General features: G+C 44.1%; 1 protein-coding gene across 2 annotated transcripts; it reads right to left on the bottom strand.

The window, feature by feature from the left end:
- Positions 1–48,721: 48,721 nt before the first annotated feature.
- On the bottom strand, positions 48,722–59,968 carry ACKR3 (atypical chemokine receptor 3). 2 transcript variants are annotated; one of them, XM_090045001.1, is made up of 2 exons: positions 59,833–59,968; positions 48,722–50,725 (listed from the first exon to the last, which is right to left on the bottom strand). In XM_090045001.1, exon 2 carries the CDS (start codon positions 50,683–50,685, stop codon positions 49,591–49,593), a length of 1,095 nt encoding a protein of 364 aa, XP_089901127.1. In that variant the 5' UTR covers positions 50,686–50,725; positions 59,833–59,968; the 3' UTR covers positions 48,722–49,590. The 2 variants fall into 2 exon arrangements, with proteins under 2 accessions (XP_089901127.1, XP_089901128.1); XM_090045002.1 differs by lacking the exon at positions 59,833–59,968 and adding an exon at positions 57,973–58,074.
- Between the last annotated feature and the right edge of the window lie 12,121 nt (positions 59,969–72,089).

Raw genomic sequence — 72,089 nt, 5'->3', positions numbered from 1 at the left:
GTTGTATAAGTGGTGAAATATATGATGTGTTTTAATTCAAAAGCATGCCCCTGCCATTTTCTCAGTGCTGACATGCATTTCACCGTTCATACACATGCATACGCTGCAGTGCAAGCATGTGTGCAAATGCCCAGAGGGCACAGACAGAAGTGACAATTTTCACCTGATCTGGCCCGAGAAAGCACTCTATAACGATAACCAAACAGTAGTGCTGGCTGCAGACCAATTTAAAAGGGCCTAATCCCATGAAAATCTGAATGTTTATTGCATCTGGGTTCAGATGAACATGCTCCAAAACAGACTGCATTCTGTAACTTGTGTTTGCGGAGCTCCCAGCCTGTCACTGTTTTCAGAATGGGAGGGAGGAGGAAATGGGAAGGGAGGAAGTTTGGTCTAGGGTTTTTTCAGCTTGTGCTGAAGAGTGGGGTGCGGAGCTCCCCCCCGCCCACCTTGGGGGGCGGGGGTTCCAATCCACGCATCCCACCTCCAGTGCTGGCTGGGGAACCCCAAGAACAAGCTCCCTCCGCTCCCTTTCCTCCCCTCCCATTCTGAAAACAGCACATGAGTTGGAGGGAGGAGTGGCATTGCTACTATGAGTTGCCACGGGGAGCTGCTCTTCTGTCTGCACCCATGATGTTTACACTGGTATAAATTTACTTCTATTTTTTCCTGGCATAATTCAACACTAGAATCAAACAAGTTACACCAGTGTAGGGCTATACATCATGTGTCCATCCTGTATTTACAATAAGGGTTTTTATACACATGTGCTGGGAGTGTGTATGGGGGGGGGGCACTTTAATTAGAGCAGCTCCAACTGCCTCTCTAATTCGAGTGCCCAGAATGTCACATGTGTCAGCATCCCTGCTCTGAAAAATGGTGGTGGGGACACTGTAACTAAAGCTCATCAAATGTTTAGTTAAAGTGCCACCACCATCATTTTTCAGCATGGGAACACTGATACACGTGAAGCTGAAGTCTGCTTGGGCACAGTAATTACCATGCTCCAGCAGACTTAATTAACTGAGCCTGCTCCGATGCACTGTACAGCGTGTTGGAGCAGCTTCACTGCATGTGTATAAGCACTATGACTGACTATATCAGTGCAAACATTTCAAATGTTCAAGCTCTAAGAAAACAGTTCAGAGATGCTGCAAATCATAAATTAGAAACAGTGTGTTAAGGAAGCTTAAGTAGTGTCTGAAGGAAGAATTTCTTGGGTCTGAGGGTGGTTAAGCACCAGAACAGATGACCTAGAGCAAGGGTTCTCAAACTGTGGTACATGTACCCCGGGGGGTATGGAAGACATCTCGGGGGGAAGGGGGGGAGGGAGGTACATGGGAGAAATTGTGTAAAGGTAGATTTAATTTTCATTACAATAATTGGCACTTGAGGGGTTAAATTTGCTGGTAGGGGTACATGGCCAGCTGGTTAATCTGATGGGGGTATGCAATAAGAAAAAGTTTGGAAATCTCTGACCTAGAGAGTTAAAGGAATGTCTGCCCTCTACAGCTCATTTTGGCCAAATATTTGTCTCATATGATCCTTGCGCAAGTGGAATTAGCCTCTCACTTTTAGGAACACTAAACTTACTCAAGAGGAATGTCCTCAAGCAGAACTACTCTACATTTTAATTAACCTGAGTATTGGCTGTTGATCTGAGGGCACTGCATCATTTATGCTGAGAAAAGGTACAGCATAGGGCAGGCGGCAATACCAGCTGCCCTGTAAGTCCCTGCCAACATGCCTCACTTCTGGGCAGGCTACTGCAAGGCAGCTGATGTTCTATTCTCACTGAAGCTTTTGTTTTTCTACTGAGAGGTGCCAACAGCAGTGCCAGGAGGCAGAAACTATGAGAAAGGTTATGTGGTACACTTAAAAGATATGCAAGGCCAAATTCAGTCCACTTGACTGCAGTACATGGTGACATTAATTTACCGGGTGCTACTTCACTAGAGTAAGAAAAGCTGGATATCACCTTTAGGTACTATGGCAGCAGGGACTACACTTCTCTGTAAAAGAGGACATATTTAATAGAGATTTTCATGTGAAGTTGCACTCACCCACAAAAGTCTATGGACAAACCCCAGTGAATTCCCTGCTCCTTCCTATGTCCTAAGGAACTTCAGGAATACAGAACAGTGCAGGGAAGGAGACTGCAAACCTCCTCCCCTACACCAAAGGAGAACATCCTGTGTAAAGGATCCTTCCCACACAAACTGGAAGGCACAATTTGGCATGGTTCAGAGCCCAGTCCTGCAAACCTAACTCACAAAATTTCCCAAAGCCTTCAGGTCTTAAAGGAACTTTAAGAAGTATGGGTTTGCACACTAAGACCTTTAAATGAAGAAAAAAAGAGATACAAGAGAGACCAGCTACTTAGATTTCATACAATATGAAATTCCCCACTCCCCTCTAGGCTCTTTTGGTGCCCCTCGCTCCAGCCATCCCTGTCCCATCCCAGTTGGAGTGAGTGTGGCGGCTTCATCAGCAGCTCTAACTCCTGTGGGTTGTGGCAAAGCAAAATTAACCACTGCAGGGTCTGGATGGTGGGAGAGGGGAGGCCTGTGCACCCTGGGCAGCATCTCCCATCCAGCTGAGGTGGGAAGCTCCCTGCTGCCCCCTCTCTCTAGCCCCCATGCCCTGCTGCAGCCCCAGCACCCCACCCCACCACACAAACACAACACCCCCACCCACCCGCCGTGTTACCTGTATCCAGGTGCTCAGCTGGGACAGCTCCCATACTTATGCTTTTTATCTTCTGCTGTCTCTTTGCTTGTATTTTGACTAGGTAAACTCATGGAATCAAACGTATAGCCAAGCAATATTTTTAAGTTCAAAACATTTTTTTCTGCAGAAATTAACACAGTTTGGGCTTGACTGCAACATTTTGCAAATATATACTGCTCCAGCAAATTGTCTTGGTCAAAAAGAAGAGTTCTGAGAATTTCAAATTTTTCAATGTTTCTTTTTTTCCTTCCAGTTTGAAACAACATTTTGCTTGCTAACTAAAACTTGTTAGAACATCTCTAAAACAAAAAGCGTCAAGTCAAGAAAAGGTCTTGTTTAATCAGAAACAAGTCTGGGCCAACCTAAAATCTTTTTGCTTTGGCTAGCAAACCATGCACTAGATATTCACACAGTTCTAATCAAAATTAGTCGTACAGCAGCAAGGGAATTAGTCATTAGCAATGAAAATTAACATCATTTATACCACAAAGCTGCACTATTCTCATGACTAAATCTCTACCAAATATGTTAAAGGCCATATTGCCATGACCTCCAGCTCAGCAGACTTTGGCTCCTTAGAATTAATAAGATTTGTCAGACACTATCTGCTATTGTTGGACATTCATCACAGCCCTCAGGGAGTCCTTCATTTCCTTTAAATCTGGCAAAACAAGTCCTACTACCCATAATTTATATGGTGATACATCAAGTTCTTCTTTCAGAAGATTCCAGTTCACAGGGGCTTATAATCAATTCTGCATGAAGATTTGTGAAAATCCATTCTTTGAAAGAACTATTCACTGCAGGACTTCAAACTGATTCCAAGTTGTAAAAATATTAACTTTTGGAAATAACACAATGTTAACAGCTCTTCTAGTATCAGCTCCTAGAAATGACGTTAAAATAAGAATCCTGTCATTCAAGTTTCTAGTCCTTACGTTTTGAGGAAATATGCATTAAAAATGTTATTTCTGATCCCCTCTCCCTTCCTGCTAAACTCAAAAACTCACTTTCAACAAGAATAAGGAAGTATACATTTTAAATCTCATGGTTTTTGTTGTTGTTGTTTTTTAAAAATGCTTAGGGTTGTAATATAGATCATTTTAATTAAAGAGATATGCCTCAATTTTTGGTCCCAAAACCTTAGTCTTATGTCTCTAGATAAGAAAGGTTACATATTCACTATGCTAAATTAATAAAGATCACTAGACAGGACTCAACTTGAATTTGAGTTAGCCTATTCCTTACCAAGATTAATCACAGATCCCCATTTAAAAAATTACCAGTCAAGTAGCACTTGTCACCTGTCATAGGAGCCCCAGGTCCTTATGATACTAGAAAGAGTATTGCAATGAGATGCAAGATGATTTTGACACTTAGAGTGAAGGCACATAAACCAAGCTCTGGAAAAAATTACCAGCGTATATGAAGAGACACCAAAGATCTTCATATTGATGATGCATGACTAGGGGAATAGCAATAGGAAAAAGAGTGACAATAATAAGATAGATAAATCATAATATACTTGCCATAATTTAAGAGGGTAGTGGTATAAGATTATAGGAAATTAATTAGCCTGCCACATTTACAGAGCTGTATCTGACTACATTTGAGGGTGGGATACTGTAGGAGTATTATACAAAGGTTTATATTTAGAAGGTCTATTTACGATCCCCTTGCACTCTTGAACACTGATGGAAGCTGACATTTTTTCAAGAGAAACAAAAGTAAGCAAGAGGGTAGTTCAAGATTGGTAGAGAGCCAAAAAACCTTTAATGCTAGGTATCTTGCTGTTTTCAAGTCTGAGCCAGCTAACAGCAACTGAAAGAGGGTACTGCTTCATTGCCCTTCTTGATATAAGAAAGCTACCATTGGACAGGATAAATTTGAAGCCATTCATATCCAAAAATTGTATTATGACTTCCAACCCAGTGTTTGGAATTAAATAAGGTATGCTGGATTTAAATGATTTTAAACACATACTTATAGGTTGCCTGAAAAATCTTATGCACTCACTTAAAAATTTGTGGGGCTGAGACTTCTCTTCACATTCCATATTTTGTCCTTCTCATTAGGCTGAAATGGTGAAACATGCCCTCCACCAGGCAAAATACCTACTGAAGTCAAAGAGTGCTTGCCCAGAAAATAGCTACAGTAATTACCATAAGGTGTGCTGGTGAACACCATGAAAGGACTGTATGTTTCTAACACTAAACTGACTCTTTAGTAAGAGAGCTACTTACAGAGACGCCACAACTGTAACTAGCCTTTTGTCGAGGTACACACTGACTGACTTTCTGATGGTTTTGCTACTCTTTTCCTTCCTGCAACCTTGCTCCTCCTCTGAAGCTCCATGCAGGTCACTACATACAGGATCAATGCTTAGATTAGAAGGGTGTAATGTTACCTGAAGAGGGTTTAGAGGTGGACCCAAACCACACAGTGCAGATCCCAACTTCCTCCAAATTCAAAGGTGTTCAGAAATCAGCCTTGAACTCATCTCTGATTTTAAATGGTATCAGAACAAAATAATCAAATCAATGATAGGAGTGGTGTATTTCCTGGAGTACCCAAGGGCTTTATTAGCCATTTGTATAATATGAGAAACTCAACACCACCTAGTATACAATAAAGGAAACAAAACTGCAAAAGCCTACAAAGTACTGATGCCAATGGCACTTCCTCAAGCCAGACTCCCCCAGGCCCTATTTTTAAAAGCCCATAGTAAATGCATTATTTTGTCACTGTTAAAACCCTCCAAAACCTTTTAAAAATCTAGATATGTAAAAGAAGAAGTACACAAGTGTCTATCAAAGACAACAAAGCAAGAAAAAGAGAGGAAACAGCAAGTTGTAGACCACCATTGGTGGGCACTTGAATAGGGCACTGTGCTTGACACAACTGTGACTTTGAACAAAACCCAAGTCAAACTGCTATTTGTCAAGTATAAAAATGCACAAAAGTTGTGAGAACATGGCCCTTCTGTAAAAATGTGTCAGGGACTTTTTGTACAACTAAGTCGAGCCCCCTGATGGATTGTTATCCCGTGAGCTCAGTATTGTACGCGGTAATAAAGAGACATCTGGTCACTTCTCTCTCTGAAAGCACATTCTGGCTCAGCTAGAATCACACAATCAATTCCATGTATTGTGCACAGACCAGACTGCGTTATTGCCACAGGATTTCCACTATTGATTTTTTTCCCTGTACCAATCTGTTATTTGGTAGTTGTAACCAGGCTTGTTAAATAAAATACATCCAGCTTTGGTCTGCCTTCAAAGTATTTTTATCCACACATTTGCAGAAGGATTAATATTGTAATATGCGTAGCACACACTGAGTTGTCTGTAATCCCACTGAACTATTTCTTCAGGGTTTTCAAGCCAATAATTTCTCTTAAAAAAAGACATTTTATTTTATCTATTATGGTACAAATACATGACATTGGGTTTGGAGAAGAGGTAATTCACTATAAGAAGCTTCCCCAGATGAAGTGTATAGCATCTAAAAAGGGACTCAGATAAACAATATGAAAGCAACAGAAGATACTACAACAACTGAAGCACAGGAAAGCAAGTCACTATGTGGGTTCATGAACAGATAACCCTCCCTTTCTTTATGGATAAAGCAGTGGGCCGGGACATTTGCATTGTGGTAGCATGGTGTCAGGGTATGGGAAAGTTCTAATCTCTTTAATATACTTGCATGGCTCCCACAGCTACACCTAAGACTTCACAGAGGCCTCTGTGCCTCAGTTTGCTATCAATGGAATAGGAATAATAGCATTTCCCTATCTCAAAGTAGGGCTGTGACAGTAAATAAAGACTGTGATGTCTCACGTGTAGCTGTAGGAGCCATGCAAATATATTAAAGCAGCTAAATAGAGACTTAAACTCAGATGTCCCAGTTCATAGGTTATTTCCCAAATGCTGACTCACCTTTCCACTTCGAAACCCCATGAATTATACATATCGAAGGCATGTTCAAGAACATGGCAGACTTATCAAAAGGTTTGTGAGATCATTTTAATGTATAAAAGCACCTTGCTTTTATAACAAAATAAGTGAACAAATTGGAACGAGTCCAGAATTGAGCAACTAAAGTGACAAGAGTTAAATGTGTGTGTGTGTGTTTACGTGTGCATGTGTGCATGCGCAGTTAAGATCGAGAAAAGTTAAAGACTAACTGAGAAAATAACAGTCTTTTAATACATAAATGGATGTTATAAGGAGGACAGTGGTAAATTGTCCTCTATGGCCACTGTCACCTTTTCAGTAAAAAGCTTTCTAACTATAACATGCAGAGATACTTTGAAACAGGCTACCAAGATTGGTTGTTGGATCTCCTGCATTAGATATTTATTTAAAAAAAGATATGTGCCTGGTGTAGTCTCAGTTTACATAATTCTGAATCAGTGCAGGGGATTAGATGAGGATCTAATTCAAGGCTTCCTGCAGCTCTACATTTTCTGACAACACAGCTTTGAATAGTAAGAGTTTAGATGTTCAGAGAGTGCACAGGTTTAGTCCTTCATATGAAAAGCATCAGGAGCAGCCCATGTTCCATACCACAGGTTTTTGTTATAAACTGGTTGGAGCGGTGCACAATTCACCTAACTCCGAACAGGAAGGTTAGATCTGGTTAAAAGTGGCCACTCAATCTAACTTAGTTCACCCAGGTGGAGACCATACACCAGTTAGGTGGACCTAAGTGCAAACTATACAGAAGCTCAGGACAGTTATATTGGTCTAAAAGTGGCTGACTTGATTTAAATTAATCCTTCCTCTGAGGTATACTCAACTTAGATCAAGGTGGCCATTTTTAGACTGATCTAACTATCCTGAACTTCTGTACGGTTCCCAACACAGCCCCAGCAGAAAGCCTAGCTGCTGACTCCAGCCCCCAGCCCTGGAGCTGTCTTTTTCCTACCTGCTCCCTAGTACCAAATTATGTTTAACGCCCCTCTCCCCAGCATTTTCCCCAGCCCACCAACACCCCCAACCCCCAATCTCACAAGCCTCTCCCAGTGCTTAGAAATAAGCAACTATATCGGTGGGCGGAGGGACAAGCAGGATGAGGGGAGATGGTTCACAGTGGGGATTGTTCATCTGGGGGTCAGGGGGCTAAAAATATCCTCTGGTCCCAGATGATGGAGAAGAGAGCCCTCCATCCTCCCAAGCCCCGCCCCCCAAACCCTCCCAAATCCCCACCCCAGATCTCCCTTCTTGACTCCAACTGCCCTTCTAGGTTGCCCCATGGACTACACCTTCCCCTGATCCTCCCTGCAGATGTTGCCTACCCCCTGATCCTTCCTGTATACCTTCCTTCCTGCCCCCTAATTCCCTGTGGACCTCCCCCAACTCCCACAGAACCTGCTTCTGCCCCATCCCCTTAATTCCCCCCACTAGCCTCCCCATCTTGACTTACCTTAGGGAAGGTGGCCATGTTTAACTCAATCTAACCTCCTCAGAAGTCTGTATGCCGCCATAGTGTCTATTTGTAAACTAAGTAACTCCTGTGGATGAGTCAAAGAGCTGTATTGTTGGGCTTGGGTCTCTAGAAAGAAGCATAACCAGGCTTTCTCAACTAGGGATGGAGTCACTTTAACAAAAGGCCATAGTATACCATGACATTTTTCATCTCTCCCAACTATATAGTTGGTCCAATAAAAGATAATCACTAAAAAAACTTGCTTCTGCCCACTAAAGAATCATTCTAGTGGCAAGGATGGGGAGAAATGGAAGAAGAAAAGCTGCATTAGTATTTGGGCAGCTGCTAATAAAATAACAATCATCTATTTTTCTCCACTTTAGTATGCTACAGAACCTAGTGCAGCCAACACTGGGAACATGTTATAAACATGGGCCTGTGGACTCACTTTAGTCAGTGCTTACCAAAACACCAAACTCGGTGCCTGCAGTCCAGTGTGCACCACGTTATCATGCCTCCTCTTGGTGGGGTGCAGAATGTGGAATGAAGAGCTATCAGGTGAGTGGGGAATTAAGGAGAAACAAGGAAACACAGGGGAACAACACGTCTCAAATTTTCTACCATGGTTCAGGCTGTAGTGAAGGCCATTATCAACTACAGCTTACAAGTTAACAAGATCTCAGCATGTGTCTGACAATACCAAGTATATGTGCAAGACTTTCTCTGATGTGCTCTGAGGACTCATGCCCAACCCAGTTCGTGTCACCTGCAGTGAGCACATTCTGTTTTTAGTAAGTGACATCTGGTGTATGTAGTTACCTAATGTAGATAGCCCTATTTCCTCCTTCAAAAAAGCCTTCAAACACTGTCCAGGCCGTAAGCTCCAGTACAAGGAATCCCTTGCCAGTCAAAGTAGGGACCGATTTTTGACTGTCACTGCCACGAGGGCCCATGTTCACCAGGTGAAATTCATCAGCCAACCTGATCTGTTACCATGTTACCATGTCAGGAATATGCAGTACTACTACTGAGGAACTGGAAATCACACTTAGCATGCTAAATTATGCGATCTCCAGGAAGAGGGAGCTGTTGAAGATCAAGTGAAGTTTGTGGCAGAAAATGCTACCCCATTCATGGAGCTTCTAATGTGGTTTGAAGGCCAGCAGGCTGTGATCTACATGCATGCAACAAACCGATAGATTTGACAAACTGGGTTGAAGACATGGCATCATGAGAACTGTCAAGCTCTCCTTGTGAAAACCAGTAAAGGCTGGTTCCAGGCAATGGCTGTGAAGTTGAACCAGTACTACAAGTACAACCCACCACTACCACCTCAGTTCAAACAACTCACCGCCTCCTTTCTTAGTGCTGTTCACATTTTTACCCCAATCAGGTACCTTTGCTTAGGTTTGACCCTCAGCTACTGATATCAATCCCTGGATGACAGAAAGAGCATGACAAGGAACATGCTGCTTACACAAACTTTGTCAGCATGCCAAATGCCTGTAACTGTGTTTTGGGAATCTGTTTCTGATTGGTTTCCACATCTGCACACCCTGGCAAAACACTACCTCACTATTCCAACCAACTCAGTGGATGTTGAACATGCAATCTAAATATACGGACAAGTGTTCACCCCACAGAGACAGAAGTTGCCAGCAGCAACTGCCGGTGGATAATGCATGCTAGCATTTAACAGCTAACATGAATTGCCTGTCTCAAAGTTAGCACTGAGTATTGCTAAACTCCTTTTTACAATGTTAATAATAAAGTATAGTGATGGCATTAGTTATAACTCATGGTGTGTACAGCTTCAATTTCATAAGACATTTCAATTTAGAATTTAATTGAATGCTTAGATTACTTAACGCATCAATTAATGGCTTCTTCCAGCTTATCAGGGTAGTTATGCTGTGGTTTTGGTCCCTTGGCCAATCAGTGGCAACAGGAGGGACCACCATGAAAAGACTGTGAAAGACTGGTGCTGTGATCCAGCCACGAATTTTGGATTCTTAAGCTATGATGTAGGTAGACCACTAAACATGACAGAAAGGCTCTCTTACAATATCTGAAACAAAATGGTAGAAACTGCTGGCACGTAACATTACAAAAATTGGTAAAGTTACCAATATGGACTAGGGGGCACACTACAGTTTAGCCACAATTGCCTTCAACATTCCCCAGTTAAGTTTTTGCTCAGGCAGTGCAAGGACTGCTTGGAGGCTACTGGCTTTGGATTCCTCTATCTTCTATTTAATACATTTCTACCCTTCCCCTTTCCTTAGTTTTCCTTCCCATTTCAAAAAGCCCCAAATTCATTGTTAAACTGAATCATGTGCCAATTTATAAGAGATACAGCTCTGGAAGCTGTCACAGTGGATGTTGGTGGCAGTGATCCCACATCCTTTTAATCATATTTAGTAGGAAATTGGCCTCCGTGTCACTAACAAAAATTAAAGCTTTACTTGACAGTGCCTATAACTAAGAGAGTAATAAAAAGGAATCTAAATGAGATGCCGGCTCACTGTCATTAAAGTGAATGGTAACAGAGGCCAAAGATTTGCCTCAGGCATAGGTCCTGCTTCCAATCCTAGAAGTTTCCTCCCAAGGCGCACAGCTACAAGTGTGCAATAAACACAGTGGCAGCTGAGTGACTGCCCTGCAGTATAGCAATACCATAGGCACCTTCACTTCAAAGCTGTTATAACTGTCAGAGTACAAACTTAGCCATTACAGAGGAGCTTTAAGACAGACAGAAAAAGGCAACTCATCTGCAGGTGGTATCTACCATTTGTCTCAGCTCTAAAGCAGACATGAATGTAGAAATGGTCCACACTACAACATTTGGATTTGGGTTTAGCACCATAAAACTATCATCACAAGTTTTTGTTTCTGCCTAACCTAAGCAATCAGAGTCCACCCTGTTCCCAGCATAGCCTTTATAAAGTACAACTACTATGAGAAAGGCTTTGTAGAATTTACAACTAATTGTTTTCACCGGGACCAGCAGAGCTCAAAAATCTGTACCCATCAAATCTGCGATAGCCACCAATCCCATGCACCAACTTGAAACTTCTCAGTACTAGCCCTGTTGTGCCTTGCTCCAGCAGTGAATAAAGGGTTTTTTTAAAGAAATGCAAACAAAGCACCTCCAGAGGGAGGAAAAAGAAAAAATAATAAAAACATGCAGAGACAGGACAGTTATTACCTGACACTCCAATACACACAAACCAGCTCCTACAAAGCACTTGCATTCCTAAAATTCCTTAATGCACACTTAGAGTCTTTCAAGTGTGAGGTTCCACCTTTATTTCCCCTTCCAGAGCCCACCTCTTTCTTTAACACACCTTTCCTCATACTAACAGAGTCTGTTTTATATAGGACCACAGGCTCCTTTTCTTCCCAGCATGTTTTGCTAAAAGAGCGTAGTGATTAGCTGCTACTTTGTTGTTATGCCATATCAGCACTCCAAATTCACTATTTAGAGAAGCAGTCTTCTAAGAATCAGCATCTTTACCCTGGAACCCAACAATCCCAGTATGGCGACACAGGGAGTCCTTGTCTGCAGACTTCATCTTTTGATGGCTGTAACTAACAAATATGGCTCTTATTTTCCATTAAATGTATGCCTACCTTCACCTCTATCACTGTTACTGTGAGGTCATTTGGTAGTAGTACTAATGATGGCGCAGTAACAGCAGCACTGCAGGGGCATGTGTAGACCCACCCAGTAAGGGTTTTTGGATAGATGTCTATACATGCAGAGATTAGGGGGAAGATTTGCTCCCAGGCTCCTGCAGCCCTGCAACGGGTCTCTGCCACCACCAGAAAGAGCTCTAGGCTCCTCCTGGGTGTTAGTGCAGGGGCTGGCAGGGAGCACTGGACCGGGAGACAACCGCCTCCTGGCCCTGAGGGGTCGCCTGCTGCTGGTGTGGGGAAAATGTCCCCCAGCCCCAGCAGCAGGGAACTCCTGGCCCTGGCTCCCCAGTCAGGGACAGAGGGCTTGGAAAGAGCTGTAGGGGAGGGGCAGGACCCAGCCCCCTGCCCCAATCCATTGGTGGGGTAGCTAGTAAGGGACTTGAACTTACCCCACCCATTCAGCTCTTTCCAAGCCCTGTGCCTCAATCACAAAATCCTGTCCTCTCCCCCCAGCCCCCCAGCTCCGTGCTCACAGAGCTGTGGTGGGGGAAGGGAGGAGGGAGAGGGGAAAAGAGAGGTGGAGTGGGGGGAGATGACTGGCTCCCCTACCCCTACCATCAGAGAACTCGCAGCACCAGCTCCATGGTCATAGGGTTGGGAAATTCTTATCTCCCAACAGCAATTCCATGAACACTGGGCTGATGCTGGGAGATGCTTATCTCCCAGCCTGAGCTCCAGGGTCACAGGGCTCGGGCTGAGAGACCCTTACCTCCCAGCAGTTGCTCCATGACTGTGGGGCTGCTGCTGGGAGATAGGGGTCTCCCAGCCTGAGCCCCCAACTGCAGAGATCAGGCTAGGAGATAAGAGCCTCCCAACTCCTGCTCCCCAATTGTGATCTGGGAGCAGGGGGTTTGGAGCTCCCTGCTGCTGGGGCAGGGGGCACATAGTCCCCACACCAGCTTCTCTGGCAGAGACTACCCTGGCAGCAGCCAGCTCTAAGGGGCAGAGAGCTATCTCCCGCTCCTGGTTGATGACTGAGCAAATTTTGCTCCTGGTCAGGCATCTACACAAGCGCTATGGTGCCATTACTACTCTTGAATAAATTTGCTACTTGCATTTGTATTCAGTGTTAGGTAAATTTGCTGTGAAGTAAGCATGTGCATATGTAGACACACATGCTTACTTCGCAGTAAACTATGCTAATGCAAAGTTAAGCGTCTTGTGTAGACTCGTCCACTGACTCCCTATCAGACAGTCTCTCTATTGTCCTGGGAAAATGAGGTTAAACTGATCTTGGCAAGCTCTCTTCTGAAGGCAACTGCTTTACCTAGATCCATTGCTACAATACTTGACTGCCTGGGTATAAAAGTGATACATCCATCTCGTGTTGAACATTATGTGGAGGGCAGTCCACACAGCTCTGCCTGTAGAAACAGCAGGGACCATTTGGCCTAGGTTCAGATAATATATTCACTAGGCCTGTGCAAGTAGGCAGCTATTTGATCTGGCTTCAGATCCAGCCACTTCAGATGCCAGGGATCTGATACGGTGCTCCGGATTGGTTTCCCGCTTTGATCTGGCTGAAGCAGCTCTGAAGCTTCAGAGTTGCCTCCAAGATCCGACCGTAGGGTATAATGTGGAATCAATGAAATATCTATAACTTTGTTGTTTTCTGTCTGATTTTGATGAGACTTGCAGGAATGGCAGCTGAGAGCATGAAGCCTGCCAAGTTTCAAGAAGATCCATGCAGGGGTTTGGGGGGAACTGCATCCCAAATTCTTGAGAACTATACTCATGTCAAGTGTATGTGTTACACCAAGGGGGGGCGGGTGAAAACTGCAGGGATAGTAGCCCCTGCTAAGGCCACAAAGCCTGCCAGGTTTCAAGGTGATAGATGCAGGGGTTTGGGGGGAACTGCACCTCAAGCTGCAGACAAGCAAAACTCATGACATGGGTGATACTGTGTGTGTTAAGGCACAGCAGGGTAAAAGCTGCAGGGTTGGTAGCCTCTGCTGCAGCCACAAAGCCTGCTAGCTGTCAAGGAGATAGGTACAGAGGCTTCTGAGTTCTGGGGCCCTGTACCTCTAGCTGCTGACAGGCAAAATTCGTGACATGGGTGTTTCTGCAACTGTGTCTGTCTTGTGGCGGAAACTACTGCAGGCCTGACTGCTAAGCTACTGTGTTACCAGTTACCAATCAATCATGATTCACTCAGGGACCAACTCAATACACAGTAGCTAGCTACTAGTAGCTACTAGATAATTAGTTAATTAGCAACGATTAACACTTACAAAACCACAGACTAAGGAGAGGCAATAATCAATACAGACAATTAACTGCGCCAAGAAAGAGACAGTCAGTCTCACAAGCACCCATGTCATGAGTTTAGCCTTTCAGCAGCTAGAGGTGCAGGGCCCCAGAAGCCCTGCACCAATCTCCTTGACAGCTGGCAGGCTTCATGGCTTCAACAGGGGCTACCATCCCTACAGCTGTCACCCCGCTGCACCTTAACACACACAGTGTCACCCTCGTCATGACTTTTGCTTGTCTGCAGCTTGTGGTGCAGTTCTTCCCAAACCCCTGTACCTATCACCTTGAAACCTGGCAGGTTTTGTGGACTCAGCAGGGGCTACCACCCCTGCAGTTTTCACCCCCCTGTGGTGTAACACACACATGTGATATGAGCTTTGCTTTCAAGAATTTGGGGTGCAGTTCCCCCCAAACTCCTGCACTTATCTTTTTAAATCTTGGTAGGCTTCATGCTCTCAGCACAGGCTACCATCCCTGCAAGTTTCATCCAAATCAGACAAAAAACAATAAAGTTATAGACATTTCATTGATTCCCCATTATACCCTATGACCAGATCTCCAAAGTGGCTCTGAAGCTTTTCCAAAGCAGTTTGGAGGCTCTGATCCACTTTGGAAAGCCTAACAAAGCCAGCGCTTTGATCCGAACATGCTGCTTTGGACGCCGAAGAGTCTGAAGCTTCTCTGGATCCAAAGCACGGTCCGAAGCCTCACACAGCCTTAATATTCACCAAACGCAAAGTGCATGCCATTATGGTATATACACTCACATTTTCCTTTGAGCATTAAGAGCTACAAATCATATAGTTAAAGCAGCCCTTTTACCATTAACCTGAATGATCCAGATCTGGTTGCTATTGAATAAACAGCTGTCAAAAAGAGATCATGGGCTTAGCATCATTCATGCAAATGCTGAAAAATGCCTCTAAACTGGTTTCATATGCTACCCACTGAAAAAACTACAGACAGTACAGCCATTCATCTCAGTCTGCCACAAAGCGGGTTCTGGGTGTGCTGTAAATTTTACACTTTGTTTACTTTTCAGAGTTAGATAATTAAATGTGATGGTATTTCAGCAGGTCTGGTGAGTAAACAGCAAGGAAAGACATGCCTTGGACTGTCAACACACAGAGTACCTATTCATGGGAATAACTTGGTGCAATATTTTCAATTTCATTTCTCTTTAATCACACTCAGGCACTAGGCTATGCTTGGGGAGTGATGACATTACGGTGCTGTCTTTCAAGTGAATAGGAAAAAAAATTGCAGGACGGAAAAGAAAGAGAAGTTCATGAATAACAACTTGTTAAGTTTACTGAGCTGGAACTTGTTTTGTGGACTTCCTGAAATGAGTCCTGCAGACTTTCTGAGGCCTATGAGTCACTGCTGGGCTCCATGCTGAAAGGTGCTGAGTTCCAGCAGCTCCCAAGGATAGCTGACAATTTATGGGTGCTTTGCTCCATGAGCAAACACCCCCCACCAGCTGTCTGCCTATCACCAACTGGCAAACTGGGCTGGCATGATATGCTGTTGCAGCATGTAGCTCTATCTGCTGTTCTCCTATGACACCAAAGTGGGTATCAAACTCTAGCAATGCTCGTTATCTATGAAAAACCATGCAAGACCTTCAGGTAAACATGCCTACTGTGGAGTTATCAGAGTCCTGCTCCTCCACACCCACTGACAGGGCTATACTAGATGGACAGTAATTAGGATCAGGCAAACCCTGCAGGATGGCCAGATTACAACCCTCACTGTAGCTGCACGTGTCTGTCTCTCCCCCTCATACTACACGGTGTTATAAGTTCTTACAATCCAGGAGCAGCATGAACTGCTTGTGCCCCCAGCAGCTGGGGGGGCACGGCTGCAGGAGCGCAGCAGTGGTGGCGGTGAGCAGGAAGCTCCTGCAGATGCCACAAGCACCGCCAGTGGTGGGGGGTGGCAAGTGCCGACCAGAGGTTGGTGACCACCTGCAGGCACCGCTGGCAGTGTCAGCAGCAGCCAGCATGGACTGCTGCCTGCAGACGCCACCGGCAGTGTTGGCAGTGGGGTGGCAAGCAGCGACTGCCCGCAGGTGCCGGTGTTGGTGGCGCCTTTTTGCAGGGGGTGCACCAACAGAGCTGTGGACACTCTATCCAGAGCACCCATTAGGCAGCCACCACACAAGAAGAAATAGTTTCAAAGACAGATGTTAAAATATATATTAACCGTGCTCTGACCGCAATGCCAGCATCTTCCACTCCAGCAAATCAAAAAGAACGATGCTTGTCAGAAGCTGGTTCATTTCTCTCAGAATGGATGAGGCCACAGGAAGCAGCTTCTAAAAGACCTAAAACTGTATGGGCAAGACTGAAATGATTTATGCAGTGCAGATGGTCTGCTTCTTGAAGGAAGGTGCATTGCAATCACTCAGGTGCTTCAAGAAAGAGAAGCTCTCAAAGATCCATGGGACACACCAATATATAAACAAATACAGAGCAAGACCATAGCAATCTATGTGGTGGCCCAGGTTGAGTAAGCAAATTCAAAATATTACAGAAATCTATGAGAAATATAACAAAGAAAAAAAAAAGACAGTGCTCCAAACCTTTACATTTTACAAAGATACAAGACAGATCTTGACAGCAGGTAACAACTGATTTTTTTTTTCTGGAAAGGACGTGGTTTTGTAGTCTATTAGTTTTCCAGATATATTGACCTTAGTCTACTTACACAGAACTCATTGGCACAGGTGATCCAAAAACTGCCATTCATATCTGCAAGACAAAGAGTTCCTGAAGTCCTGAACCAGAGCTGGTTCACACAGTAAGTCTTTTTCTAACAAGTACTGAAGAATTTCTCCTTGACTTCTGTTCCTGAATGCGTTTTTTAAAATTAAACCCAAAATGAAACCCAATGAACTAAACATTTTTGTAATTTTCTCTAGCCCATCTCACTTCTCTAGCTCATCAGACAAAGGTCCTCCACGTACCTCCAACTTATTCTTACAGTTGCAGAGAACTTTGATTTTAAAAATTGTACTAGAAGTTTTCACTATCTCCAGAGCAACAGAGAAGCTGAGGCAGTAGCACAGACTCTGAAACAGCTTCTGCATAAATCAAGAGATCCCTGTCTAGCACTCCTGACATCCATCTACGTCATTTGCATAGGGACATTTTCCAGATCAGTTGCTTATGAGAAGATGATTTAGGATGCTATTCCTATGGCACCAATACAGCTTAAACCTAGATGGCACAATCTGAAAGAATTTAAGAAATTAAATGCTGAAATTAAATGCTGAACTACAACTTCAGCAGCAAAAAAAGATATTCAATGCTCTATGTACAGCAAAGCCACTATCAAAGGGGCTGCCATGGGACAAGAGTTTGACTCAAAAGTTCCCAAACATTTAGAACTGTTCAAAACATGGCAAACATGCTGAGATCCTACTTAGTGGAGGCTCCAAAAGGCCTTCTCTGGCAGAATAAGGTTCCTCCTCAATATTTTCCACCTAGACAAATAGAGGATCAGACCTCTGCATGGACAGGATAGGAAAATGAAAATGAGTCGCCTTCTCAAGGAAGGCTGCTGGAAAGCTCAGTTAGAGAGGCAAGCTCTAGAACACAAGAAGACAACAGATCACCTCAGACTTTATAGTTACATATGCATATATTGCTAGGTTGGTATAGCAATGGTAAATAGTTTTAGGAATTACAATTTATTGTTACTCCTATATAATGAGCTGTAATCTAATCTAATCTAATCTTGCTATTTGTAAAGAAAGGGAAATGTGGCATGATTATCAGAGTCCTGGTCCTCCACACCCCCTAGAGACGACTCAAAGGCTGTGCTTGGGGGATAATGATAGAGGTTGGACAGCGCCTTGCAGGGGAGCCAAATTACAACCACACTATAGCTGTGTGTGTCTCAACTCTACACTTGCACCCATCTTGAGAGCTTTTCAGTAACTGTTACTCCTGTTTCTCCCCCATGCAGCTGACCAAGGAATTTGGGTTTGTGGTGAAGGCACAAGGCTGGAACCTTGCAGATGGAAATTCAATCCCGTGCTCCATCATTATTTCCCTGTGCAATCACACTTGGGTGGAACTTAACTGGAGAAACAGTGTCCATAACAAACTGCATATTTTGCTTTCTCTCTACCCAACGTTTGTCAACTAAAACTGGATGCTTTTTAGGGCAGGAACAGTTTCTTACTTTGTAGTTGCAGAGCACCAGAACAGTGGGGGTCTGATTGGAGAAGTAATGACTTTTAATTCCCAGCAGACACCATTTTTCATCCCCTTCCTTTGCCATATTACATGCTTGAAGTCCCTTCACTGTTCTTCATTTGATTCCTTTTCTTCCCAGGTAAAGTATCTCTGTCCTTGCACAGTTATAAATATTATCCTGAAAAAAACCCCAGAAACCGAAGTAACATTATTATTCAAAAGTAATATTATTATTTACTTTTTCTGTACCCTAGAAACCAGCTGGCAGGTCAGAGGGGTCTGAAGAACTAAGGAACCCTAACTGACATGACACCAAAAAAAGATTCAAGTCTATTTTTGCAGGAGAGCAATTTAAAAATCTCCTGTGTCCATTCTAAGTCACAAGAAATTTGAGTTTTGGATTTCAGTGTCACACTTTATTTAACTACAAAATAGAAGCTAATGGGATGAAATGGCTTATTAATTGCTCTATTGGGTTGGCAATGCTGAATGTTTCTAAAAAAACAATGTTTAGAACCTGGTAAATCTGATTTTATCCTTCTGTCTCTTGGCAGGACTGGCACTTTTGTCTATCTGGGTAAGTATATTTCTGGCCCCCATTCCAGTAGCATCTGAGCACTTCAATAATAGATTTATTTTCATGATATCACAATAGGCACTGCAGTGCTAATATCCCCATGGTTTGAATGAGAGAATTAAGGTACAGAGAGACTATGCAACTTGACCAACAACCTGGAGAAGCAGGATATTGAACCCAGCCTTTTCCTATGGCATTAGGTTATTCTCCAAACTACTGGATCATCCTTTCCCTTGCAGAATTCACCTCTCTCTAGCACTTCTTGCACCACAGCAACATACTGGATAGAAAGAACCAAAACCTGCACGAAAAAGCAAGATGTTCCTGGGGTGGGGGAGACAGGGGCTAGAGGGGAAGAGAGAGATGGGCTAGAGAAAATTACAAAAATGTTTAGTTCATTGAGTTTCATTTTTAAAAACAAATCCAGGAATAAAAGTTAAACAGAAATTTTTCAGTACTTGTTAGAAAAAGACTTGCCATCTAAGCCAGCTCTGGTAATAACTATCTTATTGACCTATGCACACATACTATTCAGCTAATCACATTGTTTTTATAACTGCTTTTATCTAGACTGTGTGGTGAATTGCTTCAGATGAATGTCATATTCACTTCTGTGCTACAGAGTGGATATCTGATGATTTTACTGGATGAAGCACGTGAAATTGTATACCTGTTTGCATTACAGACCCAATCTATGGCAGATCTCCTCTGGGAGCCCTGTGAAAATGAGCTTTTGCACTGCAGAAGGCTATCCCCATGAACTCTATTTAAAATAAATAACTCAGAGGAAGTAGCATATTGATAGTCTAATTCACCCCAGTGTCCAAAAATATGTTTTTGCTCCATGACTTGATTAACCCAGGTATCAAAATATCAGTGACACATCAAGTTAGTGATAACCCAATGAACTGCTAGAGGAGGAGTGAAAAACTTTCCCCCTCTTCCGTTTGCAAACCAGAAAAAAATAATCAGATAATAGGGAAAGTTAACGATCACACAGGAATGCACGGAGCATCTTAAATGTTGCTATTCAAATCTATCATCTGGAATTCATTAAATATTAATATTATTAAGCTGTGGGGAGTTAACAAAAGACATATTCATAGGAGGCATGAGGGTATTAAAATGCTTGCTACCTTGATCTACAAAGAGGACAAATGTCATTTGTATACGTAAAATTACTGCATTTGCAGACCAGCGTTTCTGGTGAAGAGATGTCATTCCCATGAGCACCATCACCTAGAAATACTGTTCTACAAATGCAGTTGCATACCTACGGGTTGCTCCCTAAAGGGAGGGTATTTTTGCCTCTGCTCCACAAACTGTTTAGCAGTAGGACAAATGCAAAACATCTGCATTTTACTACAAATTGCAGAGAACCAAAAACTCATCCATAGAGCAGAGAGAAATCAACCTCAAGGTGCTTGCTTTCCTAGTTGCGGGGTTCTCCTGTCTTCACTTTATTAATAAAGTAATCAAGTCTGCTGAAAACCATGAGGGTTTCCCCAAACCCCCTGGTTGGGAATACTTCATAGTAGTTTGAGGATTTGTTTGGAGTTTTATGTCAGTAAAACTGCTGATACAAAACTCCCAGCTGCTAATGCCCACAAAGGACTTCAAGCTACATTTTGTTTAAAGTTATATTCAAAATTTTAAACCTCAATAGAAAGCGAGTGTTGCTAAGATATTTCTAAGCTCCCTTTTAGATATGGTCTGCAGTCTGGTGGAAAATATGGAATCCTATTTGCATATTCAATATAATTGTTACCAATACAATTATGTATATTTGGGAATGCAACAAGTTTCTTCCACTCCTAGCTGCTACAGCTCTGAAAGACAGCAGGTATGTTATATATCTAGCTTTTCAAAACTATTTGCCGAGATCTACTTTCCCTACTTGTCCCATGGGATTAATTAAATACAGGAGCTATCTAGCAAGAATCCAAGTGTCTTTCAAGAACCACTCAGTGAAACTGTTGCTAACTCTCTACCACAATCATCTCTGGTAAACTCCCAGGATAGGATTTCAGTCATAAATGCTGTAGGAGTGGACCACACATATTAAGGCTGAGGGAAGAAACACATGTAGGGATCATGGAAGTCTTGGGGCAAGTAAATTACTGTTAATTGTGAAACCTTTGATTGTAAGAGAGACCAGATGGCCAATCATATGTTTTGTATTATAAAATTAAACAGGATTAATAAAAACAGGGTTTCCTCAGCATGCCTCTTGATCTAGTTCAGGAATATATTCTTAACACCTTACTTGGCTACAGGTTTAGTCAGATATTCTTTCCTTCTTTTCTAGCTCTTCTTGGGCCAAATTCTGTGTTGATCTACACTCTATGATTAGAGGCATGGGAAGATTTCCAAAGGTGGCGTTTAAAAGACAGTTTACTTTGGAGAGGCGATCAATAAAGAGTTACATCAAAGAGTTATGAATTACATGCAAATGAAGAGTGCACCTTTTCACTGTCTTACAACCCAAGATGAAGGGGATGGAAATTGTAAAACAACACATTTGAAACCAGTGAATTAGACTCATTTTCTAAACAATGTGCAACTACCCTGTGGGACACCTTACTACACAATCCTATTGAAGCCAAGAGTTTGGCACATTTTTAAAAGAAGGATTTCAGGCTACAGTTGACTGCCTGCTGATGATGGGATTACTATAGTTGGGTATTTAAACAGATGTCAGACTTTGAACATCTCAGGCAATGCTTAGAGTGAGACATATGCTTAAAAACTTTGCTGAATGAAACCAAGATTTCTAAGCAGTTCTCTTAATGACAGATGCACCACATAGATATGTAAATCTGGTTAAAATATAGCTGAGAATTGTACTGTCACTAAGAGGGGGATGTCATTTAACAAGTACACTTGCAGGGCATGGCATTCACTTTTTCCTTTAAACAACATTCAGTTTTCAAGAGTTCTCTGGTACTGAAACTCAGTCACCTCCTTCCTTTCAATTTCCATGTTGGACAAAGAATGTTTTGGCAGTTTCAGTTTTGTCTCTTAGGATTACTAATCATAAACACAGAACAGGCCAGGTCTGTCCCTGCAAGGTGCTAATTACTCCTATTTCCTGTTGGCTTATGACAATTCAGGGGCTAGTAGAAGTGAAACAAGGGCTTGCTGGAAAACACACATAGACAGAATTGGCTCAGGATGGGAGTTCTGCAAATCAGTTCAGAAAAGGGCAGGTCCAGTAATCACAGGGTTTGTATAATCAACTGCTAAGCCTACTACTTCGATCAGCTGTCGTTTATGCTTTACCAGGAGGTTAGAGGGCAGCCAAAAAACAACCACCTAGAGTCCACTCTGCTTCTATATGCACACATACCCATCACAACCTATAATCTCACAGCTGAAATTGGAATGTCATGTGTCTATTTACAAGCTTTTATCATAGATAATTCCAGAATTCATTTGCTTAAAGCAAACAGATTATACATAGGTATTGAGGCATACATCACCTATTGTGCTGTTCCCTTTGTATGAATGTCCATACTATAGTGTTTCCAAATACGTTCTGAATGTATTGGTTATATTCAACTTCTCATTCCCTGTTAGCTGATGCAAAAGAGTGAGAGTCCCAAGCAGCTATATACAGTCAACTAGATCTTCAACTCATGGAAACTAGAATAGCAATCTGAACTTAGCCTTGAATGCCTCTGTCTTTCTCTTACTGAAGTAGCATCCTCTTACACAGGTGGCTTTCTGACCCACACCCAAAACCAGGGGTTCTTGTTTGTGTCCTTTATTCTAGGCTATAGGGGCAGACAGAAGAAGAAAAGGTAGGAATAGGAGGAAAGGAGGAGTCATTGTCCCTGCCCTGGCAGGAGGCAGCCCCCCAGAGACCTATAAGAGATGGGGGCAGAAACATCCATACCAGTCACTGGCAACACATAGGGAGGTGCACGTGCACCCCCTGAGAGTGCTGGTGCACCTCCTGATCACCCACACCTGCTGCTTAGGCAATGGGCGGGGGGGGGGGCAGGTGGGAGCGCCGGTGCCGCCCCTGCAAGCACCAGCTGATGGCCACAGCCACTCCTAGAAGCCACTGCAGCAATCAGCTGCAATGATTGGCTACAGGAGAACTCCCTTGTGGGGGGGAGCACTCCCCGCAGCAAGATTGGCTTCAGGGGACCTCCCCACTGGCAGCGAGATTGGTAGCAGGGGGGGCACATGCCCCCCGAGTAAGGCGGCACCAGTTGCTCATGATACCAGTGATTCTCCCCTAGGATGCTGCAGTTAAGAGGATCACTGTAGGATCACTCCAGTCATTCCTTCTCCCCTCATAGTAGTAAGGATTAACTCCCTCTCCCCCTGCTCCTTGGGGCAGGGTTGAGGCTTTCCCACCCTTTTGCAAACAGCTCTTGCAGGCTGGAACTCAGCCACTCCTGCAGGATGCTGCACATAGAGGCTGCCTGGGCTGATGGCAGCAGCTCTCGTACTCCCCTCCCTACTGCCAATACACCTGCCTACAAACACCACACTCAGCCTCCCCCCACAAGACTTAACACCCCCACTAACCCCACATCCAGTCATATACTGTTATATTTATTTTAATTTATATTTTTTTTAAGAAAGCAATTAATTTTGCATACTGTTGCTGAGTTTGTTGAGGGCTAGGGGGATACAGTGGGGGGGGAAAGGGGGCACCAGCAGGGCTAGGAAGGCTGTAGGAGCAAGGAGTGAAGGGCACCATCAGGGCTGGAGGGGCCCTTTAATTTTAATCAAGGATTTTAGGGGGTTTATCACAGAATTTGCAATTTTTTATCAGAGAAAACCAGGATCCCTGGATATCATCCACAGGAAGGGGTCAGTTGATCATTTTGAGTCGGGGGAGAGGTTACAATAAAGGCTTAATAAGGATAAAGAGTCTTCCTGCTTCTTCCTAAGATACAGAATAACACCCCCCACACACACGCTCAGTGCAGTACAGGCTATTTTCTGCCAGCTGCCCCTCTTCCTTCCCAACCTGCTTTCAAGCAGATAAGCACTATACTAAATCAATTAGGCTTTGAAAAGGGATGCCACCCAATTTGCAAAAGTTATGGAGGGGTGCCTTAAGTCTAAAAAGGTTGACAACCACTGGTCTATACTCATCAGAGCAGAGTCCTCTTTCAAAACTAGACTAGAACCCAAGGTTCCTCTGTCCCAACATTCCTCTGTAAATAGCACCGATGCCCACCAGTAAAGTGGGACGTTTCTCAACCTAGTGGCTGGCCCACCTAAAGGATAACAACCTACTATTATTACCAGTTGTTGTTAACTCAAGTGGTTGAAATTGTTCTGTGGTTTTGAAAATTATATTCCTGCTTTTGACCCCCCAAATGACTAAAAGATGGCTCCACATAAAATCATTTCTTATTAGGTTTGCATTTTTAAAAAATTAGGAAGTTACATCCAAAAAAATCAGTAACATCTGGATCAAGATGTAACCATGTTAAAAGATCATTAGGCTTACAAAAAAAAATATCAAGCATCAAAAGTTTTGGAATGCAAGGCCATCTTAATTCATCCCTGTTGTATATATGCATTATATGTTCAGTTATATAAATACATACTATTTCTCCTCCTGAGAACTCTACATCTTATCATAGTAATCTGATCTTTCTTTTACGTTGGCTTTACACTACTCTGACTCCATTCACTCCAATGGAATTACTTTAGATTTGCACAGCCATGGGAAAGGAAGTAGACCAAGGGTGTTTAATATTGGTCATTACGCTGACCATCCCCACTGTGCAGAACCTACCTTACAAAATAATATAACTTGATTATCTCCATTCATACAGTCTAGTGGTTGGCACATGGGAGTGGGATGAGGAGGGGGCTGGGAGTCACGGCTCCTAGATTTCATGGAGAGATCTGGGATTGATCTGCTGCACAACCAAGCCATCATAGCTGTTTATTCATGTGTAAAACTGTCATAAAATCATAACCCCATCCCTCTCTCTGGAACATGAAAGAAGTTGATTTTTACATGTTTGTAAACCTCTTTGAGCTCAGCTAAGGATAGGCAGCATGAATTGAAATAAAAATTCCCCAACCCCCAAACTGGAGCATGCCCGGTATAGACTATATCTTTAGGGAATTTAGCAGCAAAACTCTAACAAACTGTTAACTGTACACTTCAGTTTATTTAATGGGTTATAACTGCACCAGATTCAGGTGGATTTTCATGATTAAAAAACAAGTCTCTGACAAAGGCCAAGCTCCTGACAAATTTCTGGTTCCTGTTCCAAAACAAGAAGGTACTAAAAGAAAGAGTCATCAGGATTTTGTCACATACAAAAAAATTATTGTTCTTGGCTTTGTTCTCAAAAATGGCTGCACCATTTTGGCTGAAACTTTCTAAAAATAAGATGGAGTCTGAGGCAGAAATCTAGCATGGAAAATTTCAGCCTAAGCAATTAAACTTTGAGAAAGATACAAGCAAGTGAAAACAGCATTTTATGGAGGGAAGCTCTGCGCATACTTAATAAAAAGCAGAACTCTCAATCCACTTATAATAATACATCGAAAAGACTAGCTTCTGAACTAGGCAATCAGATGCTGTGAACTGGACTTTGTGCGAAGTACTTTTAGTACTTACAGAGTAAAGAGAAACAGACATTAGGTCACAATTCAGAAACATTTATATTAGTGTAATGTATATTATACTGTAATTATATTTGTCTGGGTGTAATTGGCATCATATCAGTGTAAAAAAAGGCATGGGCAGAAGAGCACACCCATGAATTGGGGAAGTTTCACATAATCCAGTGCGAAACTATCCCTTAAAGAATCAGGAGCAAAAATTGACATGTATTAGTGGGTGTGTCTACACATACACTTGATATGAGAGCAGTTTACTCATGAGTAAACTACTTGTGAGAGAAGGATCTCCCTGCCTGGGTCCCCTCGTGGCGTTTGGACTGGGAGCTAAGGATCTCCCAGCAGCGGCCCCAGGATCGCAAAGCGGGGCCTGGAAACTCCCTGCTGCCAGGACAGGAGGACATTGTCCCCCCCACCACAGCAGCAGGCACTCCCACAGGCAGGGAGCACTCTCCTGCCTCCTGCTGTCCAGCTGACCGGGAGCACTTTTGCTCCCGGTCAGGGGTCTACACATGCACTACTGTGCAGTTAGTAATCTTCAGCAAATTTCTACTTGCATTTGCTATTTACTCATGATTAGAGCCAATCACTATGCAGTAAGCATCTACATGTGTAGACACAGTTGCTTACTGTGCAGTAATTCTCTCTACAGCACAGCAAAGTGTCTCATGTACACACGCCCAGTTATACCTAGTTCATCTGTCTCCATCCACCATAGGGTAAGCTAGGGTTGCTAAAAGTCACTAGGCTATTATCTGCTCCTGTACCACCTATTGCTCCAGCCCCATACTTATCTCCTACTGTTTGCCACTGTTCTGGAATAGCTGCACTTCTCTCCAGCCCAGTTTCTGTTGTAATCCACACTGGTGCGCACACTGATGGGCATGTATTCCTCTATCCATGGCCTCAGTCTTCAAAGGCAGCCTGATTGCATTAGCTGATGAACTCAGTTCAGAGGATTCTGTTACAAGCTTTTATTTTTCTACAATGTAGACTTACGGAGTCAGGCCCAGCTGGAACATAGTTCCACTGACTTCACCGATGTTGCATCCATTTATACCAAATGGAGAACTGACCCATCAGGTTTCTGTATGGGTATATGTGCTTAGATTTTTTTGGTGGGGTGGGCAGAAACTCTAATCAAACCCTTTTTTTTGTATGGTTTCTTTCAGATTTTTTAAAGGCATTAAAAGAGTGATTTTTCTGTCCTGGGTATCTGCCCTCATGTTTCCAAATGTCTGGCACTGGACAGAAACCTATCTTTTTTTCCTTGTGATATATTACTGAACCATATTGGATTTGTGAAGAAACCACCACAATTGCAATAGCCAAATATAATAATAACAAGCATGTGAATTACATAGTAAAATAAAACAGACCTAGAATACCTATGGTACATCTCTAAGGAGTCTATTATATAAGGCCTGCTTTATCAACCATCAGAATATGCATTTTGGAACAAGAAAGCCTTACCCTGCTAGAGTTCTTCTGAAACATTAATATGAAACTATATTGTGAATGAAGCTTTATAGACAACAGAGTCAGCCAGGATCTACTGTTCTTGCTCAGTCAGTGCCCATTGACTATGGCTTGAGTCTTGGATATGTAAAGATTAGGATCTATTTGACCAGTCAGTGACACAGTGAATTTAATTATGCATAGCAGCAGGTTGCTAAGCATGACAAGTCTATCATATTAGGGAGAAAACTTGATCAGAGTCTTTCCTGTTTTATTAAAAAACACCTTCATAAGTCAACTATACAAGAGAACTGAGTGTTTATATTTGTTTCACAGATCAGTCTTTAGAAAACAGTTTGGGAATTATAGTGGATTACCTAAGAAATAGTGATTTAAGTCCTGATCCTCAAAGGTTTTTAGGCACCTAACTCTTATTGACTCTTCTGAGGGCCTAATCTGAAGCCCCTTGAAGTCAGTGGGAGTTTTTTTAATTGACTTTAATGGATTTGGGATCAGGCTTTTTTATATCATTACATTTTATATCATATCCCACAGCATAAGACTGTCTCCATAACCATAATGTTTTTTCTTTTATCATTCGACTTCATGAAATGCACTGAATAAGAAAGTGTGTTTGTTCAAAACGTAGCTTTTTCCTTCATTGTTAAAACTACAAAACAGTTTGTTACAAAGGATAATCACTTGTGTGTTTGGCAAAGAAACTACAGAAATGACTCTTTACAAAAAGCTAACAGTGTGAACAAATACTAATGACCATGAATACAATTCCCTGGCTAAACAAGCCATCCTTTTAGGTTGTAGTGTCTATCTGTCTTTATCAAGCTTTTTCAAAATAAGGATATGTGTCTTTCCTACCGTTTTTCTTCTGCAGTTAAAAGTTTTCACTGTTGGTCAGGAAATGAAATTTTCTGATTCAAGACTGTAATTAGATACATTAATGGAAAAACTCTAGGGTGATGACTGAAGTTAGACAGGATAAAGTAACCACCAAGAATATTAACTCTGCTTGACCTAAGTCAGAAGCCATCAGATCTCTTCCAGTGACCCGTAAGCATAATTCAACCCCCTGCAATCCCAGCCAGCTATCTCAGTCTGGGAATCTGTACTTAAACCAATCATGCCTACCCCTCTCTGAGCCATGTACTTGAACAACTGCTGAATAAATGGCTTTACATTTAATGAATAACTGAATGCTCTTGACTTTTTACAAAAGAAAGCTTAGAACTATGGAGTTCTAGTTTACAGCTAAAGTTTGCATATAAATAAATAATGATAATGGAAATCTTTGTGCTTGTCACTGTGCCTACTGTTATGATTCAAACTGGCTACCTTGTGATTTAAGCTGTGTACCTGTTACACTCTGCACCAGACAGATAGGTTGAGTCTCCATGCAGATAGTACTCCTTGGATAATTTAAGACCATGGCTTGATGTATCTCTCATTTTCTGCTGTAAATTAGGAATTACTCCACTGAAGTCAATGGAGTTACATTGCCATAAGCAAGATTAATCATGTTCTATGTGACGTGTAGGCAGGAGAGAGGAAGGAAAGGATGTGGCATGGATCTAGAATGGCTAGAAAAAAGCAGAAGGCAAATATCTTACCGAAGTAGATATATATATACACACACATACACACAGCACAAGATTTCATTAGCTAAAGCAGTTAGGTGAAATAATTAAATGAGTTTCCACGCGGTGAGTCTAAGGTATAAATCTACCCTGTCTTCTACTTGACATCAAACTAACATAGCTAACTGTGTCTCTCTGCTAAAGCAAAGCCAAACAAGAGCTTCAGCTAAGTCTATACATATCTTAACAACCATGGAATTTATCAACTAGATGTGTGTGTGCATGTACACGTAAAATAACAAGGAAATACCAGCATTTTAATTCAAGATCTTTGGCCCATCAAGAACAGACCTCTGCCAAGAAAGTTAGCATAACAACAGTTGGCTCAGAAAAGGCCTGTTGTTATAGGGAGCTGCATCAGATTCAGTAAAAGAATGGTTGTTTATGATCAGGTCCATCATAAAAGAGTAAAAATCACTGGGGGGTGGAGGGGAGGTCTACATGAGATGCTAGAAGTGTAGTAGATTAATTCTACTGTACATTAGCATGTCACGGCAAAAGTACTGTGCAGTAGTGGTGATTACATAGGGTTACCATATTTCCAGTTTCAAAAAAGAGGACACCTGTGGGGGAGAGGTGGGGGGTGGGAGGAGAGAGGAACGGGGTATATGACTGTGGGCAGGGGAGGATATGCCCATGCCCGGCCCCTGCCCCTCACTCCCAGCCACAGTCCACCCAGTCCTGCTTCTTGCCCTCACTCCTGACCCACTGTACCCTGCTCCCCAGACCATGCTAGTGCTCCTCATTCTCAAACCCCAGCCCACTGCCCTCCCCAGCCCTGCTGCCCATGCACCTCACACACACACGTTCTCCTCTGTCTCTCTCTCTCTCTGTCTCACCTGCCTGTAGCTGCTGGGGCCCACACACAGAGCACATGATACCCGAGTCTCCAATCACCTTCCCCCGCTGCTCCCAGCCCCAAGCAAAAACTTGCTTGGGCAAGCCGGAAGTGCCAGGGACAAAGCAAAATCCCAGACATTTGTTTGCATTTTCAAAACCTGCCAGGAAAGAGGACCAAAAAAAGAGGATATGTCTGGGAAAACCTGGACATATGGTAACATTAGATTACGGCACATTAAGTTAGAACCTGTTATTACAGGTACTAAATGCACCATAATTACATCACATTAATGCACGTGTAGATGTGCCCACTGTTACACAGCACAGATTACAGGATGTGTGGATTATAAAATCATAAGTGCTGCCCAAAGGATCTGTGAATCTTCTATCATCTTTGCCTTCTTTACTGTATAGAGAGGTGCCATGCTGGAAGTTATGAGTTACCTTAGTGTCTTAAACGGAGGTATCTGCATGAGTTGCATCTCCTGCTGATTTTCCTTAGTTTAGAATTTTAGCACCCTGTATGTGGGGAGTTTATATAGGCCTGGCAGAAAAGAGATACTGGAATGCAGTAATGTAGCAGGAATTCAACCATTTGCAGGTCACTGAGAGACTCCTTTTACATCATTGTATGGGCTAAAAAGAGTTTTGCATTGTTAAACAGTGTGGCGGCTGTAATCCAATGCCTTGTAAAATGTGAGCATTTAGGCAGTCAGCTGAGGAAGACAGAAGTTCTGAGTTACTGCCTAAGTAGCACCTTCCTGTGCTTTATTTTTATGTGGTTATGTTTCCTTCCTGCTTTTTATGATTGCCTTGCTATTATTTTGACCGAATCTTAGCCAAAGCCATGAATCTTCTACCTTTTGGATCTCAGTCTAAATCTTACTATTTACACACAACAGAAGTGTACCTAGATGCTCCACCTCCCTGTGAAGTGCACAGGACAGCACCCTCCCCAAGACTGGTTCCCAGGGCTGTTGCCCTAATGGCCCCCACCTTTGTTATCCTACTGACATGCTATGGTAGGCATGACTCTGTCACGGACCAAGACTCCATTGCACCAGATGCTGTACAGACACAAAACAAAAAGATAATTCCCATCTAAAAAAGCTTACAGAGCTCCAAAGGCCTAGCTTACTGAGTCACTATGAGTTATAAACGGTAATGGAAATCCATGGGTTATGGACTGTAGAATTTGTCTCAGTGGATGCGTCTACATGAGATGCTTTACTGCACAGTAGCATAGTTTACTGTGCAGTAAGCACATGTGTCTACACATGCCCAAGCTTACTGCCCAGTAAATGACACTAGATTTCATAGACATTAGGGCTGGAAGGGACCTCGGGAGATCATCGAGTCCAGCCCCCTGCCCAAAGGGCAGGAAGTCAGCTGGGGTCATAGGATCCCAGCAAGATAAGCATCCAATTTACTCTTGAAGGTGTTCAATGTAGGTGCCTGAACCACCTCCGCTGGCAGACTGTTCCAGACCTTGGGGGCTCGGACAGTAAAGAAATTCTTCCTTATGTCCAGCCTGAAACGGTCTTGCAGGAGTTTGTGACCGTTCGACCTAGTCATCCCTTGGGGCGCTCTGGTGAACAGACGTTCCCCCAGATCCTGGTGGTCACCCCTGATAAACTTATAGGTAGCCATCAGATCACCCCTGAGCCTGCGCTTTTCCAGGCTAAAGAGTCCCATGGCTCTCAGCCTGTCATCGTAAGATCTGTTTTCCTGACCTCTGATCATGCGCGTGGCTCTCCTCTGGACTCTCTCAAGCTTCTCCACATCCTTTTTGAATTGTGGAGCCCAAAACTGGACGCAGTACTCCAGCTGCGGCCTCACCAAGGCCGAGTACAAGGGGAGAATGACGTCCCGGGATTTGCTCGAGAAGCATCTATGGATGCATGCCAGCATTTTGGTCGCTTTACTAGCCGCAGCATCGCATTGGAGGCTCATGTTCATCTTGTGGTCAATGATGACCCCCAAGTCTTTTTCTTCTGTAGTGCTAACCAACGTAGCACTGCTGAGCCTATAAGGGTGCTGCAGGTTTTTCCTCCCAAGGTGGAGAACCTTGCATTTTTCGGTGTTAAACACCATGAGGTTCTTGTCTGCCCATTTGCTGAGCTTGTCCAGGTCAGCCTGGATCACCCGCCTATCTTCTGGCGTGGATGCTTTGCCCCAAAGTTTGGTGTCATCGGCAAACTTGGCCAGTCCACTCCTAACTCCAATGTCCACATCATTAATGAAGATGTTGAACAGGATGGGTCCCAGGACAGAGCCTTGAGGGACCCCACTGGTTACAGGGCACCATGATGAGTGACTGCCATCAATCACAACCCTCTGGGTCTGACCACGAAGCCAATTTCCCAGCCAGTGGATAGTGGTGGAACCAAGGCCACAATCGGCCAGTTTGGCCAAGAGGTGATCATGGGATACCAGATCAAAAGCTTTTTTGAAGTCAAGATATATGACATCAATCTCTTCTCCCTTGTCCAGGTGATAGGTCACCTGGTCATAGAAGGAAATGAGATTGGTCAAACAAGACCTACCCGCAACAAACCCGTGCTGGCTGTCCCTTAGAATGTTAGCCTGAGCCAGTCCCTCCAGGATGGCCTCCTTAATAAACTTTTCTAAGATCTTCCCCAGGATAGAAGTCAGGCTAATGGGCCTGTAGTTAGCCGGATCTACTCTCCTCCCTTTCTTGAAGATCGGCACCACATTGGCCTTCTTCCAGTCTTCGGGCACTACACCAGAGCACCAGGAGTTTTCAAAGATCCGTGCCAGGGGCTGGGCTATGACGCTCGCCAGCTCCTTGAGTACCCCGGGGTGCAAGTTGTCAGGGCCAGCTGCCTTGAAGGTATCCAGCTTCTCAAGGTGTTCCTTCACGAGGTCAGCATTGATGGAGGGTAGGGGATTCCCCTCACCCAGATTTCCCTGTCCCATAGCAGGCATGGGCATCCCGTGTGACTGATGAAAGACTGACGCAAAGTACCTATTTAATAGGTTGGCTTTTTCCTGGGCGTCAGTTGTCAGTTGCCCCATCTGGTTTAGCAGGGGTCCAACATTGCTCTTGCTTTTCCTCGGCTCCCCACATATCTGAAAAAGGACTTTTTGTTGTCCTTGATGCTCGAAGCTAGTTGGAGTTCAGTTGCAGCCTTGGCTTTCCTGGTTTGGTCCCTGCAGGACCGGACCAGCGCGGAGTAATCCTCCTTGGAGGTGAATCCCGTCCTCCATCCTTTGTAGGCTTTCCTTTTTAGCCACAGTAGGTCCGCTAGGTCTCTGGAGAGCCAGGAGGGCTGCTGTGCCTTCTTGCTGCCTTTCCTCCGTGTTGGAATAGACTTAGCTTGTGCACTGAGGATCGCTTCCTTGAGAAGCAACCACTCTTCTTGAACTCCCATCTCCCTGGGGTCATGGTCCCTGAGGGCCTAACCGACTAGCCTGTTGAGCTTGTCAAAGTCGGCTTTTCTGAAGTCAAGGACTTCTGTGTTGCTGACTGACTTGCCAGCTTTATGGCAGATGGTGAAGGTGATCAGCTCGTGGTCGCTGTCACCCAACTTCCCATCGATCACTAGGTCGCCGATTAGGTCGTCCCCCATAGCCAGTACCAGGTCAAGCAGCGCTTTGCCTCTCGTTGGCCCATAGACTTCTCGAGTCAGGTAGAGGTCATCCACGCATGAGAGAAAGCTTTGTGCCCGCTCAGATTTAGCTGAGTGATCTTCCCACGAGATGTCCGGGTAACTGAAGTCCCCCATGACAACCAAGGTCCTGGAGCAAGCGGCCTCAGTCAGTTCCCGGGCGAACTCCTGGTCAAGCTCAGGACTTTGAGTGGGAGGTCTGTAGTAGACTCCCACCGTTGTGTCCCCTGTGCCAAATCCCCCATGAATTTTTACCCAGAGGGTCTCTAGCCTTTACCCATGCCGGTCGCCAACATCAGCTTGCAGGGACATGTAGCTTTCCTTCACATAGAGAGCTACACCCTCCGCCCCTTTTGTCAACACGATCCCTCCTGTATAGGGTATAGCCCTCTATACCCATGGTCCAGTCATGGATGGAGTCCCACCAGGTCTCCGTTATCCCAATGACATCATATTTCTTTGCACTGAGCAGGAGGACGAGCTCGTCCTGCTTGTTGCCCAGGCAAGTAGCAAATTTACTTGTGGTTAATTAGTGTGCAGTAATGCATGCATAGATGCCAACTGGGAATAGATTTGCTCCTGGCCAGCCCTGCCACTAAGGGGCCAGCCTGAGGCTAGCCCCAGGGCTCTGGGGCTGGGAGCCTCTCCTGCCCCAGGGCTGGGCAAACTCTATGGCAGCCCCTGCAGGCATATTCAGGGATTCTGAGGCCACTCCAAGCCCCTGTGTTCTCCTGGGCAGGATGCAGGCTAGTCACACCTGACTGCCTGCACACTAGCACTGCTGCCTGGCACCTCAGTGCCACGTGCCTGCTAGGCAGCTGTCCAGGCCTACAGCCTGTTCCAAGCTCCTGCCAGGCCTGTCACCCTCAGGCCCTGCTGCAGGCAGCTCCTGGCTGCCAGGACCAGCTCCAGGGGTCCACAGTACACCCCAGGCAGCCTGCCCGGAGCCTGCAGGTGTTGTGGGGCATTGCCTCACCACACAGCTCCCAGCCTTACACTGTGCCCCTGCACTGGATGCTGCAGGCAGCTCCCCAGGCCCAGCATGCAGGGACAGCTGTGTGGAGGAGTGGAAAGCAGGCACAGGATCCCAATGACCTTTTTGCCCATGCCAGTGCCTGCCACCTGTTCCATGGAGGAGACTGGCAACCTCATGATGCTGTGAGGTGAGGCAGAGATGCAACACCAGTTCACGTGGGATAGCTGCTCCAATGCCCATATATATGAGGGGTTGTCAGGCTGGATGTGGGAGCGTGGGCACAACTGGTCAGCGCGGCAATGCTGCATAAAGATCAAGGGCTTGTGGGCACAGTGGAGCCACCCATGGCAGGGGACCAGCAGCTGCCATCACTTCTGGGTGAGCCCCCTGCCTGCTGAACTCACTGTGATATGGGCACCCACAGGGGAACAGCCAGAAGCTACAGTGCTGGCCACCTGCCCCAGGCTCTGCCCCCTTCTTTCCCCCACTCCACGGTCTCCAACCCTGAGATGGTACACAAACTTCATTGTAAATAGTTTGCACAGGGAAGAGGCTGTTTTTATTGTTGGTTGGTTGGGTGGGTGGTCGAGGGGCTCTGTTGTTGGTGGGGTGGTGCCTGCCCAGGAGTGTTTACTTACAAGTAGTTTACTTGCAAGGAAACTGATCTTGGATAAAATGCATGTGTAGGATTAAACATATAAGTAAGGATTTGTCAACAGAAGAGTGCTAGGTCAGGTGGTAATGCATAGGTTTCCTGCTCAGTGAGACACTTATTAAAGATCAGACACCTGGGTAAGGAGAATAAGGTACTCTAGCAGGCTAAGATTCATTATATAAAATAAACAATAGATGGGGCATGGTTGTCATTGCCCAATTCAGCTGCCTTCACTGTAAATTAGAAGAGACTTGAAGCTGCCCTAATTTATGCCACTTCATAACAACCATCCACCCCTACAGCCATGTTCACTAGAGCCCAGTATCACCCCTCCTCAAAGATGGGGTGATCTCATGTTAAGACCATACCGGCTTGCAAAAACCTGTCCTTTATGGCTGTGCAAAGGTTTGGTAGCTGATTTGATTCAGAGGAGAGTCGGCCTGATTCGGCAGCTGAATCTCCAGATCCAGTTGGGAGACCCATTAATCTCTCTGAATCAAATCAGAAGCCTCCAAATTGATTCAGAGAGATTCAGAGATTTGGCCATATACTGTACAGGCAGGCACTAGGCAGTGCCAGTGAGAGCAGCTGGGGGAGCAGCTGGATGAGCCACGGCTTGAGCTGGCAGGGCTGGGGGAAACAATTGGGAGCTGGAGGGAAGCCCCTGCTCATTCTCCCAGCTCCCCAATCATTCCCCCCAGCCCCCGCAGCTTCTCCCAGGGCTGCTGGCTCAAGCCATAGCTCGTCCAAGCTGCTTCCCTGGCTGCCTCCCTGCTGGACCAAGGCAGGCAGTGTTGGCAGCCCTGGGAGAAGGTGCAGGGGCATGATCGGGGAGCTGAGGGATCAAACCAGGAACTGGGAAATCCAACTGGGAGCTGCGGGAAATGACTGGGGACTGGAGGAACAAACAGGGGCTTCCCCCCAGCTTCTAGTTGGATTCTCCAGCTCCTGGTTCAATTCCCTGCAGCAACCAATCATTCCCCCCAGCCCCGGTGGCTTCTTCCAAGGCTGCCAGCACTGCCTGCCTTGCCCCACTGGGGGGGAGTGGGGGGGTGGGAAGGGGGCAGGCAACCCGGGGAGCGGCCAGATGAGTCACAGCTTCTCCCAGGGCTGCTGGCTCAAGCTGGGGCTCATCCAGCTGCTCCCACAAGCACTGCCTGTCTGTATAGTCTATGGCCTAATAAGATTCGGCACCAGATGCCTTCAGATTTGGCCGAATCGAACCAGGACAGTGATTCAAATCCCTCCGAATCACTGATTCTGAATCTGAAGTGAATACTTTCTGCTTCGTACAGGCCTACTGTCCTTCTCTCAGGGATTCCCCATCTGCCTTGTTTAGACCTCTGTTTCAGCCCCTGTACTACAACCCCACAGCACTGATTCTGTCCCCCTGGTATTAGTTTCAATGTATTTTCTTTTAATTTAATTTCTTATAATAACTGTTAGCATTTGGGGATTTTCTGTCCCCAAGGCAGCCCTTGTCCAAGTAGACTGCATTGACATGCTGTAAATGCTGCTCCAAAGCAATAGCTTGACCTAGCTTGACTTGAAGAGGAAACAAAAACCAAAATCTCCCAGGAGGTCCTAAATACACTGCAGGCAAAGACTCATTGTTATCAGATAGCAGAGGGAGTACCTACTGGGCTGCATATACAAACCCCTGGAGTCAGGGGCCTGAAACTGACTCACTAACACCAGGAGAGAGAAAAGGTCATGAGCATATGAATTACAAAGACTGAATCACATTCAACACTATCATCACAGGCCTATGTGTGCTCATCTACGACACCATTAAGTCCCATCTTTGAGTCAGATCCTCCAGTGGTATAAAGCAGGATAGTTATACTGAAGTTAGGTATAAAGCAGGATAGTTATACTGAAGTCAATGGAGCCACAACAGTCGACTCCCACAGAAGATCTGAGCAAGCCCTTGACTATGAATATCAAATATAGGCAAGTAAAATAGGATTCGTCTCCCAGCCAGCAGAGAATTTGTTTAAAATGTCAGTTTAATCTTGGAACTGAATTTTCCTCAAGGTCTGCTTTTTTGTTCTTTATTAATTGTGTTCACAGGCCTTTGCACTTCTGGATCCCAGCCTGACTGGAAGCAGCAAATGCTGGAAACCTCACAAAGATTTCCAGCCCCATGTCACAGACCCAAGAGGTCTATGTAGTTCAGATTTGCATTCAGCTGTACGGGTGCTGAGCCAAACAGCTTTCAAACTGTGAAACATAGGAGGTTCACCTGTCATTAATGGCTTTCAATCAGAAACATGGTTTACAGCCTAAACATAATTTTTATACAGGGGACCAGTATCAGTAGTTATGCCCACTTACGCTAGCAAAGATTTAGACCCAAAACTACTGAGCAAGAACACAGAAGCTAAATTTTCCCTCTAGGAAAACTCCTTCCAGGAGTTCTGTCATGCTGGCATTAAGGAGTAAAGAGTCTGATGCAAGGCCATGAGACCAACTTCTCTCTTTCTCTCTTTTAATAAAAAGTTTCTACTCTCCTTTTTCCCCCCTCACAAAGTGTTCATTCCCCTCTCTCCAAGCCTGGAATCTCCTAAGGATCCAAGCCTCAATCCTAATCCTATAACTTAATTGTACAAACAGTGACTGGCATTTGGGTTTACAATGGCAAATGATTGTCATGCAAGTATTGGAAAGCTATGAGCAGAGCCCAAAGTCAAAGCCTGTTGAAACTTGCAAAGCAAAAGCCGCCTTCCTTAGCCAAAACAGTAAAAGGAACTGGGAAGAGTTGATCTGCTATTTTACTATCCAAATGTATAATGAGGGGTATTCTCATCTGGAACAAGGAATCTGAAGCATTCCTCTTCTTTTATCAATTCACTGCAAAGGGAAAGAGAGGTGTACATTCTAATATTCTGGCCAACTTTTTCATTAAAGCAAAAGTTTCAGGCTCATGATGAACCAGTCGAGCTGAAAGAAGGCCACAGACAGTGATCCTGAAAGCTTGCAGAATCAACATTTCCAAATGACTGCCTTACTAACTCCCGAGAACTTTTCATCTAAAAAATGCTGCAGTCCCCAAGTCAGCAACAAGGGGAGATGGCAAAGAAACTTAATTCCCATCCCACCCTGTTTGCAGCCTCCCAAACTGGAAGCAGCAGGGCAAACTTGAACTTCAAGCCACTCATAGAACAACTGCCATTAGGGCTGGGTTTGTCACTGGCTATAGCTATGTATAGCCCCTAGCACACTGGAGCCCCAATCTCATCTGGCCAAAAAGGCAATGGATTTAAAAAAACAGCAGAACAGGCTTAAATTAATTCTCCACGGGGCAGGGGAAGTGGGGCAGGAAAACAGGACTATAAAAACAGTAGGATAGAATGAGCTACCCAGGGAAGTTGTAGCATCCCCCTCGTGGGAGGTTCGTCAAGAAGAGGCTAGAGAGGCATCGCTGTAGGGTTGTTTAGAAACAGCAAATCTTGCATTTGTGCAAGAAAATGAACTATATCAGAGCTGTCCAACTAGTGGCCCACAGGCTGCATTCAGCCCCCTAAGGCTAGGGACAAACATTCAAAAAGCCTGAGCCTGAACTGATTCAACCTTTGCAGGTTAGTCTAACTCGGCTAGGCTGAACTGTTTCCAGCTATACAGGCAATCCCTCTGGACTGAGGAAATGCAGGCACGTGCCCGCAGTGGCTCAGGCTGGAGGCTGGGGGGCACTAGAAAAGCCCTCCTTTCCCTTGCAGAGCTGAGCTGAGAGAAATGTGCCCAAGTCCCAGCAGGAGGCTCTGATTGGAGAAGGGTATAACCCCCAACCTGCCTGCAGTCCCAGGTTTTGCCCAGCTCGCTGTTTAAGGGGCAGGAGTGTTGCCAGCCCCCAGCTAGCACTGAGGCAAAGGGAGTGTGTGCAATGCATGTATCTGTTGAGGAAAAGCTCCACATCACTCTCCCTCCCTGTTTCTGTATACTGTCTGCAGCAAACTGACAGGCAAGCAAGTGTGGGGGTGGGGGGAGAGGCTGATAATAGTATCCCGCCCACCTAGCTCACTGTTTATCACCCCATTAAGCAAACAGAGGGACATTACCAGCTACCTGTTGATTCAGCACCAACCCAGCATGTGGTCTGCTAGCTAATGCTGAGGTGTCTGTGAGAGAGGGGAAATCCCTGCTTAGCACAGAGGGGGAAGGGGCGGGAAGGAGCAGAAGCCAGGCAGATACCTGCAGAGACTGCCAGGCAGCAGAGGGGTGGGGTCACCCTGCTGTGGAGCAGAAAGCCCCACCCAGCCAGAGAGGATGCTGGGGGACTCTGATTTAACTTAATCCAGCAATGGGTCCAGGATAGACTTGCATAAACCGGTTTGAGCCAAATCAGTTAAATCTGATACTGCATTCAACCAGGTTTCAGCCATTCTGAAACTGGTTTATGTGCACTGAACATCTGTTCTGTTACAGGTTTAAACCAGTTTCTGATCACTTAAACCAGTTTGTGTGTAATGTCTGTCCCTAGCCTAAGGGTTAACCTGTGGCCTCTGGGCTCCCTGTCCGGGTGCTGCTCCCCCCCCCCCCCGTCACTTGTGCTGCTACTGCTGGAGTCTCTGCACTCCCCCTCCCTTCTCCAGCATCTGTTGTCTGCCCCTGTTCCTGCCCTTGGCAGCATGTCAAGGCTCTCAGGTCTGAAGGAGGCTATGGCAAAGGTGACCCTGGGAGCCCATGTGGTATAGAGGGGGCTCCCCCAGCACAATCCAGTGCAATGGGACGCATGTGGCATGGAGCAGGGGCACTATTGCAGTACAGTGAAGGAGGAGAGACCAGTGGTGTGATGTAGTGGAGGGGAAGGGGACCCCTGCCTCTTGGCATATGGCTGACATGACATGCAGCCTGGGGAAGGCATGGCATGCACAGCATATGGCCAAGGGCCTGTGGCCCCAACTGCCCAACAATTGGATAGTCCTGGTCTAGATGACCCCTAAGTCCCTTTCAGCCCTAAGAGTCTCTGATTCTGTGCCTCAGTGCTGTACAAGAAATACTCTCGAACACTGACTTGTAGACTTCTGCTCAAAGAGCCAGTTTCATCCTAGTCAACCATTGGGATGCAATATTACCTGTTGTGATCTTCTCTGAAAGAACAATCCCAGATTGAATGCTCCACTGTGACCCCCGTAGTTCTCTCTCAGCAGCCTGCATAGGTGTTTACTACCATTGCCCTGTACTGGGTCAGTGCCAGTGACTACAGTTAGGATTTTTCTTTCTTGGTGGTATAATTTATACTTCTAACATTGTAGCATAATTATTGATAGATTAATTTCTGTTCACTCACAGATAAAACAGTAATAAGACCTAACTCATCTTTGCAGTTTTTATCCATGCATCTCCAAGCAAGGGCTGTTATTCCCTTTTATAGCTGAGGAAACTGAGGCATCGGGGGGCCACTAGCCTAAAGCTATACAGCAGACCAGGATAAACATTTTACTTAGAGTGTAAACACTGAGAGACAGGGACTTTTTCTGACTATGAGTTTGTAGAGCACCTTACACAGTAGGGCACTGACCTGGGTTGGAGGGTTTTGTTACTGCTGTGATACAAATTATAAACAACATTTCAGAGGGAAATGTCCTCCCAGGCCATGCCTGTGCCCACTCCCCCAGCCCTCCTCCTTCAACAGGGGGCCACTTTCTCTGTTGGGTGTTACTCCTTTGAACTTAGTTGAGCTGCATCTACTTTGCATCAGCAGTTCTGGTAATGTAGAAACTAACCATTTTTTTTCCAAAAAAAAAATGAAGCGATTTATCCCAGAAGCCAGGTTTATGCATCTCAGACATACCTTTAATCATTGTCATGAATACCACCTATTGGGTTTTGCACAGATAAATTGAAACAGTACTGCTGAATAGTCAATATGGAACAAATTGCAGATGACAGGGACCAACTCCCTAAAACTAGTCTAAGTTGGAGTATCGCCAATGAAATACATGGCTCCACTTTGATTTACACCAGCTGTGGATCTGGCTTATTACATATCCAGTTTCCATGCTGCAGAATCTATAAGTGCATCTGTAGGTCACCCCAAAGTACGGACTTAAATACTGAATGAAACATCTGTCACCCTTCTGCAGAATTCTGGTTTTGTGTTTGTTTGTTTTGATTTTCAAAGGATTTACTATTTTTTTGGTGCACGTCACTTGCTTTTCATGCATTATTGAGACCTTCTGGTTTGAAATTCAAAACACTTGTCAGTCACGTCAATCCTTCCAGACAAAACAGAGCTGCCACTTGGATGGGTAAAAAAACAAAACCCATTTTCTATCAAGCTGTGCCTTCACCACCCCACTCAATGCAATTAAAACGACGTTTAGAGAAAGCAAATAGAATGCTCCGTGTTTTCATACTCATCGGTGGAACTAAATTGATTAAGGTCATTTCTAAGTAGGTTTGAAATCTTCTGCAACATTTTTTTAAGAGAGAAAGAAAAGCCCCCCAAAAAGAAAAACTCATTGCTGCAAAAACATTAAATCTGCTTGGATAACTCAGAATATATGTTGGCAAGGCAACATATCGCAGCTTGAACAGTAAACCTGCTATGCCAGTGACTCTGCTATGTATGAAAGAGACTTGGGTTTCAATATATCATGCTGAATTTGCTGCTTTTCAGCCTTCCATGGTGAAGTATTTGATGTTAATCCTTTCACTGTTGCAATCGATAGGGTGACCTTCCTCAAGAGTTTTCTGACCTTTGCTGTTGTCTGTGTTGTTCTGTTAAAAAGGAATTTAATTCTCTTTTTTATTCCAAAAATAGTACTGTCCAGGACATTAGCTGGTTTTAGCCTAAGCATAAAGATAAAATTATCAGTCATCAAGATCTGCTTTGAACTAGGAGATAGAAAGAACGCCATGTGTGATACAGAAAATAAGACAGAAAACAACAGGCCAGATCCTCAGCTGATCTCAATCATTAGCTTCATTAATGTCACCCTTTGCATAGGAGCTAAGTCAAATTGCATCACCTGTGTATCTAACCGGTTACCTTCTTTTTCTGCATGTCTCTCTCTTAGCTTGTATGTGTAAAGAATTCCCCTGAGGGGAGGAGTTGTTTCTGATTCCCTTTCCAGGGTACTCCAATGGCATTATATCTCACTGCTTCCATGCAGTAAGGTACAATTCAACACTAGTTTTATGAGCATCAGAATCTGAAGATAAAGCCATAAGAATGGGGATATTGGTATGTTTAAACAAGAGTGATTGGTCTAGGGAAGCTTTGACATTGTTCTCATCTGCCCTTAGAAAAATGTTCATCAGGACAATCAGTGTTTTCAGTGAGATGGAGGGTCTGAACTTACATCCCTCATTCAAGACAGTCTCATTAGCTTCCATGGCACTGTTTCCAGAAGGAATCATAACAAGTAATGTTTTCAGGATCAGTCCCCTAAGTATTTGGTCCATAGGCAGCAGCTGTAGGAACCTTGGCAATTAATGCCCTTTTTGCACATAAACTATTGGTTAGCACAGGGAGAAAACCAGGCACCCTGGAAGAAGAATAAGAAGAGCACAAGAAGCACAAAGAGTTAGCAAAGCTATAACAGTAATCCTATGGAGGGTAGCAAGGATTATAAACAATCCTATTCTTTACAGCTGTAGCTGGGATATTCCCTAACAAATTCTTTATCATCATTCTGCACTCAGTTAACATGTGCACATGCCTCAAATTGCTTTACAAAGCCAAATCCACATCATCCTAGGACCCCTAGTTGTACACCTAATCACTGTTGTGTGAGATACTGTACACACCTACACACAGAGAAACGTATGTAATTTCTCTGGATTATTCCTAGAATTCCGGAGAATTAATCCTGCTCAGTAAAAATGACTATAAATCTTGGATGAACTCCACTGAATTCAGTGGGGCTATGCTAATTTACCTGATGGTGTAAAGCAGAGTCCAGCCTGTGGCCCAGGCAGCTCCTGTGTGGCACCCAGAAAATGTGGGTGGGAACACAGTAGCAGGTAGAGCAGAAAGCAGAGCATCAGAGTGGGCAGGGGAGAGGAATCAGCGTGGCACTCAGGGAGGATACAGGTTTGATTGGGGGCACACCTGCTGAAAAGGTTGGCCTGCATTGGTGTAATGAGAGAACTGGGCCTTACAGCTCTGTAGCTACATGCTATATGAGTCTTGAAACAGTATAATCTGGGTTTGGCTTGACAACTAAGAAAATGTCTTCCAACTTTATATTTAACTCCCCAGTTCTGCAAGCTGACTCATGCAAGCTGTTCCTGGTGTAGGGGCCATTGTCCATTCATAAAGATCTAACTGCAGGCACATCTTAGCATTCCACGGCTGACTTTATCCAGTAGCTGTCTGAAATGGATTAGAAGTCTAGCCTTGGCAGAGCTTCCTTGGCCATGTGCTTAAATACTGTTTACAGCTGAGTAATTTCTTCCTTTCAAGTAACTTGAAATGGCTTTTAGCCTCTGTAAAACCATCACAGGCTAGTACCTAAAGTGAGCAGCATACAAACCAGGAATTAGCCAAAGGAGAAGCAGGCCAGTTAGTTTGACACTTCTTATAATACATCATCTCCATGGTTGCCAGAGGATCTGATTTAAAATCACAGTGCTACACCTGAATGTCATTTATGGCTCATAAAAAGAAATCTGTGTTTGAATAATAATAAAATGGGACTGTACTTTGTAGAAAAACCAATCATAGAGCAGATGTATTTTTATTTGGTAAGCCCATGCCTCCAAGGCATGTGGAATCTGACTGCTCTGGAATTCTTTCTGCCATAAAATAAAACAGTTAAGCAAAAAGACATGTTCCAACACAACTGATAACACATTGCTCTTGATTTTTATTTATTTATCCATTTAGACCTTTCACACATTTCTCACCTCCTGGGTGACTGAAGACCTGAATTTCAACATCATCAAGCACCTGCAGCTGTGACTGAAGTCAATAGGATTTTGAGGGTGCTCAGCCTTTCTGGGAATTGGATCATAAGTCACCCTTTTAAGCTGCATTCCTGCAGCGTGCTGAGCTCATGCAGAGATCCATCTGCATACTCCAGGTTGAAGGGTTAGGACCTGTGTTATTAACAAGCTTTCAGTAACCATCCTTGAAGTTAATGTTGCAGCTTACATTTACTTTCAGTTTAGCGCCCTTTTTTCCATTGCTTACAAATTTCTGATACATTTCATTTTTTTGCAGCGTTCAAGTTTGCTGGGTCTCTTTATGATCCTTGTGTGGTTTCCAGCTGCGGAGTTACTCTGCATGTACACCTGTAATGAGAGTTGGCTAGAATTTCTTGCTCAACTTTGTTTTGTTGATTGGCTGGTTTGTGTGGTTTCCTGCTCACTGATCCAGTTTCCTAACACAGTGGGATTTTGCTGACATTTCTCAATAATGAGAGTTAAACAACAAAATGCATATAATAATAACCAGATCGCATATTCTTTAAAGTTTGGAGCATTACAGCTCCTGGAACTCCCCTCTACTCTCTCTGTTAGCTAGCATTCCCCTTTCTGGATCTGTCCGAGTTAAGACCAGTTCATAGTCATGCTCTCTCCATAGCCATCCCCAGTTGAAGGCACTTCTACATCTTTGCACCTCTCTAATCAAAATGTAGTTGAGTGCAGGCTTTGCTCCCTACCGATGCCTCTGTGGTGCTTGCAAGGGTTAGAGTCACGACCAAACTATTCTCCATCACTGGGCAACAGAACAGCTAGATGCAGAGGACATCCACTGCACCACCATCGAATGAAATTAAGCCACATCGGTTTAATCCCATGGAAGTGCCTGAAAGAAATCCTTGTGATATTCCTCCTAGAAAGTTCAATTGGAGTGTTACCTCTCTATACCCCTTCCTCTCTGCTTCTGGCTGAAGGCAACAGCATCTAACTTTTACATTGTCACTTCTATAAGGCAGGGAGCTGTAAAATACCATGCTCACCTTTTCTAATAAAGGCCATGGGCAGATCCTGAGCTGATACACAGATCACTGAAAAGTAGGATCGCATGTGCCTATGAGAGAGACATGAGTAAACCTACAGGCTACACTGTAGCTCTGTTGAATTACAACATCCCAAAAAATTACATGCAGGGAGAGCAACACGTATGTCCTGTTTGCTGACCAAACAGAGGAGGGTTTTGACACATGGTGATAAGCTCTGGTCCTTCTTATTCAGTTATACCAGGAAGCTCTTGAATGTCAGCTAGTCCATCCCTCTGATAGAACAGGCAAAGGCTGTAAGCCACCTCAACTGTGGGGACAATAGGGACCAATTTGAGAAGAGGCAATGATGGGTATCCTCCTGTTTATTCCAAGACTGTAATGCAAAATGCAGAATTTAGCAAACTGTGAATTTCTAGATGACTTTCTTTGGGGTAAATTTGGTCCATAACTCAATAACTGGATTGTATTCTTCTGTACAGGTGTCAATGGGATGACAGCTTTTGACATAGACGACAATTTCTCAATGAAGGAATCCAAGTCTAGTCCAAACTAACTAGTAATATCTTAAGAACTGTGTTTTTATTTCACTGGCAAACAACCATGAAAGCAGGATACATTCCCATTTCCCCTCCTCTTGCATATGCTGTTTGAACATGAATGCTGAAGGAAAGGCACGGTTTGGTGTCCATGCTCTATCACACTGTATAATGGACCTAGCTTTCAGAGAGAGATGTTTCTTCTGAGATTCTTCTATATACAAAAGAAACAAAAAAAAAAGTGAGCAACTTTTGAAACTATATTTTAAATCAACTAAAATTGTTGTTCCAGGTGCTGTATCTTAGAATGTATATACTTAGGAAAGTTATACCAAGCTAAGCTATGGTGTGAATTTAAACACACTTAATTACATCAGTGTTTTCCTGTCCCTCCCACTTGGGTGGGCATTCTTATTCTAGTGGGTTTTTTTCCAGGTTAACATGCATCTTTTTTATAAAGGGAGTTAAAGCCAAATTGAAAGAAAGTCATTCTTACTCTTATATAGGGTGTATACTAGTATAGTATTTCCCAAACTTCTGATACCTAAGGCACACTTTGTCTCTGGATTACAATTGCTGGCACACTTCACTCTTACATCCTCAACATGGTGGGGCGGGGGGGGGGGATATTTTCCCCAAAACATATAAAATATTCCATTCCTCTGCCAAAGAAAATCATGCCAGAGCTGAGATGTTCTGTTAAAAAATAACTCTATAACTTTTCTGAATGTCATGGCCCTACAGTTAAAAATTATTGCTATAGATTTAAATTCAGAAAAGATCTGGATAGAACCTTGAGACTAAAGAAGTTGAGAATCACTCAACCTCTTTGAGCTGATACCATTTATGATGGTGGGGGCAGGGCCTCACCCTGCTGTGCCCTGCTTTTTCTACTTTCTGCCTTCTCATTACCTGTGGTCTGCTGCTGAGACTGCAGGGTTTCACATGCTGGCAGCCCCAGCAACATGGGAGGAGTGGAGGAGGACAAGCCAGGCTGCAAAATGCAACTGTCTGTGCATCCACAGCAGAGCATGACATGTGGCTCATGGCAGAGCAGCTTATTGGGAGCATGGAGAGTGGGGACGGGTTGTGAGTACAGGATTGTCTCAGGACATGCCATGTAGCAGCTTGGGCAAGAGCAGGGTGCCAAGGGGGGGGGGGAGAGAATTTACCTTTTCATACAGGAGGATCTCAAGTAGGGTGGCCACTGATGCATCTCCAAAATACAGGATATCCCCTTGGCCAATCAGCGGTGAGGAGCAGGGCCATCACTTTCTTGGCCAATCAGAATAAATGGTTGGGTCACTGGGCCCCTTGGCTAATCAGAAGCAAGGTGCACAAGGACCTTATCTCCTCCTTATCAGCATTCAGCACAGACACTGGGCACTAGGGATCTGCCCTGGCCACATTCTGGTGCTGAGCTCAGTGGGGTCAGCGGGCATTAGATACCCCAGTGGACAGTCAGGAACCGCCCCTCCACAGCCAATCCCACCAACCTGCAAGTGGCAGTGGCGCGATCGGCAGCAGGGTGACCACTTCTGCTGGCACCCCCGCTCCCCAGCTGGCACTCTCGGGGGGGCAGGCTTGGGGCACCTTCACCTGGAAACACTGGCAGCAGGTGGGGGAGGGCCACTTTCCACTTCCACTGAGCAGCAGATTCTCTCCTGCATCACCACTGTGTGCAGCGAGGGCTGCGTGCACTGGTCCCCACCTGTACCATGGGGGTGGGGCCAGCAGCAGCAACAAAGGAGGCCAGACAAAGCCCCTCCATGGGCCAGATCCGCCCAACCAGCAGTGTCTGGCCATGCCCCTGCCCAGCCACTAGAGCAATGAGAGGGGAGCAACCATGATAGGGCAGAGGAGGGAGAGGGCTGCGCTGCAGGGCAAGGAAAACTGCTGCAGGCTGTGGAGGCAGTAGCGGCGCTGGGGGTGGGGAATCTGTGGCCCTCCAGGCCCTGGTGCTGCCACATGAAGTCTGCCACAACTCTGTCCACCCTGCAGCAGCACCCCCCTACCAGGAAAGGGCTCGCACTACCCGACATTATGACAGGGCTGGTGCCCCCACCAAGGGCCCTTCCCCCTCCCACTGCAGCAGCCAGGTAGGGGGTATGGCCAGATGCTGGCCTGCAGGGCCCCTTGGGGGGGACAGTGATAGGGGTTATCCCCCCCGCCCCAGCATCTGGTGGAAGGGACAGGGGGCTTATTCCAGGGCAGGGAGTGAGCACGGCAGCAACAGCCAGCAGACCCAGCTGCCAGTGGGGATATGGGGGAGACTAATCCTCCTCCCTGCCCTGCTCTGCCTCAGGGGCCATGGTGCCCCACTGCTGAAGCAGCGAGCAGGGAGCGCCCAGCAGACCTGACTCGGGTCTGCTGATGGGACAAGGAGGAGGAAATTAAATCCCTCTCTAGCCAGACCCCTGTGCCTGCCTATCCCTTCGCAGGCTGGGGAGCAGAGGAGAGGGGCCAGTCCATCTGGGCTGGAGCAGAGACCCCAGCCCGGAGAGTATGCCGGGATGCTGGGGGAGTTTGGTTTAACTTATACTAGGAAGGGGTCTGGGACAGACATTGCACATACTGGATTGAGCCGAATCAGTTAAGTCTGATACTACATTTAACCAGATTTATCTTAAACCAGTTTCAGCCATTTTGAAACTAGTTTCTGTGCACTGATTGTCTGTTTGGTTACAGTTTCTGATCACCTAAACCAGTTTATGTGCAGTATCTGTCCTTAGCTTTTGTGCCCACTGTTCTAATAGAACTACACGAGTTTAGCTATACTGATGTAACTAGACAAACTTTCCTTTGTAGCTAGAAGACAGTACCCCAAGAGATTTCTAGGTTTTTATTTCTTATGACAAAGGAGAGAGGAAGACAAGAGACCCTCAAACTCCAACAAACATTTTAGGGCACCATAGTTGGGAAGCCTATCTCCAAATTTTGTACAAAAACTTTTCCCAACGGAAAAAAAAATGCACGCTTTACTGATTCTGATTTTGAGGGATGTTCAGTTATTTACTTGGCAGAAGGATGAAGAACCACTGTGGTACGGTGAACTTCAATGGTTCTGGAATGTCTCTTTACGCCTCTTTGGCAGTCCAATTATGGCCCATAGCTTGGAAGTTTGATGTTGTAAATAGATACATATAATTAAAGGAAGCATTACGAAGGATTCTATTCCAAGGTTTGAAAGTGCTGTAGAATCCCAAGCAAGCAGATAAAAAGTTTTAAAATGTAAATCAGTTCCGAATACCATTCCTTTCTTGTACTCCCTTATTTTAAATTTTGCATATGTATTATTGCCACAGTTCATACTCAAGACCTTTTTGCTTTCCCAGGAGCTTTTACCTCAAAAGACCATCTGACTCGCCTTCCAATAATCAAGTATTCTAAACAGATTGTATGTGTGGAGCAGGGCTTTGTTTTTTAAATAAATTGCTTCCCCACCTGCCTCCCCACCATCTTTTTACCATTAGCTAATTCCAGCTGACATGCCTGTTAAAACTTGTTTCTAGTCAGTACACCTTTAAGGATAAAAAGAAAAGCGACTGCCACTTCTGAAGTTTTCCAGATTTTATTTTAAAAAAATAATTTACACATAGAGAGAGAACATCTCCAAAGTAACATCATTCCTTTTGTGCATAAGATACAGTTTGGTGAAATATAAAAAAACAGAAGCTGACATTACTCTTACAATGTTGTTAAAATTTTAACATGGTGTCAAACTACATTACACTATATACATCTTAGTCTACACATATGAGTGTAAACCATCACATAAAGCTATTTGTACATAAAGTGTGTGACCTGAAGTCAATACACACACACACACATATATATATATAAATTTCCCAGGCAGCTATTAATGTCATCCTTACTTCTAGGATAGTCAAAGAATGAATGGCAATTTAACATTCAGACTACAGCACTCTGGATACACTTGTCAGCAATATATTTCAAATAAATGATAAAAAATATATTTACCTTTCAAATACAATTGTATAAGGTATGCCAATAACCAGAAAATAAAGTCTTAGTTTTTAAATACAATACACTATGTATAACATAGACAATGAAACTAAGAGGAAGCCTATTTTACATGTGGAAGCAAAAAACAGAAAAAACTTATCCTGGAGATATGTATTTGTGATACACAATGGCTTTGTTTATTACAAATCATTTCCATTTGCATAGCATTTGCAGCCGTGTCAGTATTAGAAAAGCCAAGGGATTGGCCAGCAGTAGACAAAACACTTTAAAAAAAGAAAAGAAAAGAAATGCTTAGTTTTTGGTACCACTGCTTATTTTGCCGTGGATTCTAGATTTAAATTAGGGTTCTTTATTTTTCTTTTGCTAGCTGAGATTTCATGCTCCATTAATGACAAGCATGAAAAGGTCCAAAAAATGTCTTTATGAAGTTGCGATCATTTGGCATTTTGTTCCAGGGCAGAATACTCTGCTTCCGACACTCTGGAAGCATCGATTAGTTTGGTGAGGCCAGTTTTGGCCGAGTACTTGAAAATAAAGGCTTTCATGAGCTCATATCTGTAGTTGCGGTTGATGAAGCTATAGAGTATGGGATTGATGCAGCAATGGACAAGGGAGAAACACTGAGTGATGTGAAGAGCTGCATACAGGAAGTTCTCCATTTGACAACTGAAGGGTATAAAATGAAGGACAGAGAAGATGTCGAGCAGGACAACTGCATGGTAGGGCAGCCAACAGACAAGAAACACAACAACATAGGAAAAAATGATCTTCCCATTACTCTTCCTTTCTTGGTCGCTAGAGGAAGAGATGGTCCTTGCAAGGAGGAAATAAAAGAGAGCAATGATGGGGAAAGGGATGAAAAAGCCCAACACAACAGAAATGAGCTCCATGCCAATTAACCATTCCTTGAAGGTCTCTTCTGGATAGAGAGGGCGGCAAAATGTTTCATTGTTTGAAGTGACTGTCTTCAGGTAATAGGTGTCTGGGAGAGACGCACAGAAGGCAAGAAGCCACACGAAGATACAAATCAAGCGACGGATTATTTTCTTCTTGCGGTTACTGGAGTTGGTGAAGTAGGCAACTGAGAGGTAGCGGTCCACACTCATGCATGCCAGGAAGAAGATGCTCCCATACAAGTTGATGCAAAATATGAGGTGAGTGATTTTACACGCAATTTCTCCCATGTGCCACTGGTTATGTTGAACAAGGGAAACCACCCAAACTGGAAGGGTAATGATGACGCACAGATCAGCGACAGCCAAATTGAAGATGTAGAGGTGGGTTTCGTAACCAGTTGTCTTGGCCTGGAGATTGACCCAGACCACCACTGAGTTGGCTACCAGCCCTATTACAAAGATAAAAATGTAAAAAATGGAGAGGGTGTACAATAGGACACTTTTGTTAAGTGTGCTAGGGCACATTAGTGTATCAACTATGATACAGTCTCCATTGTTGCATGTCCAGTTGATTTCAGTGAAGTTGCCCATTTCCAGAAGATCAAAGATGTTAGGCAAGTCATTTGCACTCATGGCCAGTCAATTTTGAATCTCAAAAACCTAAAAACAAAACCTAAAAAGAAAAAAAAAGATGAAAACCTCTTGGTTAGCAGAGATTAGCATTTACTACTACTGACGGTCTTTATAACAAAATGTTTATGCAACCAACCTAGCATTCTTTGTACGTGAGGTACTTACTTAAGTGATGTAGTATCCCTATAAAAATACTTTCAGTTAAGGAGAACAGGTCAGCAAATTACAGTTGTGGAATAAAGACAACCCCTCCCCTCTAGGGTTGCCAGCCCTCCCAGTCTAGCCGGGAGCCTACCAGAAGTGGCATCGCTCTCCCAGTGACTACTGAAAGCAATCCAGGATTGATATTGTGAACAACTTGAACAGTGCAATCAATGACATTACATCATGTTGGGGGGGGGAAAAAAATCTCCCAGAATAGCTTCAGAATCGGCAACCCCTACTCCCAGCCCCTCCACGCAAATAAACAAAGTGAAAACCAACCTCTCCCTCCCCTCACCCCCCCAAAAACAAAAAACAAAAGAAACAGAACTCATCATCTGGTCTACAAAAGAGAAATGACACTGGATTTCTGCGATTTTTTTTTTTTTTTTACTACAGCCCTTGTCTTGCATCATCAGGTTGGCTATAGTCCCTGGGTGTGAAATCTACGAAGTGCACCATAGTCAAATAAATGTCAAGTGATTGACTCTGTCTTCTACAACAAAATGATGATGCTATCACTTTCAGCAAGGGAACCTTTAAGCTATTTTATCTACGCTCCCTCAAGCATAGTAGAATCGATCTGGCTGATACAGAGGACTGCAAAACCATTTACCACAGGCCCTGGAGTAAACAGCACATGAAGTACAGCTCCAGAAACGGGTGCAGAAAAATCAAACTAGGAATTGTGTACAAACCACCTTCAGTTAAACATTATTTACGTGTCATTCAGATTCTTCTAAATTGCCTGATTTTTTGAGTTCCAGCTTCTATTTTTAATTTAGACTGCTCTGAAAAAAAAAGGAAATCCTGAACCACGGGCTGTTCCTGACAGCATAGGCAATTCATGGACAGAACCACAGGGGGAGGAGAGGGCACGTGCTTCCCCCCAAGATTTCTGTGCTGATGATGGGGCTGCAGCCGGGCCAAAGGCAGTGCCCAGCACCAGTGGGGGGCAGTGGTGGCAATGCACAGTTGTGTCCCCCCAGTATCTATGCCTGGAAGCAGTCAGTATTGTAAATAACAACACAGCACCAGGCCTCACTACCTTCACTAGTAATACCCCTAGTAATACTAGTTTATGAAGCAGTGCAACTGAGAAAAGGACCAGGCCCCTCTAGTTTTGTTTTGGTTTTTTCAGCAAACTGTTCTCTGCAACCATGGCAATGTGCTGTCAGATGGTATCAGAGCTTCAACCGACTGGGGTATTCCTCATAGTCCCCCCCAAGAGAGAAAAATGTGGCATCACTCTTGGGTGTTATATAAACTCCATTTGACCACTAGAATATACGTCTGGCAAAAGAAAACTTTCAGTGGCTTAGAGAAGTAGTATTGTGTCCCCTATAAAAAAAAAAAAGGCAGTAATTTACTGCCAGAGTCCAGGGGGAAAGGGACTTGTGTTCTAAGGCTCCTTTCTTTCAGCTGCCTAAATCTTAACAAATCTCTCTTCTCTCTATGTACTGGACTACCCAAAGATATGGCTTTGCATGGGATTAGTTGAGGGGAAAAACCCACACACATTCCTTATTAGCCTTTGCTTTACATTAGGGTTTCAGTTTGCATTTCCCTTTCCTTTTTTCCTCTCCTTCTGCAGGATATAACAATTTTCTGACATTCATGCATTTTGAACTGTTGCCAGGCACAAGTTCTTTTTAAGACAGCCCATCCAATTAAGGGAAAAGGGTGTAACTAAGATCCACCCGCTTCTGCTCTTTGCTTCTGCCTTCAGGGCAATGTTAATTTGATTTAGTAAACTGTTGCAGTGCCAAGCCAGAAAAGAAAAAAGATACTTACACAGTTGTCTACATTTTTGACCATCCCTGATTCCCCTCCATGTATAGTTCTATAGTTAGGATAGAAAGATCAGTGGGGTTTGTGAGCCTCTACATTAACAGAGCTAACTAACAAGGCGGGGTGGAAAGTCAGCTTCAGTTGAAATAACATTAGGCTCCTGGCACCACTACCCTGTTGGGGACTGAAACTTCAGAAAGGGTATTATGAGAGTTTGGTCCAATAGGGAAATAAAACCTACAAGACACTGTTCAATTGACATGCTCTATTTACATAATTAGTACTGACCAACCACCACCCTTCGAGCCTGCTGCAACAGTGGGCACTGCTACTGATACAAGCAGAGAAAGAGATGGGAGATAAAGGAAAAAGATTATGGAAGTGTATTAAAGGGTCTATTGTCCTCTTGCTGGTTACTTAGTGGTGCTAATAATGAGAGCTGCATACACATATTAAGGAGAGATCAGACCGCTGTGCAAACAGCAAACAAACAGACAGCCCTGTGATGAGATTCTGACTGTCACTTTAAATCCACATAGCCCATCAACTTTTTACCCCATTGACATGCTGAGTTTGGAGTCTGGGGGTCAAAATGTGCTTTATTAAACAAAATATATTTTGTGCTAATAAGGATGACTGTGCTTCAGTAAAAACAAAGCAATTACAGCTCACACAACACATGCAGAAACTCCAAAAGCATGTTTGTGACTAGTTGTGGCAAGAGCAAAAGAAGAGTTCTCTAGAAAACTGCTTCCCTTGTTGATTTATATTCAGTTCTGGGCATGCATTAAGCTGCAATATTTAAATACAGGCTCCAAGAGAAACTTTAGCTTACAAAGCTGTCCCCTGTGGAAATCAGTTTTTTCAGATATGTCAATAGCCCTGTTACTGGCAGAAATGAGTGTGTGTGGTTCACCAGAGGTGGTTAGACATGCAGAGGTACAACACTACCCACTGCCAGGACATAACCTTCCACAGGTGCCATTTGACTCCTCTGGTATAATCCATCTAACCGAGAAGCCAGCAAGATGCAACCAGCCAGACCCTCAGCTGGCTAACATTGCTTACATCAATCAAGCTGCCCCAATTTAGCACCAGCCAATGAACCTGGCCCTGTAAGTTCCCTCCACTCTGAAGACAGAAAATGTTTAATGTTACACAAAAGACAATTCAATCTCTCATTGGGTGGGAATGCATTTTAAAGGATTCATTCCGCAATTCGTGTTCCAACAATTCCTTCCTTAGGGAGATGTAGGGTTAGGACACTAGCCTGGGTTCAACTCCCTCTTCCACCAGAGATTTCATGTGTGACCTTAAGCAAATTACTCACTTTGAGAGAGACTGCCATTTCTGAAAGACAGGGATAACAGCACTACCCCTACACCACTTTGGTGTTGTGAAGTAAAACAGAATGGGCATGTCTACACGTGCATTAATGCACTGTGGTTACTGCACATTAAATGTAGTACCTGTAATAATAGGTACTAACAAAATGCGCAGCAACTGGCACAATTATGCAGTAGCACTGGTGCACACTTTTTAAGTGACACTAATGCACAGTAAACTAATTCTATTGCACATTAGCGCAATAGCATGGCTTTTGCTGTGACGTGCTAATGCACAATAGAATAAGTCTACTATTTACCATCTCATGTAGACACACCCACTGAAATCTATCAACAGGCTCAGATACTCCAGTAATGGGACCACACATGCATCCTTTGGGTTGGAATTTTCTTAGGTGCCAAGGGACCATAGTTCTTTACTCACTTTGGTTGAACTTCTGTTTGCTCCACAATTTTGACATAGGCACCAGTTTTGTAACTGCTGGAAAGGGCAGGGAGAAGGCCGACACCAGTCTCTTAATTTATTCTGACACGTAAGGCACCAACTAAGACTAGCAAGAGATTTCCCTGCGCTTTGCTGTCAGGACATCTCAGAACAGACCACCCTCAGCTGGAATAACTGACCCCATCTGACCTGCGTGCTTGAGAGATTTTGCAAAGGATTTCTCATCCATGACTGCCAACAATGTCCACCTGCATGCTGTCTGTTCATGAGCCAGCTGCCAAAGACAGGCCAAAGCCATCACTAGTGTGATGCCATCTAGATCAGTGGAGTGAGAACAGCAATGAATTTGGTCCAAGAAAAATCACAATATGGGCCTAAAGCTACAGGTTCTAAAGCGCCTTTCATTCTTTTTTAATTTATTTTCCATGTATGATCCTAATATACAAGATACCATGTCAGCATGAAGACTTTCAAAGGAATTGAAGGATGGGCACTAAGTCTGCTTAGTAAGAAAAGTTAGCAAGAAAACCAGTTTAATCCTGGGTATTCTTTTGGGTCGGGGCTATAAACAAGACATGTCGTGTATATGAGCAACAGCATGTGCATTTCTAAGTAGATCACACACATACAGACACACACACACACCTTACTTGAGAAGATGCAAACCTATACACTTCTATAAGTGAGAAAGCATTATCAGTTTTCTGTTATCCACAATTCCAAGTGAAAATATTAAAGTTGCAACCACCACAGAAAGTATAGTTGAGGTGGCCCCTTTGTGACACTGACAGCATGTTGTCATTTGATTGAGAGCTTCTTAGTAGTCTGTGGATTTTTTTTTAAGTCCAAATTCCTGGAGTCATGTGATTATGAGAGAAATCCATGGGGTAATGAAGAAAAAGGTTGATAATATGACTCCTGCATTAAAAAAAAAAATCTTTCGTTTTTGTTTTTTTTAAATCAGGATAGTTTTTTTTAAAACAGGTTAAGCTCATCACCTGTTTTTCAGGAGGGATCTGCCCCAGTTTTGAACTCAGGGTAGCCAACACCACTCTGATTCCAGCTATTTATCATTCAAACTATTGACTGTTATTAAACAGCAAAATTAACTCCCCATTGCCTGGCACAGTGCTAATGCAGACTAGAGGAGCATCACCAGACCTAGTGATCTGCATTATTATTTAAAGCAGAACAAAGTGGTGATTCCAGAAAGATGAGGATCCAAGCTAACTGCCAGGGTGAAGGCATCAGGTCTATCTATACGAAGCCTCCACTGCTCAGTGAAACGAAAAGAATTCAGCCTACTGTAATACACAGTATTAGGTCATCAGTGTCTTTAGACACCAAGAATAAGTACTTCTTGGCAAAATATACGCAAAGATGGGATAGCATAATAGCCTTGGAAAGCAGAGGGCTTAAGCAGATCCTAGTACTCCTTGGCCACCTGCCAGTAACTCAGCCTAGAATAGCTAGGCTGTCCAATCTAGTGTGCCAGCTAAACAAAAAACAATGCAATTGTGCCTGCTCATTAATTAATGACTTTGGTTATTTTATTGAATGCAAATTAAGGCTTCTCTGGTACAGATGATAAAACTTATCATGCCATTGTCCCTTTAGTTTGTCTGTGTATACCTACCTGCCCATGTGCCTTTATACAAATTTACACATACCACATAGTGTGGAAGAACCCCACCCCGTAAAATGATATGGTCCATTGAGCTTAAATCTGAGAGGCAGATGAGGTGCTGCTACTGAAATTGTAACAGCTATATTCAGATATTACAACATTAAAAAAAAACAAGTGTGCCTACAGTCTGGGATTATCTATGTAACCAGAGCTCTGCTTCCCATCCATTCAAATCTCAGGGGGGAAAAAGTATATCAACCTTGGAGTCAGACAGATTAAATCCTGTTTGCCCTTTCTATAGTCAGATCTCTTTCCAGACACTGCAGTGGTCAGTCTTGGAGCTGCATAACTGACATAAGGTTGAATTTAAAAAACAATCTTTGTGGTAAATGTGAGATAGCTTTCAAGTAGCTCCCTGAAACAGTCACTATACATAGGACCCATGCAAAAAAGCAGTTTGGAGTTTCTCCAGATGGAGTCCAGAGTGCCATTTAAGCAACTATTCTTGCTAGTTGTATATTAGTCAGCATCACATTCAGCCCATCTTTCTCCACTGGTCTCACCCATTTTTTTTACCTTTGTCATTTATGGGGCTGATAAGAGCTATACCAGCAATTCTCAGCTGGAGTCCTACAGCACCCTGGGTGCTGTGAATGTGCAAACTTCTTCAAGTGTGCAACCCCGCCATCAGGTGGAACTGCTCCACAACACTTCTTGTTTCTAGGAGAGGCCATGCAGGGCTGGACTGGAAAGCAGCCATGGCAGAAGGGAGCACCCTTCTGCAGCCCGGTCTGATGGGAGAGTCCAGACCAGCAATGCTACCACCATGGACAGGTTACAGTAAGTGCCACCCCTGCCCCTGCACTTCCCCATGGGTAAGGGGTTGCCTTCTGGGCTTCATGTATTGAGGCAAAGGTGGAGGAGGTGCATGTCTTCCTGGCTGGATGAAAAGAAGGGGCACCCTCTGCCCACATCTGCAGAAGGGACTGCTCGGGACTGCTCATGTTCTGGAGGAAGGCCTTGAGTCTAGACCACTTGAGAAAGGAGCTACACACCATAAAGAAATGTTTAGGCAAGTCAAGTAATTTTGCTGTACCTCTTGTTATGGTAATAAAGCATCGTGTGATATTAGTGAGCAAACTGCATCATATTAAAAAATTCCTCTTCAGTAATCAGTGAAAGCCTGGAAGATAATCCTACTGATCCCTGCATGTGGCTTTCCAGTACCCTCGTTCTCTATGGCTTGATTTTTACGGCTCAGTGCCGTAAACACTCCTGAATGTGTAAGACTACTCATAGTAGCCAACATTATACTCAAGAGCATATGCTGGACTGGAGACTCCAGTGTCTCCTTTAAAGCAGGGAGCATGGTATCAACGCCTAAATCAGCCACATTCTGCACTTGTGTGATGCAAGTCACAGGAGGCCAAAGGAGTCACTCTGGATTTATACTGCTGTAAACGGGAGCAAAATCTGGCCCCAAATTACACTTGGCAACAAACCATTGCTGTCAGTTGCCACCTTTGCCGAATGAGGTAAACTGAATGCCTTCTGACAAAATTTTGCATTGCACAGTCTGTGCTTCTTTTGACCTGTAAAGTACTCTCAGAAAAGCAGGTCTTGCAGTGATAAAGTGCTATCCCTGCCAGAGCCTCAGTCCCATGAGAGTCATTTCATATAAACACTAGTGATATTAAAAGGGGCAGTTGCACTCTGATACTATGGTGGGGAAGACCCTATAAATAAGATCAGTGCTGATTTTAAATTTAACAAGGATAGAAGTGAAAAGACTGTTTAGTCAAGTTTCTTCAGCAATAAAGAGCCTCCCCATTCAGGAAATTCATCAAATATTTTCAAGACATGCCAAAGCATCTTACAATTACTTGCGGCTCCCTTTGGCTGCCCGGCTCATGTCTACTAATGTCTCACTGCATTAGCTACCGCCCGTCCTAGTTCCAAGCACTTTCCTCATTTTCTCCCTGTGGAATAAGAGAGTTTGGTTTTCTGCCTGCAACTGTCATACAAAAAGCTACTGTTCTGAATGTAAAGGTAAAGTTGGTGGCCTGATTAGGATATATTTATAGATCCTCAGAGGATTGCTAGCTAACAAAGGGCATTATGTGTTTTTAATAGTACTACATAGTGTGAAATATTTCATAAAACAAGGCAATAGATCTTTAGACTTCATCAGCCTGACAAGGGTGAGGGAAATTGTTTCCCACTGCACAGACTTATTTCTAGCAGGGGTTGCGTTCCCCCACCAACCAAGGTGGTAGTGGGGTAACCGGGTTTTACATAACCATTTTAAAATTTAGCATCCGATTTCTAGTGCATTGATTTGCATTTGAAAACGAACAAACACAAACAACTGTGGCACCTCCTTAGAAAGTGAATTAATTATTTTTTTCATAATGCAAGAGGTGAATTGCAAGAACATTCCCCTTCCCCCCCACCCCTTTTCTGGGCCCGATTCTTCCTCCATTCAAATCCTTGGATTGAGCTGTGCCCTATGATGGGCACAGTAGGAGGTAACTCCGGCCCCCTGCTGGTGGCAAGTTAAAAAACAAAAATCCAGCAGCACTTTGCTTCTCTTCTCTAGGAATAAACCTAAAATGCTGTTCAGTTAAGGCCCCCGTTCTGTTTTCATAAAAAGACAGACACAGAGACAACATCTGCATCTCTAAAAGGAACAAATAAAAAGAGTTGCCACTTCTGCCCCTGAAACTTTGCAAAATGAAAGTTTTGGGGAATGTCACCAAATTCCTTTGAAGGACCATAAACCTTTTAATGAGGTGCTCTCCCATTTTTAAGCCCAATTATTCCGCTTTTAACAACTGAATGGAATAACTTTACAGCTCCTCATTACCCTGCAGGCTTCAGAGACCCCTGATTACCCATCCATTCTTGCCTAGTACAGGACTCCCTGCTACCCTACCCATCCCTAATGAAGGGCAATGTTAAAAAAGGAGCCTTTTGTACCCCTCCAACACATTTAGCTTATTAAAACGGTAATATTTCAAGGCATCTGCCACTAATGACATTCGTTTCCTTACCTTTAAAAGAGAGGTCAAGGCAGAGTGAAAGAGAAAAAGATTGACTGAGCTGGCTCTTTAACACTGAAGTCTGCAGCTTCCTGAGCCAGCCTGGTCAACAAGCCATGAAAGCCCTGATTGTCCCAAAGGTCATAGGTTATCATCAGTGAGTCACCCCGGGACTGCCTGCCTGCTACCCAGGCACATCTCTGCCCTGCACACATCTAAACGAGATGCTTCAAAGGACTAGCTGGTGCCAAACCGGGTATCTTTGCCTAGCAAGCCAGGAATCACATGCTGAGAAGCTAGAACAAAGTGGGACAGTTGTGCCAGGCTGGCTGAGCTAGCTGTCAGCTGGATACAAATGGTGGGCAAGGGATGGGTGTAGAGAGTCCACTGGAGACTGTAGCAACCAGGACACCCCCCCTCCCCCACCCTCGCACAACTGGTATCTGACACTCAGTGATCTCGGATGACAGACAAAGAAACTTAGGGAAGAGCCCTTGTCTTGGGGGCTTGGGGAGAGGAGAGCCCAGCCACACTGCAATAAAGCACGTTCAGCTTCCTTAACAAGGATCTGAAGGCAGATCTCCAGCACCCCCCTCCAACCCTCCCAGCCCCAGCCCCTGCAAACTTGCCCCTGTGCCTCCTTAGCCCTCCCCAGCACACTGAGCTAGCATCAAGGATCAGGGATCATGTCCTTACCTCCTCTTCTGGCTCTCTCTCTCTTTCCCTCTCCCTCTCCCCTTCTGCCTGCAGCTGCTGCTTGCTGAGCAGTTTTCAAGAGACTGAGTGTTGCTTCTAGCTGACTCGCTGTTATATACACTGCAGACAAGCGCCCCTAGATGGCAGCTGTGTAAGTAGTTTTCTGCCCAAAACACTTGGGAGAAAATAAAAGGGGGGGGGGTTGTTTCCTGGCTGGGCGATGCTGCACCACATCCCTGGGAAAACCCAGCTTGTCTCCTCTTCCCCAGCACATGTGAAGGAGGAGTGGGTGTAATCACCTGCATCCTGCCAAAAGGCGGGGAAATGCCAAGTCAACATTAGCTTCTCCCCTTAAATCACCAAATATTGATCTTGTCTCAGGTGTCTATAGATCTTTAATCCCTTTAACACACACAGAGGTGCATTTCGTAGCTCTGCTAGAGACTTTTATCCTCACGCCATCGTGTCTTGATCTGTTCAGAGCCCTCTCCCTGTGCATAGCTTGGCAATACAGACTTTTTTTGTTGCTGTTGCTGCTGTTTGGCACGAAAGGAGGTCATCACTGCACAAAGCAGAACTCACTTTTTCATGTTGTGCTCATGAACTGCCATGAGCTCAGGGAAAGAGCCTCAAAATGTGAGAGATGCTGTCATTCCACTTGTGAAGATGCCCTAAATCCCCCAAAAGTAAACCTAAATGCTAATGTTCTTTCCCTGGCCCAGCTAAGAAAAATACTTGGGTTAAGTGTGGGACATTTATTTTTCCTGTCCATGAAAAAGAATTGTTTCAGTTTTTACTTAAAACTTAAAAGACTTCAGCTTAAAGAAGCTACCTTTCCCTCTGCAGTGAAGCAACAAATGTGTCATAATTTCAAACATATAAACATCCCAGCAGTGGCTTTTGAGCATCCAAAAACTGAGGCACCAAACACAGCACTCTTACAAGAGCCTTGTTTTCATAAAGTTTTAAGTATCTATACAAATGAGACCTTAAAGAGTTTCAAATTGGAAGCTGAAAATGATTTGTCACTTCTAAAATGTAGACAAGAGGCAGCATTCTAGAGGAAGGATCATATAAACTCAGGCCATGTAAACTCTTCTGACAAGATAAAGGGCGTTGGCTTTTTTTCCTTCATTTGTTGGGTTTTTGGGTGGGGTTTTTTGGGTGGGGTTGCATATATGAATAAAAATAAATATAAAGCAACTCAGAGCTTCACTGAGGTCATGCTCTGTAGAGCTTTGCAGAAATAAACTGCAATCTATCCTAGTTCCAATGATTTCCAATTCTAGCAGTGTCCTGCAAAGTCAACTCCATTTATGCAAAGTTTAGCCCCACCTCTCCTGGTGCCTGGTTCCTAAAATACAAAAGCTTGTGAACACCCAAGAAAAGTGGGTTTTTTAATACTTCCACTGCAATTAAGGCAGATAGAGCTAAGATTGCACAGAAAGCCTCAATCATAATAAAGCAGCAACAAAGGGAAAAAAAGATTATTGTTTGGGATAGTTGGGTGGGGAGGCTAAAGTTCTCTCCTGACATAAGAAAATGTTGTACAATCAGAGGCAGTAAGCTCACACCTGGTTTTCTACACCTGCTGCAAGAAAAGATAACACCAAAGACAGGCAACATAGAGTAAGATTCTTGCCAACTGAAGTCACACTATCACTTTCTGTGTTACTGAAGGTAAATCAGGTCATTCAAATCTCCTGTTAAGCACAAAGGCCACATTTTTACAAAACCCAATCAAAGTATGAACAGACAACATTTTCAGGCATTTGGTTTTGTAACTCAGTTGTCTTTAACAGCTTGCTGTTTTTCTTCCTGGTGGAAGATGTAGTAATCTACCTGCCAACAAACCAGTAAACCCCCTGAGTGAAAATACAAATGGTGCAATGTGAGTAAGTACTCTTAGCTGCTGAAGCTTGAAAATAGTGCTGACAGCTGAAAAGGCTCTGACTCATGTACTCCCAGTCCTGGGCATTTATAAACTATGGACAACAAAATGCAGTATATATATTTAGACTATACCATTTCTTCCTCCCAACGTGGGATATGTAGAATACACACATACACCAGGATTGGGGGGTGGGGAGTGCAAAAGTAAAACAGTTCAGCAACTTGGGACCAAATTCTTCTCTTTACTCAGAAGGCACCCAGGCACCTTTGTAAGGGAGCTCCTGCCTAAACAAGGTTGATAAGTTAGCTAATAGATTTTAAGCAGCACATTCTGAAACACAAACACAAAAAGCCTTTAGCACTTCTAAATATCTTGGCATTAGGTCACCAGCTGCAAATACATTTTAAATGCAGCTAGCCCCAACCTCTAAAAGTGGCTACAAAAGGTTAGTTAAAACATGTTTTTAAAATATAACCCATTTTTCTGGTCAAGAAAGATCTGGAATGAGGCCTTGGGACTTTTAAGAGATTTTCTGGTGCCAACAGCTATTCTTCTAGAGCAAAAATCAGAAGGGAGCTCAGATAATTTATGTCATGACAGAAGGATCCTTTAAGAAGAGAAGTCTAATCAAGAGACCATGGAGAAGGAGAGATTATTTAGTATGGCATATTCCAGGTTTCTACTTAAGAAAAAAAATCTATTATCCATCAGGACACTTAATTTTTCTTAAAAAAAAGGATCTCTATTTTAACTGGACCTTTTACTGCTTTATCCTTTCCTAGGAAACTTCTGAGGATGACCTTGAGAAGGAGTCACCGCAAAATTATGCCAACATGAAAGAGAACAACAGTTGTCCCTTCATACTAACTGAGTCTGATTATCTCCTTCATGCTTGCATGGTTACAGCAGTTGGAGTGAGTGGATTGGGGGGGACACAATGATTACACGGTATCTTTACCCCTAGCCCTCAGTCCTGTGAAAATCAGGGAGAGGATGAGGTTGGGGAACAGCCTGGGTTCATGCATGTATGTATATTTTGCCTACTGCTTGAGGAAGCTATGCTGTAATGAGAAATGAGAGCAGGGGACTGGGATGGAGGCACTGGGTCTCTGCAAATATCCTTTTGATCTACAGGTGCTCTTCATATCTCTGCAACATGCATACAGAGTAATAGGCAATATGTGTTTTTATGTGGAGGTACAACCCAACCTCCGCCCTACTAATGAACATTATATCATTTCCCTTTTCCTGCTTGAATTGTTCCTGGGTAGGGGATGATAGAGCCCTTTGATCTGTAGCTCCAAATTAGCAAAGCATTTCAGCACCTGCTTAACTATAAGCACTTACCAAAATCCACTGACTTCTGTAATTAAGTGCAAAAAGGACTGGGATTACTCATGTGCTTAAAACAAAGTTCAAGTGCTTGTCTGAAGCAGAGCCCAAAAGCTATAGACAAAAATATTCTGGCAGAAAAACATAATCATTAGGTCAAAGAAACAGACAAATTCTCTTTACCTGCAAGGCAAGAAACAATGAATTCAGTTTTATGTCTTCTTCCAAACAGAGCCAGCAACTAGTATCCAGCAATGCACAATGCAAGACTGTCTTGTTCCTAAATCACCTGCAAGAGACTGTCTTGTTCCATACACAGAGCACAACCCTGGCTGTGCCTAGCAATTTTCCAGTTTCCTCCCTTAAGCTATCATTTACAGGAAATGTGTTACTCATGCAGGATAGACAAGTATGTCCCTTTCCCTTATGAAAGCCAGATTGTGTTGGCATTCACAGATAAAATGCTTAACAAAAATTTACAAAAAAATCTAATGTTAAATCACTCCATTGCAGCAGTAACAGTGAAAGAGAAGTTGATGCCCAATCTAGGGTCATTTGGGAGCTATACCAGCAAATAGCCATGATACCAAAGGCCTCATCTCATTCACATAAAAATTCTGTCTGCTGCTACCTGGACCATGTCAGTCAGTCAGGGATGGAAGGTGATGTGAACCTGATAGAGCTCTATTGGACGGAAACCTCCAATATAGATGCAGTTATACCAGCAAACTGAATTCTTGCCAATATTTTTGCTCGTGGGAGGGTTGTTTTTATGCTATTGGTAGAAAGCATGTCTTTGCCAGATTTCATGAGTATACCATACCACACAAGCTGTTTGCCATAGCCACTTGGGAAAAAAGTAGACAGTTTGGCTACCAGTAAGGCATTTTAGTATATAGTTCTAGTGTCTACCAGCTCCACAGACAATGCTGGCATCTCGTTGTTTTTCTAACCAAATAAAAAACATATCAAGAAAAACTTCCCAAATTTTAAGAATAGATGCCTAGGGAAGCAGTGCAACTTCCTGCATTGGAGGTTTCTAATATGAGGATGGATCCATGTACACATGGGATGGTTTAGGAACAGTGCATCTATGCAGAGGGTTAGACTAGATGACACTTGAAGACCCTTCCAACTGTCTGAGGTCAGTATTACCATACGGAAGCCACTGTTAGAGATCGGGGCTCCATGGTGTTAGGTGCTGTGTACAAACATATTGATAGGTAGTCCCAATCCAAACAGTTCATGACTTTAATAGATAAGGCAGGAGGGGATGGGAGAAAGGAAGCGTTATCCTGTATCACAGGAAGAGAACTAAACCACTGAATGACTTGACCAAGGTCAGGCACTGATACTGTGAAAATAGGTAGGGCTTGAACCCAAGGTTTGTTTCTACTAGCTAATTGCCTTCACCACATAGCCTTCCATCGCCTCAGAAGAGCAGAACCCTCTACTGCTTGTATTAGAGAAATACACACAAAAGCTGTAATGCACTCTATCCACCCACCTGCCTCTCCCCTCTTTTCCTCTCCCATCTTCTCCTCTTACCTAGAATCAAGGATTAGAAGCTGTATTTTATGCTGAAGCTTCCCTTTCTAACAGAACATAAAGGAGTGCTGAGTTTTAGCCTGGTCTAAGCAAGTACAAAAATGTAATTTGGCACCCACAAGCACTTGAAAGATTTTTGGAGTGATAGGAAGTACATAACAGAAGGGTGGGGGAGTTTTTCAAGACCACAGAAATACTTAAAAGCAACAAATGTTTGTAAATTGCACAACAGGAGGGCTGACACAAACCAAAGACAAGACTGTGCAGTGTCACGCACACATTTGTGTAAGGGTGTCTTAAAGAGAGAGATGTCATCATTTATCTGGAGACAGAACACAGCACTCTAGCCAACACTGTTACTCAGATCCGAAGCATAAACACACCCAGCAACCAAGTCTCTCTTAAACAGAAAAACAAAGCAAAAGTCTGAAGGAACACAAACTCACAGGCAATAAACTGGAACTGAGGCTCCAAGCTCTGCAGGTACAAGGAAGTGAAATAACCTCCCATGATCTTTATAATAAGAGCTGCTGGGGCACTGTACCAAAAATCAGTATTAATTTCCTCCCTCTTATAAACCGGCTCATTTTCTGTTGTCTCCCTGTCACAGACCTTATAATGTGAATGTGATGATGGATGTGATGATGGAAGAACAGTACAAATGACCAGACTAATAAAAAAGAAATCACTACCTAAAGAGCCATTTCTGTAAAGATCTTTGAGGAGAGAGACTAAAAAAGTAGTAAGACTTTATCCAGGTCAATAATTGCTGTGGTGCTTTTTAGAGTCATTTTACTCTACAGTAGAAAATAACCCATGTCATTTAATACTAAGCCAACATCTAAATCAGGTTAAGCAGCCACTAACAAAAGTCAGGAAATCCAAAGTTAGTACTGTTCTCCTGTCTCACTCATGCCACTTGGGATAAAAAGAGGTATAAAAGCATGAAGTGAAGGTTGTAACAGTGAATTTCCTGGCTTTTGTTGGTTAGCATTAAGACCTTAAAAGCAATTTGATGCCTCTTGGAAAATTTCAGACACATTCTATTTAGGTTTTGTCCTATAAATTCCTACTGTCACAATCACCAGAGTGGGGTAATGCTAACAAAGATTAGCCACCAACATGTTTGTTCAAGGGGCAAAATAAGTGAGACAGTCCCAGAAGCTATTAGTAGCCCTGAAACTGACCTGTGATAATCAGTGAGACTATCTACACATGCATTAAATGTGCCATAATTACAGTGCATTGTTTAGTACCTGTAATAACAGATACTAAACTTAACACCGTAATCAGCAGTACCATGCAGTAGTGCCAGCTCACTTCTTTTATGTCTACTCACAGTAGACTAAATCTACTGAGCATTAGCACATTTACACAGCTTTTGCCAAGATGTGCTAATGATTAGTCTACTGTGCTTCTAGTGTCTTGTGTAGATGTGCCCAGAGTAGAGCTCCTAGGCAATTGTAGTTTGCAAACCAGCCCAGCTCAGGATGCTCTCTAATGCAGATCTGGGAACAATTTTTCAAATTTGGGATGAATATCCCATATTAGGGCATCCTCAGGGACATGGGGTCCAAACCCTGAAATGGGGGACCATACCAGAAAATCCTAGACAGTTGGTCATTTTATTCTAATCTTGCTCTGAGGACTTGTATTATTATCATCATCATCATCTGTATTACAATAGCATTTAGAGGCTCAAAGGCCAACAGAGATAAGGACCCTAAAGCACTAAACCCTACGCATAGTAATAACAATCCTCAGTCCAAAAAAATTACAGTGTACATAGCCAAATGTCACCCAGTAGATCAGTGGCACAGCCAGGATTAGCATCCAGGGGAAGACCTATAGCTGGTATAAATCATCATAGTTCCATTGACTGGGGAGATGGGACAAATTATACCAGCTGAAGATCTGGGCTCTGGGCTCCAGACAACAAACCCAGTGTCGCATATGCTGGCTAGGCCAAGCCCCTTCACTTGATAGATGAGCTGGTGCCCAGCAGCCCCTTGCTTCTCCTGAATTTTTATTTCTTTCTATTACCAGTAAAGCTGCACACATTGGTGATGCATAGGGGGTGCACATGCACCCCCTGAGATTGGTCACATACCACCTGAGATTGGCCACTGCTGATGCCGCCAGTGGTGTCTGCAGGTGGTCACTGGTCACCATTACCCCCTTCTCGCCACCGATACTGCCGGCAGTGTCTGCGGGCAGTCACCTATCACCAGTTGACGTTCACCACCTCTCCACCCCCTCCCCCCACCCCCACTGCCAAAACTGCTGTGGTTGGTTCCCACTCACTGCCGCCATGCCCCTGCTGCCACTGCCTGCAGGTAGTCACTGTGTCCCCCCAGCCTCAGGAGGCAAAAGGCGTTTATGGCTGCACATGGAACAATAAGGCAAAGCAAGTCTAGTGGAACTGCTCACATTCCTTGTTCCCGCTGGAACTGTCTGTTGCAAAATGACCATCCCCTTACACTAGAGCCGAATAGACTCCGACATGACTATTAGAGGGCATGTTTGTTGTATCTACTGTCCTTATTCTGTTTGCGTTAATCCAGTGATTCTCAACCTTTTTTGAACTAGGACCCATTTGTAAACATCAATGGCCAGTCCTGACCCAGTACCCCTCACTCCCAACCTGCTGTCCCCTGCCCCCAGGCCCCAGTCCTCCAGTGTGCGGAGTAGGGGGTGGGTGTGTGGGGCATGGAGGGCCCCAAGCAGCCCTTCACAGCCTGGAACTCTGCCAGCCAGCCAGGGAAAAGCTAGTGTTTCCCACCTTTTTCTCCTTTAAAGGAAAATCCATTTTTAAAGTTTGTTGATCCATTTTTAAAGTTCATTCACGACCCTTTCATATATTCTTGCAACCCACTTTTTGGTCATGACTCACGGGTTTAGTCATGCTACTTTAATTACTTTTGTGTCCTGCTCTAAAGCCCTCTCCTTTGTACCCAATGGACTCATTCTCTAAAGAGGTAATTTTGGGATCAGAGATCAGTGCCCAGAATCAATCAGATTTTTAGAAAAGCTCAACAGATTTGTAAGCAGTGTCGCAGGTACGACCTGTGCCGCACTGAAATGAGAGCTCAGGTCCCTGAAATGCCAATTCTTGGGGTTAGACAGCTTGACCCTCAGCGTGTCCTGCTTACTAGAACAGACCTTCCTTTCTCCTGCCATGCCTTGTTCTTGTATATTGTTGGGAGGGTTTCTTGTCATCAATAGGAGTCTCAGTCTGGTCACACGCAAGGTAGTTCTGTGGGCCTCCACCTCCCCATTAGCGATTCTCTTAATGACTAATTCATTAGTCATTAAGAGAATCAGCTCATCCAATTAATTCCATTGGCTCATCAAATCACTCTCAATTAATTACATGCTAGGTCCGTCCATCAAGCAAAGTTCTCGCTTTTCTAAGGGTGCAAATCGCACAACCTAATTCATTCTCACTGGTTGCTTCCCACTCCTCTGACCCAATGCTTCACAGCCTGGAGCCACAAGCCTCCCCCTCCTTGTCTGGTCTTTCTTATGGTGGGCACCTGTTCACTTCCTCAGGCCCTGATCAGGAACGAGAGATCCTCCCTCTCTCGGTTCAACTCCGTGGTGGCTTTCTGGGGCCTTCTCTCCCCTCCCCTACTCCCGGGGCTTTGGTAGCCATTGCCAGGTATTCCTCCAAACTCCTGCATGATGGAGACTCTCCCCTCACCAGTTTCATGACATTTGCAGCATTCTCAGGGCTGTGCAGCTCTGCAGTCCATCATCCCATTGCTCTCTCTCCCCCTTCTGCCTGTGCTGGATGTCTGGTTATGTACTTTGGGAGGTGCTCACCATAAAAAAAACCAGACAAGGAGGGGGAGGCTTGTGGCCCCAGGCTCCGAAGTATCCGGTCAGAGGAGTGGGAACCAATGTCTGTTTATACAGCCAGCTCTTGGGTATCCTCCAATACGGAGGGAACAAGAGCTTACAAATTGGGACCCCTACTTCCTCCGCCATTTAGCCACAGCCACCGTCCCTGTAAGAACACAAGAGCTCCAGCCCTTACCAGGCTATGTTATTTCCCCAAGGTACCGGAAGCAGGGTTTCTCAGGGCCCCTACTCTCAGGTTCCACTTTGGAGGGTGCCTTCTGCTTCCACAAGGTTGAATCATCACTGTCACCAAGGTCTTTAAAAAATCAGGCCAGCAGCACCTAAGGTAAAGTTGACACCAGAACCCCTACCACCCAGTACTAGTGCTGAACCTTGGTGTTCCCAAACCTAAATACTAAAAATCCCAACCTCACAAGATTATTTTAAAAAGTGTGAGGTTTTTTCCCCTTCTAGTTTTAGGAGCCTTGGTTTTGGAGCTACTCGTATAAAAAGTGAGCATGGAAACTTTATTTTTAAAAACACACAAAAAAGTCTTGCGTAATTACAGGACTCCAGGGACTGAGGCCTTAAAAAATAATACCAAATATCTGGGAGACTTAAAGTTTGTAACACTGTGAATGCTTCCTTAAATATGTATACTACCTATATGATTTGAGACTCTTGAGTAGGGATTAACGTCACCCACACACATCAACATTTGTACTTTACAGATAACAACAAAAAGAAACAATGATGATTTATAGACAAAATGCATATATTATTACATGTATATCAAATCAGTGGTGCAGCCCATACTTTGGCTCTACTTTCTCTTTCTTTCATTATAATTTAGTTTAGCAGCTGCAGCAACCCATGCTAGAGAGGTTGATACTTGTTTCCAGCTGCCTCACAGGACACTTTCCATCAATCATGAATGGAATTGCAGCTATGTCATTTTTAGCGAGTTTCCAAAAAAGCCAAATACCAGGTGTGGCAAGCATTCCAATACACTATGAAGACAGAGAAATCAATGTGCATTCTTAATGCAAGGACTTAATGCAAAGACTGCTTTAAAGAAAAATCTATTTTAGCGTAATTAAGAATATAACCCATGTAGCTAATAATTACTGAAAATAGTTCTCTTCTTCACGGTCCATTTCCACTTTACTCATCTTCTGCTAAGTAAAGATGTAACCTATAGGTGTTATACGTGGCTTCATAATCTATTCTTATAGACATTATTGTAATTTATTGAAAAGGTACTGAAGTGTGACTCTGTGGAAGATAAAATAAGTCTTTGAATGAGAAATCCTGCTTTCAGCAGTTACTGCAACTATCAATGAAGATATAAACATTAGTTTTAAAAATTTTCTCCTCCAGACTTAAAGGCAGTTGCCTGTGATTGTGAAATACAGGACACAGAGACCTGAGCAGTTCCTTTTGGTCCTTTGTTCCTAATGAAAACAATCTGGCACATACATTTAGACAGTAGCATAGCTAAGGCAGAATAGGGGCAGTGATAGGAGCACTGAATGGGGAGAGGGTACAGACATAACAGCCACTGTGCTGCCTGTCCTCCTGCTACTGCTAGCAACACAGGCACTGATGCTGCCACCTCCTAAGGTGCAGAAGTACCCAGGATGGACATCTGCATTTGGATTAATAGCATACATGGACAGAAACCAGCCTATAGAAAGCTCAGTTCCAACTTAGCATAAGCAACAAGTTATCCAAAAGGAATTCTGGTGGCGCGGGGTGGGGGAATACAAAGAGGGACCATTAGACAAACCATGCTGTTTGGTTTCTTGGCCTGGGGAGTCTGGGAGTCAGAGTATCTGGCTTCTGTTTCCAGTTCTGAGCAGTGTGCAGAGTGGTTCTCTAGTGATTAGTCACCAGGTGGACCAGGCTTCCTAGGGTCTCCTTCTAGCTGCCACTGACAAGTCACATGCCTTTTCTTTCTAGTTTCCTTGCCACAAATGAAAGGACTCAACTCACCCTGAAGGATGAACTAAACTGTGAGAGCTTCAGTTTACATCTCCTGGAAGAACAAAGAAGAAAAGCAGCAGCAAGTTCACCCTCTAAACAAGTTTCTGTTTGTCCTGCTCCTCTTACCTCACATCAGGCCACACAGACACACACCTGTCATTATCATCTCAGCTGCAGACCCACCAACCCAACAGGTTTCTCCTAATGCTGCAGTTCTACCGACTGGCTATGAAGAGAATCACAGCCCTCTGGGGAAACCCACAGAGAACTGACTGGTGGTTACATGTTAGGACCCCTTATCCAGCACGGTGGTTGAATGTCCATCCCTGGAAGTGCCAGTCAGACAAACACTAGTTTGAGACAGCTTGGATGCAGAGGCTCCCACCCCAAGCAAAGAGTAGGACTAGAAGATCTTCTGAAGTGCCTTCTAGCTCTATTTTTCTATGACTTTCCCCTGCTATCCACATCCCAAGCAGGGACAGCCCAGGTAAAAACCCTGGTAAAGAGTGTAAAAGCCCTGGTCAAGTGCTACAGTGATTTGATCTGCCTGGAAACATCTCAGCTCTCTGAAGCCTCTAGCACCCTGGAGAAGGCAGCATCTCAAAAGGTCCCAGAGGGCAAGATGCACAGGAGGAAAGGATAGATGGCAATATCCAACACAGCAGAGAGGAAGAGCTGGTGAGAAAGGGTCAGCAAAGGACCCTGACGAGAGCCATTTCAGGAGAGCAGGCTCACTGAGAGCCCAAGTGGAGTTGTCCAGGGTGGGGCAGGGGAGAGGAGTTCAATCCATGTGCTGAGGGGGAAGAAAAGAGAGAAATGTTATTAGGATAAGCAGGTGTGGTCAAGGGCTGGCATCTGAAGGCAAATCAAATTGTAATATGCTTCCACTGTCAGGGGAAGGGACCAGGGGCCTATCAGTGGCAGAAGGGGAGGCCAGAGTTGGGGTCAGTATTGGGACAGTGGAGATGGGAAGGTGTATGGGAAGACATACCCCTGCTCAGTGACTTCCGCTTCCTCGTAGCCTTGTTCAGAGACCTCCATTTCCTCATGTCCTTGCTCGGTGACTTCCATGTCCTCATACCCTTGCTCTACCACTTCCATCTTGACCATCTCCATCTCTCTGAATGTTTCCCCTACTCGCCTAGCAACCTCCTGCTCTTCTATTTCCACGGTACCTGCTAGCACTATGACATACCCCTGCTCAGTGACTACCACTTCCTCGTAGCCTTGTTCAGAGACCTCCATTTCCTCATGCCCTTGCTCAGTGACTTCCATGTCCTCATACCCTTGCTCCACCACTTCCATCTTGACCATCTCCATCTCTCTGAATGTTTCCCCTACTCGCCTAGCAACCTTCTGCTCTTCTATTTCCACGGCACCTGCTAGCACTATGACATACCCCTGCTCAGTGACTACCACTTCCTCGTAGCCTTGTTCAGAGACCTCCATTTCCTCATGCCCTTGCTCAGTGACTTCCATGTCCTCATACCCTTGCTCCACCACTTCCATCTTGACCATCTCCATCTCTCTGAATGTTTCCCCTACTCACCTAGCAACCTCCTGCTCTTCTATTTCCACGGCACCTGCTAGCACTATGACATAGTCAGGTTCCAATTGCTCTGCTAACACGTCAGCCCCAGTAGCCCCATTGATA

Source organism: Crocodylus siamensis, chromosome 4, assembly GCF_052110815.1.
Source record: "Crocodylus siamensis isolate JL-2025a chromosome 4, ASM5211081v1, whole genome shotgun sequence".
In the NCBI taxonomy this organism is placed as follows: Eukaryota; Metazoa; Chordata; order Crocodylia; family Crocodylidae; genus Crocodylus; species Crocodylus siamensis.
Note: the sequence above shows the minus strand (reverse complement) of the source record. Positions and strands in the feature narration are given on the sequence as shown.

Excerpts from the sequence above, each read along its gene's own strand:
- ACKR3 (XM_090045001.1), bottom strand. The coding sequence starts at position 50,685 with ATGAGTGCAAATGACTTGCCTAACATCTTTGATCTTCTGGAAATGGGC.